Source organism: Lolium rigidum, chromosome 4 (assembly GCF_022539505.1).
Source record: "Lolium rigidum isolate FL_2022 chromosome 4, APGP_CSIRO_Lrig_0.1, whole genome shotgun sequence".
Lineage (NCBI taxonomy): Eukaryota > Viridiplantae > Streptophyta > Magnoliopsida > Poales > Poaceae > Lolium > Lolium rigidum.
In genome coordinates, this window is record NC_061511.1 from 152,141,602 (window position 1) to 152,213,690 (window position 72,089).

At 47.5% G+C, this 72,089-nt stretch overlaps 3 protein-coding genes and 1 long non-coding RNA gene across 4 annotated transcripts; 2 read left to right on the top strand and 2 right to left on the bottom strand.

The window, feature by feature from the left end:
- The first annotated feature begins 18,465 nt into the window (after window positions 1-18,465).
- On the top strand, window positions 18,466-18,822 carry LOC124647647. Its single transcript, XM_047187555.1, has one exon. It carries the CDS (start codon window positions 18,466-18,468, stop codon window positions 18,820-18,822), a length of 357 nt encoding a protein of 118 aa, XP_047043511.1.
- Window positions 18,823-25,233: 6,411 nt separating this feature from the next.
- On the top strand, window positions 25,234-25,739 carry LOC124706483. Its single transcript, XM_047238148.1, has one exon. The coding sequence runs from the start codon at window positions 25,234-25,236 to the stop codon at window positions 25,582-25,584; it is 351 nt and encodes a 116-aa protein (XP_047094104.1). The 3' UTR covers window positions 25,585-25,739.
- Window positions 25,740-42,863: 17,124 nt separating this feature from the next.
- Window positions 42,864-56,570, bottom strand: LOC124647648. The gene is made up of 14 exons (XM_047187556.1): window positions 56,272-56,570; window positions 52,458-52,580; window positions 52,166-52,282; window positions 51,866-51,949; window positions 51,127-51,423; window positions 50,490-50,595; window positions 50,184-50,388; window positions 49,957-50,083; window positions 45,215-45,328; window positions 44,927-45,010; window positions 44,192-44,488; window positions 43,548-43,653; window positions 43,242-43,446; window positions 42,864-43,141 (listed from the first exon to the last, which is right to left on the bottom strand). Exons 1-14 carry the CDS (start codon window positions 56,568-56,570, stop codon window positions 43,014-43,016), a joined length of 2,292 nt encoding a protein of 763 aa, XP_047043512.1. The 3' UTR covers window positions 42,864-43,013.
- On the bottom strand, window positions 44,420-45,312 carry LOC124708625. Its single transcript, XR_007005228.1, has 3 exons — window positions 45,215-45,312; window positions 44,927-45,010; window positions 44,420-44,488 (listed from the first exon to the last, which is right to left on the bottom strand). It is a non-coding gene; the product is annotated as an uncharacterized LOC124708625 (long non-coding RNA).
- Window positions 56,571-72,089: the final 15,519 nt, after the last annotated feature.

Genomic DNA, 72,089 nt, shown 5'->3' on the forward strand with positions numbered 1-72,089 from the left:
ACCAAACCCCTGCAAAAACAAGTTAGACGTCTCTAATTTGGTTTGCATATTTTACGTGGTTTAGGGTTTTCGAGAGAGATCTAATCTACCTACGAACATCAACCACAACGGTGATACTAATGTTGTCAATAGAAGAGTAAATTGAATCTTCACTATAGTAGGAGAGACAGACACCCGCAAAGCCTCTTATGCAATACAAGTTGCATGTCGAACGAGGAACAAGTCTCATGAACGCGGTCATGTAAAGTTAGTCCGAGCCGCTTCATCCCACTATGCCACAAAGATGCAAAGTACTCAAACTAAAGATAACAAGAGCATCAATGCCCACAAAACCATTGTGTTCTACTCGTGCAACCATCTATGCATAGACACGGCTCTGATACCACTGTAGGGATTCGTTGCAGAGAAAACAAAAAATTTCCTACCGCGAACACGCAATCCAAGCCAAGATGCAATCTAGAAGACGGTAGCAACGAGGGGATTATCGAGTCTCACCCTTGAAGAGATTCCAAAGCCTACAAGATGAGGCTCTTGTTGCTGCGGTAGACGTTCACTTGCCGCTTGCAAAAGCGCGTAGAAGATTTTGATCACGGCGCCACGAACGGGCAGCACCTCCGTACTCGGTCACACGTTCGGTTGTTGATGAAGACGACGTCCACCTCCCCATTCCAGCGGGCAGCGGAAGTAGTAGCTCCTCTTGAATCCGACAGCACGACGGCGTGGTGTCGGTGGTGGTGGAGAAACCCGGCGGAGCTTCGCTAAGCGTGCGGGAAGTGGAGGAGCGGGGCGGCTAGGGTTTGGGGAGAGGGGGCGCCGGCCATCTAGGTGGTGCGGCCACCTTGTGGTTGTTGGGGTTGGCCGGCCCCCTCCCCTTGGCCCTCATTATATAGGTGGAAGCCCCAAGTGTTGGACTACAAGTCTCCGAATAAGACCCGAACCCAAAACCTTCCATGTGATAGGGAAACCTACCCAAGGTGGGAATCCCACTTGGGGTGGGATTCCCCCCTTCCATGTGGGGGGTGGCCGGCCCCCTTAGGGGGAGTCCACTTGGGACTCCTCCCCCTCTAGGGTTGGCCGGCCATGGAGGTGGAGTCCCTTTGGGACTCCGCCTTCCTTAGTGGTTTGTAATGTCCCAGGTTTAGAGACGATCGAGGGGTAGATTTTAGAAAGGGATGTGCATTGCATTGCAAATTCTGGGGAAATTTCGCGCTTTTAAACAAAAGCCGCATCGAAGGGGGACAAGTTTCTCTCTCGACACCTTACAGGGTTAGGGTTTCGAGAGTGCGACAAACCTGTTCCTTATTCAACTAAACTAGGGTTTTGAGAAGAGAGGGGAAAGTTTGCATCACAAACTTAAGTTGCATGATTGAATTCCAAATTAAGTTGTATGATTGAATTCAATCCAAGTTTGAATTTGAATTTCAAATTCAAGCATCAAATGAATATCACATTATTCAAACTTAAGATAATTTAATAAACAATTAGCCTTAATCAAGAACTATAAATCACACAACAATAAAGTAAAGCTCATTAAGGAAAACTTGAGCTTTATTAATAATCACACAAGATACATTGTCACTTACAATATTCAAAATTGGAACAAATGAATATTACAACATATTACAAGAATTGGACAAAATGGAAAATGAAAAGAACAGAAAAGTACAAGTTAATGTTCTATCCTAACACTACAATCTAGTCTTCATTTAGCCTTGTACTTGATGATCTCCCTGATTCTTGGAGCATCAGGTTGATCCCTGCAAATAACAAAACATAAAGCATATTATGCCAAGTGGCATTGCCACTTAGCAGGTTAGCAAGGAAATAGTGAACTAGAGAGGATATTATCAAGTTCAGCCGAGCTGATCCACCAAGTGGACCAAGTCCCAACAGGGAACCACACAGGCAGCTCACCAGGCTATGTGCATGCACAACAGCACACACAAGCCAGGGGAGTCACCAAAATGGTGCCAGGCTCAGCTGTCGACCAGGAGAGCAAAGAGAGGATGATATAAAACCTTTTTCCATCCAAACCCTAAACATTCCATCGACACAAGCTCCTGGGTAAGTTCACTAAGAACAGCAAGAACACTTAGAACAGGAAGAACAACAAGCCACCAAAAACCATCCAGGGACAGATTCATCAAGAACTGTCAGCTGTGAGCAAGTACCAGATGGAGTAAAGCACCACAAGCTTGCTAGGAGGAGCAGGGCAAGCAAACCAAGCATCACAGAAGCAATCCTCTACACCAACACCTATTTCTAGGAGCTGGAGTGAGGTATACCACACAAGAGCCTGAGCAAGATCATATCTTGCTCATACTTAAGCATGCTTGCATCACGGAGCACTGTAAGGGTAGGAAAACCCTGGATGTATCATCATTTGGTTACTAAACCAATTGGTGCCAGCAAGTATAAACAAGGCTAGAAGGAAACTAAACCAGGGAACACTGGTTGTGACAACACAGTGTCAAAACCAGAGAAATCCAGCATGGATTTACTCCTTGTAGCCATCCAAATTTACAAAGCACCTATTAGCCTAGCTAAACCATCAGATGGACAGGCAACATGTGCCTATCCTGTTTATCAACATCTAGGCTACCTGGAAATTCACTAAGTGACTAGCCGGTAAGCATCTATCCATCACGTAAAGCCACCAAATAGGGGAGCTACCCTAGGGCAGCATATGAATACCGCCAGGGACACCTCAAACCCTAGATCAGCCAAACCAACAAGCCAAATACAAATATCATCACCCTGATTGGGTTCAAAGAAGGGCTAGGGTTCCCAACCACTGTGGGCATCCATCTAGCCTAATCCAACCAATTGTGATGATCATCACTGTACAGTTCACATCAATTATCCACTCCATCAATTAAAACAACATAGATAATTGATATCAACAAGCAAACCTTGAAATAAACATTTGCTAATGATCCAGAGGATCACTGCAAGTGTCAGCTGATGCTTGAGCAAGCACTAGCACTGATCTGTGCCACACACATACACATAGATAGGTAACAGCAATGCACAGGCACAGGTAAGCAAGCCAATTACCAGCTCCGATGATCACATGATCATCGGAGCTTGCCATAGCATGCTAGGGCATGCTAGAGCATCACTAAGCAACGAACATGGACCAGGTATTTAATTGGCCACAGATAATCCACAAGTGTTTCACAGATAACCAAATGGCTAACCAAATGATTGTATCCAGAAGCACATCCAAGGCTGGATGAACCACTGGATCAAGATAAATAAGTAAAGCAATTGGTGCTCATCACTGAATCATACAGATAAACCAGCAGTAATGCTCAATCAAGCATACACATGAAATTGAGCACAAGAGACAGCATATCATTACCCTGGAACTTGCAAATTGCAAGGAATACACATGGTAATCAAGCCAGGGCAGCCAAATTGAATACACATGAATGTCTAGCAAGAACAGTAACTAGAACAGAGGCACAGGGATGAATTTGAGCCAAAAATGCAAGATTAAACCAAGCATGTGGCTTCCGGAACATGCACGAAATGTGCACAACCAAGATAGCAAGAATTAAGCATATCTAATGGGCAGAATAGAGCAGCACCGTAGCAAGAATTCATGGCAGTAGCACAGCAGCAACACAAATAGCACAGCAACTAGCACGGCCAGAACCTCTACGAGGACAAGCAGGCCATGGTCAAACTAGACGAAGAAGAGGTGAGGAAGAAGAAGAAGAAGAAGAAGAAGAAGAAGGGAAGGAGAAGAACTCACCAGGGAGGAGGTGACCGACGCGGTCATGGCGGCCAAGGCGGCGCGCGCCGGAGCACGGCGGCACCAGGCCTGGCCAAGCCAAGCCTGGCGACCACCACCGCACCTAGCGCAGCACCACGCGCCCAGGGGAGCGCCAGGAGGAAGGGCCACGGCCTCTCCAACGCGCGGCGGCGGCGGACGCCAACGACCTGGCGCACTGGAGCGACGATGGCGAGCGAACGGCGACGCCCGCGACAGATCGGCGCGGACCATCTGGTTCGCCGTCGAACGGCGACCCAGATCCGCAGCACCTCGTCGCCGGCGACGGCCTGGGGCGGCGGGGATAAATCGGCGACGGCGGAGGCGACTCTGGTCGCCGCAGCGAGAGAGAGATTAGGGTTTCGCGTGCGAGGAGAGGGGAGCGCGTTCGAGTCCGACCGAGCCGGTTGGAGCGGCTCGAGTTTGACTCAACCCTTTGGGCCACCCGACAGGTGGGGCCCAACGGTATTTTAGGTATTTCATAATTCATATATATGCTGAAACTTTGAAATTTAATAAGAAATGCTTAGAAGCTCAAAAAAATAAATTAAAAATATGAAAATGGATCAGCATAAAATTCTCTATTTAAATAAAATACCAAACAGAATTTTTGAAGACAATTAAGAATAAATCCTACTTTGAAGATTTAAATAAGAATTTAAATCACACATATTATTTTCTAAAATGAAAATAAGTCCATTAATGCATTTGGGCTTTAAAAACACCTTGACAATATTTCAAGGTTGTATTTACCCTAAATCAAGTATCTCCAAGATGTTCTTAGTATTTAACCTCTCACATGAAATTACAACGACATCGGAAGGGGGGAACAAACCCTAAAACTGGAATCATGCATAATTGCTTCTTTAACCATTGCCCTTATCGGACAATGATGCTATTTTTCAGAGACAGAGGACAAGGGTCAGTCCACACCATCCAACTGCAAAACTTTGCGGTGTTCGAGCAAGTTCATCACTTGCTCATGTCATTTGAGTATTTCTATCAAATTACTTGCAAAGTATTATGGTTATCACTATTGCATAAAAATCAAAACCACTACTTTCATAACTATGAATATGACTATGTGGTGGGCAATGGAACCATGGATTGTGTTGATATGGTGGAGGTTCCATTGCACGGGCTTATATCCATCTAGGATTAAACAACAAATGTCGCCGAGTGATTCTTGTGCCGTAATACCCGTGTTAACCATAAGATCCGGAGTGGGACGGAGTAGTCAAAAGTGTTTCCACCTCTCGTTCATCAACGGATGCGCTTTACCGTAGACACTTGGATCTGTCAGGGCAAGCGGTTGGCTGGGGAAGCCTTAAGTCCCTACGGCATAGTCCGTAGACACTTGTCGCTCGAAGTGCAAGCGGTTGGTCGGGGAAGCCTTAAGTCCCCACGGTATTGCGGTCTATGATGGGTTGCAGCCACCGGCGTAGGAGTGTATGGTAGAGCCCAGCGACTCGTTGTCGTGGTCGGGGTCCACCTTGAAATCTACAGGAATAATGGGACCGACGTGGACCCAGGGTCGGCGCATGCAACAACGGGTGGGTGTTCGAGGTAGCGGAGGAACATGATTGGCTAGACCTTATACCGGGCCTCACACCGAAGGAAGTGTGGACGGGAAAGCTGCCCAGTTGGCACCAAGGTTAAGATCTCTTATGGGTAAAGCAACACACCTCTCGCAGAGTGTAAAGAATCGTGACCTGTCACTCCTCGTTCCGGGATAAGGAAGCTGCGAACGCGGCCGTAAAGGAGCTCCATGAAGTTCTAGTAAACCGGTGAAGGCTGACTGGACATAGCTCTTTGGAATAAAAGCAATCTCTTGAAGAAATGTTTATCAAAACTTGCATTGGTATTAGACTTTCTGGTCTAATATCGTAGCTAGAGCATTAAACACCTCTTATCTATAATGAACTTGTTGAGTACGCTCGTACTCATACCACTCATAAATCCCATGCTTAGATTGTCTGAATCGTCTGGAGGAGGACTACGACAACAATGAAGGAGCCGAGATCATCGGCTATGAAGAACCAGACCTCTCTGGAGGTATCGAGGGCGTAGACTACCTCATCGTCTATGGAACCGGGAGGCTTCCGGAGGAGATCAAGCCTGAACATCTCGAGTAGTAGTAGTAGCCGAGCAGCCCGAACTCTTAGTATTTAGTCTGCTCGAGGAAATAAATGTATAACTTAATGAGACTCTTATATTGTAAGCTAAGTTGGGTTCACCTCGAACCCAGGAGTACTCCTCTTAGGACCCAAGAGGAGCTCCGAGACGACATGTGTATGATATTTGTAATAATAAATGAATGAGTTATGGACCTGCTATGTTCTGTTGTACTACTCTGAGGGATGTAATATTTGCGGAATGGTACTTCGTGAATGTTATATCAACGACTGGCATACTACAACATGCAGTGGTATGCAGGGTCACCACATGGTTTCTTCCGGACTTTTCTAGAACCTTCTAGAACCTTCCATAGAACCTTCCGGATCATTTTAAATCTCATAAAATGACTTCCTATATATGAATCTTATTCTCCGGACCATTCCGGAACTCCTCGTGATGTCCGGGATCTCATCCGGGACTCCGAACAAATATTCGAACTCCATTCCATATTCAAGTTCTACCATTTCAACATCCAACTTTAAGTGTGTCACCCTACGGTTCGCGAACTATGCGGACATGGTTGAGTACTCACTCCGACCAATAACCAATAGCGGGATCTGGAGATCCATAATGGCTCCCACATATTCAAAGATGACTTTAGTGATCGAATGAACCATTCACATACGATACCAATTCCCTTTGTCACGTGATATTTTACTTGTCCGAGGTTTGATCATCGGTATCACTCTATACCTTGTTCAACCTCGTCTCTCGACAAGTACTCTTTACTCGTACCGTGGTATGTGGTCTCTTATGAACTTATTCATATGCTTGCAAGACATTAGACGACATTCCACCGAGAGGGCCCAGAGTATATCTATCCGTCATCGGGATGGACAAATCCCACTCGTTGATCCATATGCCTCAACTCATACTTTCCGGATACTTAATCCCACCTTTACAACCACCCATTTACGCGAGTGGCGTTTGATGTAATCAAAGTACCTTTCCGGTATAAGTGATTTACATGATCTCATGGTCATAAGGACTAGGTAACTATGTATCGAAAGCTTATAGCAAATAACTTAATGACGTGATCTTATGCTACGCTTAATTGGGTGTGTCCATTATATCATTCATACAATGATATAACCTTGTTATTAATAACATCCAATGTTCATGATTATGAAACTAATCATCCATTAATCAACAAGCTAGTTAAGAGGCATACTAGGGACTCTTTGTTGTTTACATATCACACATGTACTAATGTTTCGGTTAATACAATTATAGCATGGTATATAAACATTTATCATAAACATAAAGATATATAATAACCACTTTATTATTGCCTCTAGGGCATATCTCCTTCAATCTATGCCTCCTTCATAGTGTGATGGTGATAGTGTGCATGCTATGTTAGTACTTGGTTTAGTTGTGTTGATCTATCATGCACTCTAAGGTTATTTAAACATGAATATCGAATATTGTGGAGCTTGTTAACTCCGGCATTGAGGGTTCGTGTAATCCTACACAATTAGTGGTGTTCATCATCCAACAAGAGAGTGTAGAGTATAGCATTTATCTATTCTGTTATGTGATCAATGTTGAGAGTGTCCACTAGTGAAAGTATGATCCCTAGGCCTTGTTCCCAAATACTGAAATCGTTGTTTGTTTACTGTTTTACTGCATCTGTACTGCCTGCAATATTTCCACCATCAACCACACGCCAGTTGTAGCATCAAGCTATTTTCTGGTGCCGTTACTACTGCTCATATATATTCATACCACCTGTATTTCACTATCTCTTCGCCGAACTAGTGCACCTATACATCTGACAAGTGTATTAGGTGTGTTGGGGACACAAGAGACTTCTTGCTTTGTGGTTGCGGGGTTGCTTGAGAGGGATATCTTTGACCTCTTCCTCCCTGAGTTCGATAAACCTTGGGTGATCCACTTAAAGGAAACTTGCTGCTGTTCTACAAACCTCTGCTCTTGGAGGCCCAACACTGTCTACAGGAAAAGAAGTGTGAGTAGACCTCACAAGGTTATGGCAACTTCCTCCATCGATGATGACCTTTATCGACTTGCCACCAATACCGGCACGAGTTTGAAAGATGTTGCACCTTTGGTCTTCCATAGCTTGAGGTTGAGTTGTTAGCACCCTTGTGACCACAAGTGAAGGGCTTGGGTCATGCAAACATAAGAGAGGGTCTTCTCCACTTTCTTCATCATAAGCTTCTTCATTGGCGACGGCGGCTTGTACAAGAGCTTCATATTCATCTTCACTTAGCGTCTCTATGTCACCATTCTCCATAGTGATCATGACCTTGGTATTCTTGCACTCAAAGGACTTGTGGCCTTGGGTGCCACACTTGAAACAAGTGACATTATAGGGTCCCGTAGAGGCCTTTGAGGAGGTGGTGGAGGACACCGTTTGCTTCATGCGACTTTGGATAGTCGGTTGCTTGGATGGTGTAGAGGACACGGTGGGCTTGACACTTGTTGTAGGAGTTGTTGTAGCGAGTTTGGAGGCGAAGTATGACTTGGACTTGGAGTACTTGATGTCCTCATTCACTTGGCGCTCGGCCTTGGAAGCTTGGTGAACCAACTCAACCATGTTGGAATATTGTTGGAACTCCACAATTCTCTTGATGGGATAGTTGAGGCCATTGAAGAATCGAGCTATGGTTTGGCTCTCGGATTCTTGGGTGTTGGCTCACATCATAGTTAACTCCATCTCCTTGAAGAACTCCTCAACGGTCTTGGTGCCTTGCTCAATTTTTGTAGCTTGTTGAAGAGGTCGGTCATGTAGTGTGTTGGTACAAAGTGAGCTTGCATCTCTTCCTTCATCTCTTCCCAAGTGTCAATTGGGGGTTCACCCTTTATTCCCTTAGAGTGAGTACTTGCTCCCACAAAATGTTGGCATAATCCTCAAACTCAAGAGACGCCATGGCCACTTTCTTGGCACCAGAGTAGTTGTGGATGCGGAAAATCTTGTCAACCTTGAGTGCCCATGAGAGGTAGGCCTCGGCATCGTCTTCACCTTTGAACTTGGGCATGTTGAACTTGAGCTTTCCAAACATGTTCTCTTCATCTTCCAAATTCCTTCGGCGAGGACGGATGCCTTCATCTCTTGCGGCTTGAGGTGGTAGAGGAGGTCTTCCATAGCCAACCATAGCATTGGGATGGCGTTGAAATTGAACACTAGCTTCACTTGGTTCACGATGATGATGTTGTTGAAGATCTTGACGAGGTTGTTGAGGTTGTTGACGACGTCCATTGAGGGCCAACTCATCTTGAGCATGTTGTGGGTCTCCTCTTCCATGTTGGTTATGGTGAGGATGATTTCGGAAATCACGCCGAGGTTGATCTTGATGACCTTGGTCTTGGGTATCAACATGTGGCTCACGATGAGGTACCGGCTCCATGTTGTGGATGACGTTGTCCTGGGGTTGGTCGTCACGCCCATGGTGGGCATGGCGATCCACTTGATGACGATCTTGGTGTAGGACTTGTTCTTGTGGAGGACGTTCATGGGGGCGAGCATGGCGATGGAATTCTCCTCGCCTAGAGTTGGAGCTAGAGTCTTCATGACAAGCATGCGTGCGACGAGGTCGATGATGGTCTCCATGCCTTAGTTGGAGCTTGAGGACGTATGGCGATCATGGGAATAGTAATCTTGTGACGAGCTTGATGATGATGAAGTAGAGTAGTGCCGGCGATGACGACCCAAGTTGTTGATGGCGCGCTCGAGACTATTCATGCGCCGCTCCATTTTCGCATCATTGGCCGTCACTTGGCCATGCAAGTTGTCCGTAGCTTCGCGAAGTAGGGTCATATCTTGGTTGACTATGTTGAAGTTGTGAGTCACCTCCTCATATTGCTCGTCGATGTGTGTCTCGAATAAGGTGAGTTGCTCCTTGAACTCTTGGCGTTGCGTCCATAGGTTATGTTGGGTAGCCAACCTCTCGGTGTTGCGTAGGACTTCATCCTCCCTTGCTTCGTCTCCATGCCTATCCATGGTAGAAAGACAAGAACTATGTTGTGTATGTTAGTGGAAGAAGACTACCTCGCACTTTTACCTTGGTGAGATAGTATTGAGGCGATCAACCGAACCGAGAGCAAAACCAAATGTATCGGGTACACACGCAAAGCCACACGCAAAGGCTAGCAAATTTAGTGGTAGGTGAAAATGGTGGAAAACCAAAAGATAAAATCCAAAATTGAGTATGTTGTTAAAAGTGGGTAAGGTCCAAAAATCAAGTGTCAAAGTGAAGATCACTATAAACACGGAAAATATGTGGAACTCACACACGAGATAAATGGGGTTAGTGCAACCAAAAAGTGAGCGGAAAAACATAAGAACCCGTAAGTAAGGGTGCTCGGTGTCACACTAACACAAGGAGAGGCAAAGCTTTGGTTGCAAATGGAGAGACAACAAGATTCACACACGGCCTCTCATCTCTTTTCTCTCTTTTGCTTAAAAGCTTTTTCTCTTTTTCTATTTGGTGGCACTTGCACTCTTTTGTATCTATGACGCCACTTGCACTCTTTTTGTTCTTTTTGTTTTCTTTCTTTTTCTTTCACTATGTTAGCATTAGCTTCTCTTTTGCTATTTTCCCACACACGAGTACTTGCTTAGAAGCTTGACTCCACACTACACACACCTCACAATCGGGGTCACGTGCAATGTCTCGCAACACTTGATAAGCAATGCTCGATAGGAGAGGTTGCAAAAGGAAGAGGGGCTACAAGGGTAGTGCAAGTTATACCTGCGATGGTGGTGGTGGTAACCGAAAAGCGAACTCGGGCGGGAACGGATTGGCGCCCGGTCAGGAGGCCGGTCGGACCGGTTGCTGGGCCGGTCGGTCCGGTCTGGGGGCCGGTCAACCGGTTTCTGGGCCGGACAGCCCGGTCAGGGGGCCGGTCAACTGGTTTTCTCAACCGGCTGGTCGAGTTTCTCTCTCCTGTTCTTCCCCAAACCAAAACCAAAAGATCAAATCGAAGGGAAATGAAGGAATTGGAGGCTAAAAGGTGGGGGAAATAGTAGATCAACACTAAAAACACCAAATCCACGGAACAAAACCACTCAAAACACAACCAAATCATAGATCCATCCAAAGGCAATTTAGGGCTATTTTTTGGGGATTTTTTGGAAAAGTTTTTAGAGAAAAAATTGGGTGGGTGGGGGCGTCAAAATCGCGGTAACCAAAAGCTTCTGATACCATATGATGAGGTATAAGACCTGGGTTGTGGCCCGATCTCGTGATTGACCCGAAATCAAGAGGGGAAAAGAGAGAGAAGATGAAGAACGCGAAGAACACGAAGAACAAACACACACACACCAACCCGATACAATCGAATCTTACTCTCGTGGCTCGATGGACCACGCCAATAGAATCACCCGGAAGAGACACGAGGTAGAATTCCGGGTGAGAGATCGGGGTTGGAGACGGAGACCGGTGAGGGAGAGAGAGTGGAGCACACTTGAATCTCACTCACAAATATCCAAATCCTCAACAAGAGTAGCCTTGATACAAAGGGATCTAACCCTAGGGAGACAAAGCTAAAAAGTAGTTTTAAGCTCAAATTATGTCTAAAGAGTAAAAGGGGGCGTCCTGGGGACTTATATAAGTTTACAGGGCGACACGGGTCGAACAGGTACATAAGTGACCGACTTGGGCAGATCTGGTCGAGTCAAACCGTGGAATCCGGTCGGGGATCCGGTCCAACCGGACCTGGGGCCGGCGCGTCCGGTCCAGATCGGGCCAGGGACCGGGCGGCAACCGAGAGTGTCGCAGATGTCCTTCCGGTTGGCCCCGGTACGCCGCCCGGTTGACGCCGAGGTGGATCCGGCGTGCCGCCCGGTTGACCGGGTCGGGGATCGGGTGCGCCGGTCTGGTGGCCGGTCTGACCGAGCACTGGGCCGGCCTGGGCGACTTCTTCTCCTCTCGCGCATGGTGTGCCCTCCTCTCCGTGGCCTTGACGCACCTCGTACCTAATAACACAAAGCATATCGGCATGAGGTAGCATTCCATCCAATGAAGAGTTCAAGGTAAGTGTGGAGAGGAGCGAGTTCACCTCTTGGTGTATGGCTTTGGCCCGAGCTCGTGCCATTGGGCCACGAGGAAGGCTTGACGGTCTTGAGGAGGAGGTGTTCAAAGGCCACCCCGCATCACCAAAACCCCTTACGCTTGGTGCCAGTCCCAACCATCTGCCTCGTCTGTCGTCCGTTATCACGACACCGAACTTATTAAGAGTCACGCTATAGTCTATGTCATTAATTAGAGCACTTAAGGAGACAAAATTAATAGAAAACACGGGGACATGTAAAAGTTGTTATAGGGATATGTTTGTGGTGCACTTTACTGTGCCAATCCCAAGAACAAGTTGTTTTGTACCATCAACAGTTTAAATAGTATCATCTTGAGTAAGAGGATGCTTAATGTAAGATTCAAACACACCAAATTAACCCGCAACATGTTTAGATGCAACGCGTCGTGCCTTTGGAGTACACGGTGAGGCAATGACGGTTGCATTCATTGTAGGTACAACAATATGTGCATTCCGCTTTGTTTACTATAGCCACTTGTCATGTTAATGCTCTATTTTTTCTTTTCTAAACCTTACAAGAAATAATTCTTCAAGGTTGGTTGAAGGAGGTGTGTGTGTGTGGGAGGGGCCTTAGCTTTTCACTTCGCTCCCCTGCCCCACGGAACTAACACATTGTTATAGACTTCTCCGCTTTTGCAGAAAGATCGATTTTGTTTTCTCCAAACTCGACAAGATATTAATTGGATGCCGAAGCACGAGCTCGAAGATCGTGACATAGTACTTTGTTACTGTTGAGCCCACAGACTTCACAAAGACCACCTCAGATAACAAAGTAGTACTATGTAATAATAAAACACTGGACATGATGCACCAATTATTAAAAAAATGTATTTTAAATTTATTTCAAAATGTTTAAAAAATTTGAAATAAAATCCATAGTGCGCATCTTCAAATTCTATGTTAGCTCACAAAAGTTTGGTAGGAATTTTTTTGTGTGCACTATGTAAAAAAGACAAAAAAAAAATGTCTCGTTAAAAGCTTTTTTGGAGCGCTGGAAAATGTTTCTTTACACTTGCCACAAAAAATAATATTTTTCCGTCAAACTTCGTGTGCAAACATAGAATGTTTGGCGTACACCCTGATATTTTTTTTTTCAGAATTTTTAGACATTTTGAAATACGATTTTGAATAATGGGTGCATCTACAAAGTAGATTTCCCCAAAATACTGCCATAAGTGTTCATATGCTTTCGCACGCTTTATGACACTATCTTTAAAAAGTCAGGCATGCGCATCCAAATAAACTCAAGACAATTCTTGCACGGAGATTAAAAGTGGGTTGGAAAGTTAGATGCGCCCAATCGCTGAATCGACGGCATACCTTATGCGCGATTAAAGGCGAGGAAAAGACAAGAGATGTAATCGTAAAATACGCTGCCGTGCCTCTGGCCTAACCCACAGGCAAATTCAGATTACTTTTTTTTCGATAAAAGATGCTTTATTACTTTGTGAAAAACAATTACATCCAGCCTCTGCATAACCAGGATGCACATAGCTGTTCAAGTCTCCAGAACGAACAAAACATAAAAAAGGCGAAATACATCTCGAGACGATGAACTGTAGAGCGCCTAAGGAGAGGGTGGAGCTGCAATCCGTAGACTATGCTGCCACCCATGTAGGGAAAAAGTATCCCTCACCGTAGCCTCCAACCGTGTACAGACCTCCGTAAATAGGTCTCGATTCTCCGCCCGCTGAAGAGGTAACCATGAACGGAGAATACCTGTACATCTGTAGATGACCTGCAACAAAGAACAGTTTTTATCGTTAAAAATCTTGTCATTTCTACTTAGCCATAGCGCCCAGATAACTGCTAGCGCCCCCACCCTAAGAAGCAACTTAAACCTTGAATCAACACCGTGAAGCCAATTGCCAAAGACATTTGCCACACTAGTCGGGGGATACAGGGTAGACGCTACTTGGATGACTGACCATATAGATTTCGCAAAACTGCACTGGAAGAATAGGTGTTTGATGGTTTCATCATGATGACAGAAAACACACCGCGAACTTCCGTGCCAATTCCACTTAACAAGTTTATCTTTAGTGAGAATAACTCCTCGACGAAGGTACCATCCAAAATCTTTATTTTTAATGGTATCTTCATCTTCCAAATTTTCTTATTATTATCAACTGGTAAATCAGAATGAAGGATTGCATTGTATAGATATTTAACTGAGAAAGAGCCATCTACATGAAGATTCCATCTAAATTCATCCGGTTCAGGGGATAATTGAATATCACCCAATCGTTGAACTAGAGTATTCCATGTTGTTAGTCTTTGTCCAAGTAAAACCCGTCTGAACGTCACATTCGGTGGTGAGGTAGCCATAACGGTAGCAATGGTATCACCTTTGCGACGAACAATACTATACAAAGCAGGATATTGTTCACTCAGGGAAGCATTGTCCAGCCAAACATCTTCCCGAAACGTATCTGTGCTCCATTCTTAATAGAAAAAGTACCATGACGAAAGAAAATATTTTTCGTCGCCATGAGACCAGCCCAGAAGTGAGAGTCCCCAGGTTTCCAAACCACTTGGGAGAGCGTCTTCGAGCCAATATACTTTCTCCGAAGAATAGTTTGCCAAGTCCCATTCTCAGTAAGAAGCTTAAAAAGCTATTTACCTAGCAGAGCAGAATTCTTAACCTCCAGGTCATGAATTCCAAGTCCGCCTTGATCTTTGAGACTACACACTATACTCCATTTAACCAATCGATATTTCTTTTTCTCGCTGTCCCCTTGCCAAAAGAATCTGGATCGATAATAATCGAGTTTATGCAGATTCCTGGCATGCCTTGGCATGGAGACGCAGACTGCATCTTCGTTCCTGCACTTAGAGCATCTCCAGCCACGTCCCCCAAAGGGATTTTGGGCGCGGCGGATAAAAAAACCGTTCCAGCCGCGTCCTCCAAAGCCCATTTTTGTCCGGCGCGCCCCGATACAGTGTCCGGCGTCCCGAACCCGTCTCCGTCCCACAGGGGACGCACCGGGCACGCCGGACACAACGAAAAGCGAGGCGAAGCGACGCGGGCCCGACGCGTCAGCGGCTCGGAAGCCTAAAACCCCGTCGCCTAACTTTGGTCAAGCGACGTTAGTGGCGTCCCTGTTTTCCCAGGCGTCGCAGGGACGCGTCTCATCGTGCATGGCCGCGTGGCCGTCCGCGCCGGTGTTATTGCGTGCAACCACCCGCTGCCGCCGCTGTTTAAAGACGCTCTGCAGTTCTCACCGCTCAGAAACCTTCTTGTCGCCGCCGCCTTCCCCCCTCCATGATCTTGTCCGGTCCGCTCCAAAAATGTCGAGCTCATCCTCCCGCAAGATCGCCGCGGCAAACGGCTTCGGCCGCGGCAGCCTCACCTTGCCGGAGGCGTGGGCGCTGTACAACGCCCGGTATCCAGTCCCGCCGGACATGCGGCTGCCAAGCAGCGGCGGCTGGAAGATGGCCATGAACGGCATTGGCGTTCCGCCACCGCCGAAGCCGCGCACGGACCAATGGAGGGACGCCATCAAGGCCCGTCGGGCTCAACTCACCGCCGAGGAGCGGTTGGATCCGACGTGGGCGGCCAACGACAACGACGCCTGGTGGACGACGTACTTCAAGGCGAAGTACGACATCGAGATGCACAGCACCGACGGGCTCGTCGGCGGCCCCAACAGCTAGAACAAGGACGGCCGCGCCCTGTTCTAGGGCGTTCCGGGGCGCACCCTCGAGAACGTCATCCGCGGCATCCGCAACGGCGCTCCAAGGTTGGAGATGCCGTCGTCACCGCCGCCGTCTTCTCAATGGCAGCCGAGGAGGACGACGTACTCGTCCTCCTCGCACTCTTCTTCCTCAGGACCGGCGCGATCGACGCCGTCCTCGTCGTACAGGTCGGCGCCCTACACCATCCCCAAACGGGAGGTGAAGGAGGAGCCGGCGACGCCTGTCAACACGAGGCGTGGCGGCAGCCGGCGGCAGCAAGGGAGGCGCGGCGGCGCCCTTCTCATCCCGAAGCCGGAGGTGAAGGAGGAGCCGGAGGAACCGTTGCAGGCGGCGCTGCTGGCGGAGTACGAGCGGCAGCAGCGGCTCATCGCCAGCAGCGACGACCCCGAGGACTGCCCAGGTCTGCGGGCGGCGTTCTTGGCGTCCATGAACGACAAGGACGCCTGGAGGGGCGACCTCGACGCGGCGATCGCCTTGTCTATCCGTGACTCCGGCAAGCCGCTGGTGGACCTCACCGAGGACGGCGAGGCAGGACCAAGCGGCTTGGTGAAGGACGAGCCCGTCGACAAGCGCGTCAAGCAAGAGGTCGTCACCAACGAGATGTACAACTTTCAGCAGTACTACGACGCCTCCGGCCGCCGCAAGTGGTTCTAGATTAGGTTTAGTTTCAATTTAGTCAAATTTCGTTCGAATCTATGTAAGTTTGGACGAATCTTAATCGAATCTTGTTAAGTTTAAAATTTCCGAAATTTTGTTTGGGGGACGCGACTGGGGAGCGACGTCCCCCAAACGCTCAATCCGACGCGGTTTGGGGGACGCTTTGGGGGACGCGGTACGGAGATGCTCTTATGTCTGATGAATAGAAAGGATTCCCCACCGGCAATCCAGTTTCCCCAAAAGCAAGAGCTCGTGCACGAAAGCTCGAAGATTCGACGAACATTTGTGGCATGGAAGATCCGGCCGGCCCCCGGGTCGTCGAGCCCCTTCCGCCGCCCGTGCGTGCACGGTGAGCAAGTTAGTGCGCGCCGCACCTGGATGGATCGACCCGCCGGTGACCCACCGGAAATAGAGCAAGCCCGGTTAGCGGGCTACGTGTCAGGACTCGGGCGGCGATGGTAACACGGTGCGGCGGTGCGCGACGGCGCAATCATGGACGCAAGGATCGTCAGCATGAGCCGTGGGGCGGTGTGGGTGGGGTGGCGAAGTCGGCGAGGACGACGACCGTGCCACACCAGCATGCGAACAGCCCTATGCTCCATGGCTCTTGAGCTCCGTATAGCAGTGCGCTGAAATCTTGGTGTACCTGGCAAAAGGTCCAGAATCTGACTAGACCCCATTGAGCAAGCGTCGGCTGCAAACTAAACCTTACCTACAAATTAACCATGTTGTGTCGATCGGTAGTGCTCTCGAATAATCTGTCACATGCACACTCAAAACTACCTGTTCATTCTATTACACGGCACACAGGTCACGGACGAATTCACGGATCACAGGCAGTACATCAACGAACGCAAAGATTTTGGCGGCCAGCAACAGTCGGCAACTAGGGACAAAACGCAGCCCCTTCATCCATGGCCACAAAAGACAGCACCGATTCACCAAAGAAGCTGTTCTGCTAGTGCTAGACGTTCTGGAGTTCACACGTCACATTTTTTTTTGAGGGAAAGATCACATGTTACATGATTGGGATTTGAGTGCCCGTGGGCCTCCCGCGCATTGCGACGCACTCGCGACCAATTGAACGTTTCTGCCTTTGTCTTGCTGAATTTTGTCTGTCAAATCTTGTGACTGTCTCTGCCGACCTTCTGAAGTTGCTACTCGCCCAGATAGAATGACCGGTTACTGCATGTTATTGCAATGCAATCAACAAGTGTCCAGCTTGCTGCGTAGTATTATCTACGCGTCATGTTTTCTCTGACCCCGAGTAGCTGACGATGATATACTCGGCGTCTGCAAAGCCATCACATAACAAGATATGCTCGGCCCATATCCTTTCCATAAATTCTCTGTCCAAAATAAATAAACTTATCTTTTCTGTAGCACTGTTTATTTTGTTAGTCACATCACATGACAACACATCACCACGATCAACCCAAACGAGGGAAATAAGGAGTGGTGGAGCAACTTGGTTCAAAACTCAAAAGAGAGGGTAATCAAGAAAAGCCATGGCATTTCTTGCTATGCTTGTTTCTTGAGAGGTTTAGAAGGAAAGAAACGCCGGTGTTTTCCGAAATCACTCCCCAACCATTGCCATGGTGGTAGCAAGAATTAAAGACGAATGTGTGGTCTTTTGGTTTTGCAATGTGATGCCGTGAGAGTAAGCTTATTTTGACCATGGCTAGCTAGGCTATGGCTTGGATTTGTAACACTCTAAAAACACCTCCTTAAACCATAAAAATTGCATTATTGCTTTGTCTAAGAAAAAAAAAGGAAAAAACATCAGCATCCATCTCTGTGATTCAGCATGCTCTCATAGTCTCATGCCAACAAAGCGTCGACTGAAACCACCTCAGTTTCTCTAACCTTCCCCTCTCCCATCCAGCTCCACTTCGATATGGATCCTTCATTATATATATTCCTCTTCCTATATATAAACCCCCTCTACCTCCTAGCAACTAGCATACTCAACACGAGTCAGAGCAAAGCGAAGATCAAACACAAACTACGACTCCTTCTAGTTCCTACTGTTAGTTGATCTGCTCCTGCAGCAACCCGTCACTGTGATCATATCTAGGGAGTGAACCAGTAGCGACATGGCGGGAGAGAGGAGGCGGTCAGGGGTGGCGGCCGCGGCGGACGCGGCGTCGTGGTGCTGCGGGCTGGCACTGGTGGCGCTACTGCTGGTGTCGTCGCTCGGCGCCAGCGAGGTGGAGGAGCAAGGTGGAGTGGTGGTGGCCCGTGGCCCGCGGATGCACGCGGCGTCGCGGAGGCCATGCGAGGAGATATACGTGGTGGTGGAGGGGGAGACGCTGCACAGCATCAGCGACAGATGCGGCGACCCCTACATCCTGGAGCACAACCCGCATGTCCACGACCCCGACGACGTCTTCCCCGGACTCGTCATCAAGATCACACCGCGCGCCGCCGCCGCCGCCGAGAACCGCAACTGAACACTGGCGTGACCTCTTCAGCTAGCGTTATCTGCCTTGATCTTGAGTCCCCGTGGACAGATATAGGTCTCAGAGTAAGCTGTAACTGTTTCGAGCAGTTGCTATGTGAAATGGGTTCTCATGGATTCTGTCCGACTTCCGGTTGTCAGTCCGTGCCGCTCTGGTTCGGTGTCTCTATCTTTTGCCCGGCTATGGGTTGTGATAAAAAAATGCTAGATTTACGGACTGGTTTCTACGGAAATGTAGATAAGCTTGGTCACTTTGCTTTTGACCACTGTAGAAACTGGTACACGCAATGCGTGGGCTCCAAGCCTTTTCTCGAGGAAAAACAGAAACACAATGTTGCTTGACGAATATTTTTTTCGAGAAACAGGGCACCAATGACCAACCCCGGTAAATACAACGTCAGGACCTTATGGCGCCCGCCCCTAATCTAGACCGATTGGTTTGTTGGAGATTCGCGCATGCCCATTTTGCAAAAAGATCCCTGCAGCTTCCTGTAATCCAGATGTAGTCCTGCTCTATATATATAGCCAAAATCGGCCGGAAACCCTAGAACCCGACCCACCCCTCCCTGATCCCGCCTCCACCCGCCGCCGCCCGCCACCCGCCTCCGCTCGCCGCTGCCGCCCGCCACCCGCCTCCGCTCGCCGCTGCCGCCCGCCACCCGCCTCCGCTCGCCGCCGCCGCCCTGCTCCTGAGCGCCAAGACGCCCACAGGCGCGCGAGCTGCTCCTCGTCGCCACTCTCCGCTGCTCGCGCGCGCCGGCCGTCCGCAGCCTCGTCGCCCATGTCCCTCCTCCGGTAAGGGCGTCCTCCACCACGCCCGTCCCCAAGATGGAGATCTCCGCCGCCACCCATCGCACCGCGGATCTCCGGCTTGCGAGACGCCACCTCATCGCCCTCCCCGGGTGTCCCGCGGCGTTGCATCGTCGAAGCCGTCGCTCGCAGACCGACGGCTTTCTCAAGCGTAGGAGACACGGCCGGCGAGATTCAGGCCGCCGCCGGCCAGCACGGCCGAGCCGGCTTGAGATCTATTTTGTTTCTTTTTCTTCCCCTTTTTTCTTTGTTAGGATCTTTTGTTATTTCTTGATTTGGATTTAGTCTGTTATTTGTGGATCCCTTTTTGTACTGTGAATGGATCCCTTTTGTTTCATGTATGAAATCCTGCACGGATTTGCTGGATCTTTACCAGAAAACGTTAAGATATTTGACTACTTGAATGGATCCCTTTTGTTCCATGTATGTATCGTGCACTGATTTCTTGGATATTTACCACGAAACATAAAGATCTTTCTCTACTATGTAGATACTCATCTTCAAATTCTGAAGAACTTTTGAATGACAATAATAGATCCATATTAAAACTTGTGAAGAACTTTTGTAAAAACAACAGCAAATCTGAAGAACTTTAGATGGTTGAAATCAATGTATCTAGTGGTTTCCTATGAATTTCCAAGGATTTTTTCATTTGGATAAATGTTACTTATAACAAAAAGGACTTCCTTATATGAATTTGACAAAGGTTAGGGTTTTTTTCGCAAAAATGAGTCACCAATCTTGATGCACTCTGGTGGAATAAACGGTGCGGAATAAGGGCTGGGCGCCATAAGGTCCTGACGGAATGCGCACCCCACCAACCCCGGCTCCAATTATATTGAAGCCTTCCGACCAAACTATTGCTTGACAAATATCGTCTTTTCGGTCTTCCGTCACTAGCTAGAATCGAGTTGGTGGGGTATTTCAGTGGATTGTAATATATCTATTTTTTGCTTGTTTAAACATTATGTTATTCTAAGCTATATTTGTGTATTCTCACTCAAGTGATGTCATTCCATAATTTTGTAGTGTGTGAACCATTTCGGTTAACTCACTTACGATTCAAAAATCTTAGTTGCAACCGAATTTGTAACTCGACATGCAACTGAAAATCCCTGTTGCAACGCATTTGTACCGTGTAACATGGTTGTATCGAACCTTGTGTTGTATCAAACTTTGTTTGCCGATACTATATATGAAGATTTGATGTTATTCATGTTGATATGTCGATATGCGTGTGGATATCGTCATTGACGTTGCTATTCATGTTCATTTCATTATTATATATATGCATTTGGTGGCCTATGGACATTTTTAAAACTGCAGGGATGGCGGCAAAACGGAGCAAAAAATTGGTGGACAATTGTGCTAGCGGCAATAGTGTCGGCACAACGGCTGGGGAAGTGGTGTCGATGGTAATCTCGTCGGCATAGCTCCTATGGCGAAATGTGGAGGCTACGCCGATGGCATAGCTCCAGCCAGCACCCCTCCAGCAGCAGCCCATAATACACCACGTGGCAAACTCTGAATACGCCACCTCTCATCGGTGTAGCTCCGTGTATCCCCTGAGCAGCAGCCTAGAATCCGCCACTTGCCAACCTATACCGATGGCAATAGCGCCTGTGCCATCAAGTCGTCGTCCATCAACTTCTCGCGCTGACAGCTACAGGATGCCGACGGGCGGAAGAAATCTGTCGGCATGTGCGAGCTATGTCGAAAGCCTTCCAGCTATGCTGATGCCTCTGGCCGAGGTAAATCGCGGCACGCGCGCCACCGGCCCATTCAGATTGGAGATTGGCAGTGCGCCGGCCGCCATTCAGGATCGAGCTACGAGCCTACGACAGACGCCACCATGCATGGGCGGGTTTCGCTGCTTAGCTTAGTGTCGTTGTCTAACCACTGATAATTAAGCCAAGGTTGGAACGAAATGATCGGTACAGCCGATCGACCTGTTTGTTGCTCGGTGAAATCATGGACGCAAGGGTGTTCAACTGTTCAGCAGCACGGGGTTTTTGGAGATTGGTGGCCGTGGGGCGGTGCGAGTGGGGGTGGCGAAGTCGGCGTCGGCCGGGAGGACGACCGAGCAAACAACACCGTTCGCCGAAAGCGGCCTGGATCAGGTGGACCAAGAGGCGCCATCTGGTGTGTCCCTTCCCTTTGCGCGTACTACTCCACTAAAGCTTATCTGAAACATCAGGAAGCATCGACTGTGCACTGTAGCTGTAAGAACGACTAGCATTCTAAGGCATCTCAACGGGGGACGCAAAACGGACGTGTAAATTATTCGTGTGCGTCCGTTTACGTCGGTCGGTCGAAAGAGTCGAAATTGACCGCGTGTCCGTTTGCGCCGGGGCTGCCCCAGCGGCACGGCAAATTTTTTCTTGGTTCGCATTGTTTTAACATTAAACATAATTTACATATAAAAGGAAAATAAAAATATATAAAAACTAAAAGGCACATGTACCGCCTGCTACCCTTCCTACTCCTCGTCGTCGTCGTCGTCGAGCACGACGAAATCCGGTATCTGCCATAACCAGCTGTCACCGGTGGTGGAGAAGGTAGAGGTGGAGTAGGAGCGGCCCACGGGTTGAATGCCGGTGGAGGAGGTGGAGCACCCTAGGGGCTGAACGATGGATGTGGAGGCGGTAGCGGGTGCGGGACCGAGTTCTGCAGCGCCTGTTGTAGGGCCTCTTCCTCCGTGAGGCTAGACGGCATGATGTCGGTGGCGTACAGGGGGAGCGCCGGTTGCACCGGCCGGTCCACCTCCGAGACGAGGACACATGGCCTCTCGGTCTCCTCGTCGGTCATCGTCGGCGGGAAGTTGAACTTCCGGCCCTTCGCCATGGCCGTCTGCCAGTCGTGGAAGACACAGGCGACATAGTCGTCTCAGTCGTCCTTGGCCTCCTTGTTGTGGTAGGTCAGCGCGTCGGGGTCGGCGTCCCGTGGAGGCGCCGGCGGCTACCGTGTTCGACGACGAGGCGGCGGTGACCTCTCAAACGGGAAGTCACGGTCGCCGTGGAAGCCCGCCTTACTTCTCGGATCCTCCTCAATCTTGCGCTAGGTGTGCCATTGATTGGACTCCACGGCGAAGGAGGGATCGTCGCGGATGTCCGGCTGCAGGTACCGTCGCCTGCGCCGGATCTCCGCGCTCCTCTCCAGCTCGCGACGAGGCGTCGGCTGGACAGGCACCCAACAATAGCTAAGCCGGCATCCGCCGCCAGGCAAGTGCACGTCCCTCCAGCATTCACCTGCCACCTAGTTTGCGTGCAGCACCCGCACCATATCGACAGGGAACGGCACCCTATTCGGCCGCAGATTCTTTTTCACGTTGCTGTCGGATGCCTCAGAGTCGTGCTTCTTCTTTCCCATGGTGATGCGGCGGCGCGCGGTGGTGAGGGTGGGAGCGGAGGTGTCGGTGGTGTGGGCAATGGCAGTGACGATGCCCGTCGCTTTTCAAAGGCTGGGCGCGCGTGGGACATGATGTCATTGATGGTGGAGTAGAAGCCCAATCGCCACCCGCCTGGTGCAGAAGAGGAAGCGACGCCATTGATGGTGAAGGTTGCGGCGCAGACGCGGAAGCAAAGACCGCGGAAGCGACGGACACAGAAGCGATGCGCTCCAAACAGGTCGCTGCCAAGCGGGCCCTTGGGAAAAGCGTGTGAACACTCGGCGTGACTACGTAGCGTCCGCCGAGACACATCTAAGGCGTAAATATGCGCCGCGTTTGCGTCTCCGCGGACGGCCAGGTCACTATGCGTCAGGCCGCTGGCCTGGTTCCAGACGCATTTTTCGACTGCGAAGTTGCAAACTGTCCGCATCCGTTTGCGTCGCCACGTTGAAAATGCCCTAATGAGAATATCCATAGGATGGCTACAAGGTTCTTGATCTCCTTTGAAACTAACGAACCTTACCTACAAACCAAAGTTGTGTCTGAAAGTTTGTACTTAGTCAAGTCCTAAACCATTTGATTGCATCGTGATTCGTAATTATGAGTTGTAAGTTGGGTTGTAACTGGTTTTTTTAGTTACAAGTGGTCGCAGTTGTAATTGGAGTTGCATCTGAGAAAAAAATATCCAGACCATTAAATTTTACTTCATGATTTGTGCTGGTCATCAGTGCAACATAACTTGATAACGTCATCTGCCGACTCAGAACGAATAGTTACACCCAATCTGGAAATAGTCTGGTACTCTCTCCGTGCTGAAAAATATGTCTTAAATTTATCTAAATTCAGATTTATCTATCTATATAATATTTAGTGTATGAATACATTCAGACTTGAAACAAATCTAAGATACTTTTTGTTAACGGAGAGAGTACTAACAGTACCTTCGTGCTCAAAACTATCTGTCACCCAGGTCACGGACGAATTCACAGATCACAGGCAGCATATCAGCGAACAAGAAGATTTTGTCGGCTGGCAACAGTCGGCAACTAAGGACAATTTAAAACGCAGCCCTTTCATCCATGGCCACAAAAGACAGCGCCGATTCACCGAGGAAGCTGCTCTGCTCTGCTAGGTTTGAGTGCCCCGTGTGGGCCTCCCGGCGCATTGCGACGCACTCGCGACCAATCCAACGTTTCTGCTTTGTCTTGCTGAATTTTGTTTGTCAAATCTTGTGACTGCCTGTACCCTCCTCTGCCGACCTTGTGAAGTTGCACGTTTCAGAGATTGCCCTCAGCTACTCACACAAATAGAATGGCTGGTTACTGCATGTTATTACTCCGTTTTTGATACCTAACAGCCATCAATACAAGCGTCCAGCTTGCTGCTAGTATTAGCTGCGTGTCATGTTTTCTCTGACGCCGAGCGACTGACGGTCCTATACTGAACACCTGCGAACATCACGATAACAAGATATGCTCGACCCATATCTCTTCCATCAATTCTCTGCGCAAAATAAATTAGCTTATCTTCTATGCAGCGCTGCTTCTTTTGTTAGTCACATCGCATGACAACACATCACTCTCTGGTTCAGCATCTTCCTCTCAATGCCAACAGAGCCTCCACCGAAGGCGCCTCAGTCTCTCTCACATCCAGCTCCACTTCCATGGATCCTTCATTCATCTCCTTCTATATATAAACCCCTCTACCTCCTAGCATATATTTAACACGAGGCAAAGCAGAGCAAAGCCAAGAACAAACACACACCACGAACCCCTTGTCGTTGTTACTGTTAGTTGATCTGCCGCAACCCGCCATTTTGATCATATATAGCTAGGCAGCGAACCGGTAGCGGTATGGCGGGAGAGAGGAGGCGGTCAGGGGTGGCGGCGGCAGCGGACGCGACGTCGTGGTGCTGCGGGCTAGCGCATAGTCTCATGCCAACAAAGCGTCCACTGAAACCACCTCAGTTTCTCTAACCTTCCCCTCTCCCATCCAGTTCCACTTCGATATGGATCCTTCATTATATTCCTCTTCCTATATATAAACCCCCTCTACCTCCTAGCAACTAGCATACTCAACACGAGGCAGAGCAAAGCGTATATCAAACACACGACTCCTTCTAGATTCTAGTTCCTACTGTTAGTTGATCTGCTCCTGCAGCAACCCGTCACTGTGATCATAGCTAGGGAGTGAACCAGTAGCGACATGGCGGGAGAGCGGAGGCGGTCAGGGGTGGCGGCCGTGGCGGACGCGGCGTCGTGGTGCTGCGGGCTGGCGCTGGTGGCGCTGCTGCTGGTGTCGTCGCTCGACGCCGGCGAGGCGGAGGATCAAGGTGGAGTGGTGGTGGCCCGCGGCCCGCGGATGCACGCGGGGTCACGGAGGCCATGCGAGGAGATATACGTGGTGGTGGAGGGGGAGACGCTGCACAGCATCAGCGACAGGTGCGGCGACCCCTACATCCTGGAGCACAACCCGCACGTCCACGACCCCGACGACGTCTTCCCGGGACTCGTCATCAAGATCACGCCGCGCGCCACCGCCGAGAACCGCAACTGAACACAGCCACACACACTGACGCGGGCACTTCAGTACAGCGTTGTCTGCCTTCTTGAGTCGTCCTGGACGGATCTAGGACTCAGAGTAAACTGTAACCAGTTGGAGCAGTTGCTATGTGAAATGGGTTTCTCATAATCTCATGGATCCTCTCTAACTTCCTGTTGTCTGTTCGTCTCATTGTGCCTGAGTGACTTCATTGCATCTCGCCCGATCTATTTCAGAGTTTAGACATCAAATATATCCGTTTTAGTCCATTTGAATCGAGCTTCGCACACGAAATTGGTTGTGAGCACCACTAATCTGTATGGGTCGGTGGCAGCACCAGCAGCATGACGCACTTGGTCTGCAACGACCATGTTGATTTTTACCCTATTTCAAACCTATTGGTCAACAGATGGATGAAAGTGCCAATACAAAACGAAGCTGTTGGAGTCGTGTTGATGTGGCTGAGGGTACAATAGATCCACCAGAAGTGGCCGTGGTTGCAGACGGAGTGAGCGTGGCGGTGGCCGCTCCAGGAGCTGTAAGGCCATCTCCAACGGGGCGCTCCAAACCCCGCCCGCGCTTCCGGATGGATCCAACCGGATAAAAACGCGGCCCAGCGCGCGGATCCATCCCTAAAACGGATGGTCGCGGTCGTCCAGGACCCAAACCCGGCTCAAATCTTGGACGAGTTTGCGTGGCCGCGGACGCCGAAGGCTGGTCGCTCACGTCCTCCCCTTGTCCGCCCCTGGCCCGCCTGTCTGTCTCCTAAAACAGAAACACTCCACTCCACTCCCAAAACCTAGAGATGGCCGACGAAGCGACTGCCGCCGCCACCACCGTCGCCATCACCATCGGAGACGAGGCACAGCTCGCGGCCGTTGCCGCTCCTCCCGTGGCGGCGGCTCCTCAACTAGACGCTCCGGTGGTCGTGGAGCCCGGGCTGGCGCCGAAGAAGGCGAAGCCCGACCTCACCGCGGAGCAGAGGGCGGTGGAGACCAAGAAGCGGGGCGACCGCCGCAGGGCGCTCGAGCAACGGAAGAGGGATGTCGCTGCCGCGGAGGAGCGGCAGCGGGCGGCGGAGCAGCTCCTCCAACTCAAGACGGAGGCGAAGGCGAATGTCATGCAAGAGCATGCCATGCTCTTTTACGGCCACGCAGCGCTCGCTCAGCACTTGATCCTCCCGGGCGCCGGCACGGCTCGGGGGGGGGAGTTCGGCCTCATCCGTGACCCGGTCCTTCCTCCAAGGTCAACATCCTAGCCGACTGCCCCGAATTGGGGGCGCAGTCGGGGCGGTACGCGTACCCGTCACGGGACGGGTCACCGGAGGTGGGCGAGTCCATGACGGGGTCGTCTCCTTCGTCCATTGACCTCAACCGTGCGCCGGCAAACTCTAAAGCCCCCAAGCACATGGGAGCAGCAGCGATTGCCGGTGCACGCAACCTGCTCGACGATTTGTCGGCCGAGCGCGTGCCGCCACCGATGCAGGCACCGTCCACCGTGCAGGCCCCTCCATCCTACACGCAGACAATGCCGACCACCATGCCCTATGCTTCAACCGAGCAGGCTCCCCAGCCACCTCCCATTGACACACAACAGGACACCACTGCCTGTCCCGGCAGCATGAACATCGAGGAGGAGTCGTTGTTCGCTCAGGAGCTCACGCAAGCCGCAGCTGCACAAGCTCGAGGTCGCCGCGTAAGCAAAAGAACCAGCAACTACACTGAGAAGGAGGACAAGGTGCTCGTCGATGGATGGTTGACCATCGGGCAAGATGCATTAACGGGTGCCGAGCAGAAGGGGACCGCATTCTGGCGCCGGATCTATGATTACTTCCATGAGCATCGCAAATACGGACATGAGCCATTTGAGAGCGACCGCAACGACATATCGCTCCAAAAGAGGTGGGGAACGATTCAAATGGAATGCAACAAGTTCCAGGCGTATGATCACGTGAAGCGGCTCCCCGTTAGCGGCTAGGGCATGAAGGACTTGGTATGATTCTTAACCTCAACATATATTCATCCAATGTTTGCACATATGTTTATCGTTCTTGTCTCGCTTTGCTCTAGGTGTGGCAAGCTTTGGAATGGTACAAATCGTCCAATGGAGAAAAGACCTTTGCCTTCCCTCATTGTTGGAAGGAACTCCAAGGCACCCCCATGTTCCAGGAGGGGTACGAGGGGTACATGGCGACCTTGACTGGCAACAAGACCGCCAAAGATCCCACGTTCATTGACCTTGATGGTGGCCAGCCTTGCGGTAGCTCCGCTTCTCGTGCAAGTCGTCCTCGCGGCCACAAGGCAACCAAAGCCGACATGAAGCGTGATGCCTCGTCCATGCTATTGTTTGGCACTTTGAAGGAGATGCATGCCGACAGATAGGTGTCCACGGACAAAAGGGATGAGAGAAGGCGCCAGGAGAAAGATGAGGACATGAAGAACTACTTCGATGTCCAAAAGAAGAAGCTTGAGATTTAAGAGGTCAAGGCCAAGACCAAAGCTAGAGAAATTGAGCTCAAAGAGAGAGAAATTGAGCTCATAGCAATGGCAAGGGCCCAAGAGGTGGAGTTGAAGGCGAAGGAAGTTGAGCTCAAACGGCAAGCCGAGGACAACCTGATCATGACCGCCGACTTGACCAACATGAGCGAGGCGAAGAGAGCTTGGTTCGAGAAGAGGCAGAAGGAGATCCTAGAGCGCCCAAATTAAGTTGACAATCTCAATTTTTAATTTTTATATTTGTTCAAACTATGGCACATTTCATTTCTTTATCATGCAAAATTTTATTTGATATTATTTTATGCTATTTGATATTATTCTATAATTGTTAGATATTATTCTATATTTGTTACATACTATTTATAAGTATGTGTGGCCAGATGGCCTATTTTCCAAATAAATATGTCAAATGGCCAAATGGGTGGCCGCTGCGTTGGGCGCACCGTGCGACCCAAACGGACACGCGGACGTGGGGCGCTGTCCGCGCGTCCGCTCGGCCATCCAAACGGCCCAAAATGGACGGCCCAGCGCGTCCGTTTGGGTCGCCCGGTTGAAGATGCCCTAAATCCGGGCGGCATCGGCATGGCCGTGCTATCTTAGTAGAGCCACCGTAGGTGTGCTGAATCCACATAAACTCGGAGGGTGAGCCCACCGTCCTAACTGCACCAAGGGGTTAGCATGGGGGTGAATCTCGTTGGCATGGAAGAATCCGGCGACAATGGCCATCGATCCATTGCAGAGCGCCCGCCCTCCCCCCGCAGCGATGGATGCTGCCCTCATTGCACCAAGGGTTAGCACGGGGCCGACGAATCCAACGTCGATACCCATCGATTCCATCGCAGGCACCTCTATTGCCCAAGTCGACGTGCACCGATAGTGCAAAATCGACGAGCGTCGCCTCAACGAGGGAACCACGGTCGGGTCAATGACAGCGGTCGCATGACTTACCAGCGCCACCTCTAAATCCGGGACGACACATGCGGTAGATGGGGGATGGGGCACGACGGTGCCAGAGCTTTGGGGTGGATCTGTGGATGGTGGCGGCGGCGGAGGAGGCGAGGAGGCCATCTCACTCTCCGATGGGACATGGGGAGGGAGGGAGAGAGAGAGACGCGGTGATAGTAGAGTAAGAGAGTGGGGAAAGTTATTGACGCGGCTCCCGCGCTTCTACATGTGTGCAACCATTTTATGGTTCAAGGCCATTTTACGCTCACCCGGAACATGCTCCACGAAAACAGCTGATTCAAGCATGTCCATGTGACTGGTTGTGGCTGCTTTATCGATCGGGCTACCACAACGCAGGAATCATGCAGGCACCCAAACTGCTCGTTTTGGTCGCCTACGGCCTTCCCTACCAAACGCGTTATAACTGTTCGAGCAGTGGATATGGAAAATGGGTTCCAATGGATCCTCTCCGACGTCGGGTTGTCAGTGGACGCGGCTATGGTTCAGTGTGTTCATCTTTTACTCGGATATTATGGGTTGTTGTAATAGGTCAGATAAGCTTGATTTGATATGTGTTTTTTATTCCTCCTGAGTGCATGTGTTTTCCTTATTTAAAATGCACTTAAAGCATATTAAAATAGTGTTTGTGAAGTCATTTTAAGAAAAACAAAATAGTATGTGCAAAAAAGATCAAATTCGATGCTAAAATAAGGCTTTTTACAAGGCATTTTTTGTCCTTTTTGCATAGGCCATGAAATATGTCAAATTTATACAAAACTTTAAACTAGGACATAGAATGTGGAGATATGCGGGTCAAAAAGAATTCTGAAATTTTTATCATTTTGAAAATTGTTGTTTAGGTGAAGGGTTCCAATTGCTTTTGAACACTGTTTGCGCTGATTTCAAACGTAAACATGGCTGCAAGCCTTTTCTCAAGAAAATAGAAACAAAATGTTGCTTGCTGAATAACTCCGAAGTTTCTCATTTTCCTGACAAATTTCATTCTTCTCTTCACATGTCTTGACGACTTCATATTATTCTTAGAATTGTTTACTTTGATGATCACGGTTTGATTATCACAATTCTCGCGGTAGCGGGTATTGGTTACTCAACCACAAGTAAGTTCATCTAGGGCTCACGAAGCCACTCTGCTTTAACAGTGATTGTATCTACTGATGTAAGTTCTGCTTCCATTGTTGATCTTCTTAAAATGGTGTGCTTGCAAGACTTTCATGAAACAACGCCACCACCAAACAAATAACCACTTGTGACTTTATTCTCATCTGCATCAGATATCTAGTTTGTGTCACTATAACCCTCAAGTACCCTTGGATACCCAATATAGTGAATATCATAACTCGGAAGTACCTTTATAATAGCGCAATACTCTCTCAAGAGCATGTCAATGAACATCTGCAGGTCTTGATACAAATCGAGCCAAATTGCTTACAACAAAAAGATGTCAGACCTCGTGGCGCTGGCATGGCTAAATACATAAGCGAGCCAATGATTTGAGAGTATCTCAATTAATCTCTACCAGCTCTTTTGTTCTTTCGAACTAGCACACTAGGATCATAAGGCGTTGGAGAAGACTTGCAGTCGCTATACCGGAAGCGACTCAATATCTTTTCCACATAGTGGGATTGAAGCAATGTAATTCCACCATTGTCATCTTTGAGAAGCTTGATGTTTAAGATTACATCAGCTACTCCTAAGTCATTCATCTCAAATCAGCGAGATAGGAACTCTTTGACCTCCTTAATAACAGTAATGTTGGTCCCAAATATCAATATATCATCAATATAGAGACAAAGGATAACTCCCTCATCCCCACCATGGTGATAGTATACACACTTGTCAGTTTCATTTACAACAAAGCCTTTTGCGGTTAAGGTTCTTTCGAACTTCTCATGCCACTTCTTAGGTGTTTGCTTAAGACCATACAAAGACTTCAATAACTTACACAGCTTTCCTTCTTGACCATCTACTACAAATCCATCAGGCTGCTCCATATAAATTTTCTCATCGAGCTCTCCATTTAGGAAAGCTGTCTTAACGCCCATTTGATGAAAAAGAAGATCATGTGAGGCAGCCAAAGAAAGTAGTACTCGAATAGTGGTCACTCGAGCTACAGTGAGTATGTATCAAAGAAGTCTTCGCCTTCTTCCTGAGCATAACCCTTGGCTACAAGTCGTGCCTTGTACTTTTCAATAGTACCATCGAGTCTAAGCTTTTTCTTAAACACCCACTTAATTACATCCTATATTTTTGCACCCATCAGGACGATCAATTACCTCCCAAGTTCCATTAGCTAAGATGGAATCCATCTCGCTACGGAAAACTTCTTTCCAGTAGTCAGCATCTTGAGATGCATAGGCTTCCGAAATAGAAGTGGGAGTATCATCCACGAGGTACACAATAAAATCATGACCAAGGAACTTTGCAGTCATTTATCTCTTAATCCTTTTGGGAGCTTTATTGTCGTCCTCCACGGGATTCTCATAGTGTTCTATCGCAATGGTAGGTTCAGTAATTGTAACTAACTCCTGACTTGATGTAGTAGGCATCTCCTGATTTGATGAGCTAGACGTGTCTTTCATGGGAAAGATGTCCTCAAAGAAAGTCACATCATTCGAATCCATAATTGTACCAACATGCATGTCGGATACCTCAAATTTCACTATCAAAAATCTATAGCCAATGCTATGAAATGCATATCCCGGAAAAACAAAATCCACGGTTTTTGGTCCAAGCTTGCGCTTCTTGGGTATTGGCACATTCACTTTTGCCAAACAACCCCAAGTTCGTAAGTAGGAGAGTTTCAACATTTTCCTTCCCATTCCTCAGATGGAGTAATGGTGTTGTTCTTTTTGGGAACACGGTTTAGGACATGACATGCGGTCATTATCGCATCCCCCACCATATCTTGGATAGAACCAATGTATCTAACATGACGTTAACCAAATTAGTTAGAGTACGGTTCTATCTTTTCTTCCACCCCATTAGACTGAGGTGATTAGGGAGGCATCCTCTCATGGATAATACCATGCTCCACACAAAAAGAATCAAACTCATTAGATAAATTCTCTCTACGATTAGACCTAAGCCGTTTAATCTTTCAATCAAGTTGGTTTTCTGCTTCAGCTTTATAGATTTTGAAGTGATTAAAAGCTTCATCTTTATATTTTAGAAGATACATGCAACAATATAGAGTGGAGTCATCAATTAAATTCATGAAGTATCTTTTTCCACCTTTTGTCAACTCGTCATTCATTTCACCAAGATCTGAATGTATGAGTTCCAGCGGTGAAAATCTCTTACCTCAGCAGTCTTGTGATACTTGCGGGGTTTCTTAGCTTGCACACACACTTGACAATTGGAACTCTCGATAGTAGTAAATTTTGGAATTAAATTCATATTGACACCTAAAATTAATATGACAAAGTGAAGAATCCAAATATTGGACTCACTATCATTGCAAACATGATTAATAATTTGAGTACATAAGTCTAACAAAGATGGAACAAGCCTCCGCACTCATAACCTTTTCCAATAAATTATCCATACTTAGAAATTACTACTTTATTGAACTCAAAAACCAACTTAAAACTATCTCGGCATAAAAGCGATCTGCTGATGAGATTCTTATTGATGGAGGGAACGTTCTGCACATTCTTCAGTTGGATGGTCTTCCCTGAAGTAAACTTTAGATTTACCGTACCAACACCATGAACATAAGCATGTGATCCATTTTCCATCAGCACGGAGCAAATCCTTCGAACCTAATAAGAAAAAAACATGGAAACATCAGAACATACATGTGTATTGGCACTCATATCAATCCACCAATCAGGAGAGTTACATACTGAAAGGGCAGTAGGGAAAATACCGTACCCACCGTCCTTCATCTTAGTATCTTGATACGTCTCCGACGTATCGATAATTTCTTATGTTCTATGCCATATTATTGATGATACCTACATGTTTTATGCACACTTTATGTCATATTCGTGCATTTTCTGGAACTAACCTATTAACAAGATGCCGAAGTGCCGGTTCACGTTTTACTGCTGTTTTTGGTTTCAGAAATCCTAGTAACGAAATATTCTCGGAATTGGACGAAACGAAGACCCGGGTTCCTATTTTCACCGGAAGCATCCAGAACACCGGGAAGGACCGGAGGGGGCATTGGGCGCCCAGACCATAGGCCGGCGCGGCCCAGGCCCTGGCCGCGCCGCCATATGGTGTGGCCACCCCTTCGACCCTCCTGCGCCGCCTCTTCGCCTATATAAAGCCTCCGTCGCGAAACCCCTGAGGCGAAAGAAGAACCACGATACAAAAAACCTTCCAGAGCCGCCGCCATCGCGAAGCCAAGATCTGGGGGACAGGAGTCTCTGTTCCGGCACCCTGCCGGAGCGGGGAAGTGCCCCCGGAAGGCTTCTCCATCGACACCGCTGCCATCTCCACCGCCATCTTCATCACCGCTGCTGCTCCCATGAGGAGGGAGTAGTTCTCCATCGAGGCTCGGGGCTGTACCGGTAGCTATGTGGTTCATCTCTCTCCTATGTGCTTCAATACAATAATCTCATGAGCTGCCTTACATGATTGAGATTCATATGATGATGCTTGTAATCTAGATGTCACTATGCTAGTCAAGTGAGTTTTACCTATGTGATCTCCGGAGACTCCTTGTCCCACGTGTGTAAAGGTGACGAGTGTGTGCACCGTGTGGGTCTCTTAGGCTATATTTCACGGAATACTTATTCACTGTTGAATGGCATAGTGAGGTGCTTATTTATATCTCTTTATGATTGCAATGTGTTTGTATCACAATTTATCTATGTGCTACTCTAGCAATGTTATTAAAGTATTTTTATTCCTCCTGCACGTGTGCAAAGGTGACGAGTGTGTGCACCGTGTTAGTACTTGGTTTATGCTATGATCATGATCTCTTGTAGATTGCGAAGTTAACTATTGCTATGATAATATTGTTGTGATCTATTCCTCCTACATATGCATGAAGGTGACGGTGTGCATGCTATGCTAGTACTTGGTTTAGTCTTTTGATCTATCTTACACTAAAGGTTACTAAAATATGAGCATTATTGTGGAGCTTGTTAACTCCGGCATTGAGGGTTCGTGTAATCCTACGCAATGTGTTCATCATCCAACAAGAGTGTAGAGTATGCATTTATCTATTCTGTTATGTGATCAATGTTGAGAGTGTCCACTAGTGAAAGTCTAATCCCTAGGCCTTGTTCCTAAATATCGCTATCGCTGCTTGTTTCTTGTTTCTACTGCGTTACTACTGCTGCGTTACTACTCGCTGCGTTACTACGCTTGTTTACTATCCTGGGCAAAGCACTTTTCCGGTGCCGTTGCCTTGCTCATACTTATTTATACCACCTGTATTTCACTATCTCTTCGCCGAACTAGTGCACCTATTAGGTGTGTTGGGGACACAAGAGACTTCTTGCTTTGTGGTTGCGGGGTTGCATGAGAGGGATATCTTTGACCTCTTCCTCCCCGAGATCGATAAACCTTGGGTGATCCACTTAAGGAAACTTGCTGCTTGTTCTACAAACCTCTCGCTCTTGGAGGCCCAACACTGTCTACAAGAATAGAAGCTCCCGTAGACATCAAGTACTTTTACGGCGCCGTTGCTCGGGGAGGAAAGGTAAAAAGGCACTCATACTCCGGTTCCGAGTAACGATGCTTTTCAGGCGCCATTGTGTTTGTGCTCGAAGCTATTTCCTTTAGATCCTGCAATTGCATCTTTTTGTTTCTTGTTTACACTAGTTTGGCATAATGGACAACAATGAGCTTCTTATTCTATTTCCTGATTTAAAACATGGATTGTTTGATGCGAAAATTAAAAAACCTATGAAATCTTATTTGCATGCTTGGTAGTAATATTAGTATGAACGCTTTGAACACCATTGTTGCTAATGATATAGAAAGTTCTAAGCTTGGGAAAGCTGGTTTTCATGATCTTTTTAGTCCCCCAAGCATTGAGGAGAAAATTTTCTTTGATAATACTATGCCTCCTATATTTGATGATGAGAATAATAATGATAGCTACTTTGTTGAATTTGCTCCCGCTATTACTAATAAAATTGACTATGCATATGTGGAGAGTAATAATTTTATGCATGAGACTCATGATAAGAATGCTTTATGTGATAGTTATATTGTTGAGTTTGCTCATGTTGCTACTGAAAGTTATTATGAGAGAGGAAAATATGGTTGTAGAAATTTTCATGTTACTAAAATGCCTCTCTATGTGCTGAAATTTTTGAAGCTACACTTGTTTTATCTTCCTATGCTTGTCACTTTGTTCTTCATGAATTCATTTGTGTACAAGATGCCTCTTCATAGGAAGCATGTTAGACTTAAATGTGTTTTGAATTTGCCTCTTGATGCTCTCTTTTGCTTCAAATACTATCTCTTGCGAGTGCATCATTAAAACTGCTGAGCCCATCTTAATGGCTATAAAGAAAAGAACTTCTTGGGAGATAACCCATGTGTTTATTTTGCTACAGTACTTTGTTTTATATTTGTGTCTTGGAAGTTGTTTACTACTGTAGCAACCTCTCCTTATCTTAGTTTTATGTTTTGTTGTGCCAAGTAAAGTCTTTGATAGTAAAGTAAATACTAGATTTGGATTACTGCGCAGTTCCAGATTTCTTTGCTGTCACGAATCTAGGTCTAATTCTCTGTAGGTAGCTCAGAAAATTAAGCCAATTTACGTGAGTGATCCTCAGATATGTACGCAACTTTCATTCAATTTGGGCATTTTCATTTGAGCAAGTCTGGTGCCCTAATAAAATCCATCTTTACGGACTGTTCTGTTTTGACAGATTCTGCCTTTTATTTTGCATTGCCTCTTTTGCTATGTTGGATGAATTTCTTTGATCCATTAATGTCCAGTAGCTTTATGCAATGTCCAGAAGTGTTAAGAATGATTGTGTCACCTCTGAACATGTGAATTTTTATTATGCACTAACCCTCTAATGAGTTGTTTCGAGTTTGGTGTGGAGGAAGTTTTCAAGGATCAAGAGAGGAGTATGATGCAATATGATCAAGGAGAGTGAAAGCTCTAAGCTTGGGGATGCCCCGGTGGTTCACCCCTGCATATTATAATAAGAATCAAGCGTCTAAGCTTGGGGATGCCCAAGGCATCCCCTTCTTCATCGACAACATTATCAGGTTCCTCCCCTGAAACTATATTTTTATTCCGTCACATCTTATGTACTTTGCTTGGAGCGTCGGTTTGTTTTTGTTTTTTGTTTTGTTTGAATAAAATGGATCCTAGCATTCACTTTATGGGAGAGAGACACGCTCCGCTGTAGCATATGGACAAATATGTCCTTAGGCTCTACTCATAGTATTCATGGCGAAGTTTCATCTTCGTTAAATTGTTATATGGTTGGAATTGGAAAATGCTACATGTAGTAACTCTAAAATGTCTTGGATAATTTGATACTTGGCAATTGTTGTGCTCATGTTTAAGCTCTTGCATCATATACTTTGCATCCATTAATGAAGAAACACTTAGAGCTTGCTAATTTGGTTTGCATATTTGGTTTCTCTAGAGTCTAGATAATATCTAGTATTGAGTTTTGAACAACAAGACGGTGTGGAGTCTTATAATGTTTACAATATGTCTTTTATGTGAGTTTTGCTGTACCGTTCATCCTTGTGTTTGTTTCAAATAACCTTGCTAGCCTAAAACTTGTATCGAGAGGGAATACTTCTCATGCATCCAAAATACTTGAGCCAACCACTATGCCATTTGTGTCCACCATACCTACCTACTACATGGTATTTATCCGCCATTCCAAAGTAAATTGCTTGAGTGCTACCTTTAAAATTCCATCATTCACCTTTGCAATATATAGCTCATGGGACAAATAGCTTAAAAACTATTGTGGTATTGAATATGTACTTATGCACTTTATCTCTTATTAAGTTGCTTGTTGTGCGATAACCATGCTTCGGGGACGCCATCAACTATTCTTTGTTGAATATCATGTGAGTTGCTATGCATGTTCGTCTTGTACGAAGTAAGAGAGATCTACCACCTTTATGGTTGGAGCATGCATATTGTTAGAGAAGAACATTGGGCCGCTAACTAAAGCCATGATTCATGGTGGAAGTTTCGGTTTGGACATATATCCTCAATCTCATATGAGAATAATAATTGTTGCCACATGCTTATGCATTAAAGAGGAGTCCATTATCTCGTTGTCCATGTTGTCCCGGTATGGATGTCTAAGTTGAGAATAATCAAAAGCGAGAAATCCAAAATGCGAGCTTTCTCCTTAGACCTTTGTACGAGGCGGCATGGAGGTACCCCATTGTGACACTTGGTCAAAACATGTGCATTGCAAAGATCCGGTAGTCCAAGTTAATTAGGACAAGGTGCGGGCACTATTAGTATACTATGCATGAGGCTTGCAACTTGTAAGATATAATGTACATAACTCATATGCTTTATTACTACCGTTGACAAAATTGTTTCATGTTTTCAAAATAAAAGCTCTAGCACAAATATAGCAATCGATGCTTTCCTCTTTGAAGGACCATTCTCTTTACTTTTATGTTGAGTCAGTTCACCTATTTCTCTCCACCTCAAAAAGCAAACACTTGTGTAAACTGTGCATTGATTCCTACATACTTGCATATTTTACTTGTTATATTACTCTATGTTGACAATTATCCATGAGATATACATGTTACAAGTTGAAAGCAACCGCTGAAACTTAATCTTCCTTTGTGTTGCTTCAATACCTTTACTTTGATTTATTGCTTTATGAGTTAACTCTTATGCAAGACTTATTAATACTTGTCTTGAAGTACTATTCATGAAAAGTCTTTGCTTTATGATTCACTTGTTTACTCATATCATTACCATTGTTTTGATCGCTGCATCCACTACATATGTTTACAAATAGTATGATCAAAGTTATGATGGCATATCACTTCAGAAATTATCTTTGTTATCGTTTTACACTGCTCGGGACGAGCGGAACTAAGCTTGGGGATGCTTGATACGTCTCCGACGTATCGATAATTTCTTATGTTCTATGCCATATTATTGATGATACCTACATGTTTTATGCACACTTTATGTCATATTCGTGCATTTTCCGGAACTAACCTATTAACAAGATGCCGAAGTGCCGGTTCTGTTTTCTGCTGTTTTTGGTTTCAGAAATCCTAGTAACGAAATACTCTCGGAATTGGACGAAACGAAGACCCAGGTTCCTATTTTCACCGGAAGCATCCAGAACACCCGGGAAGGACCAGAGGGGGGGCATTGGTCCCCCAGACCATAGGCCGGCGCGGCCCAGGCCCTGGCCGCGCCGCCATATGGTGTGGCCACCCTTTCGACCCTCCTGCGCCGCCTCTTCGCCTATATAAAGCCTCCGTCGCGAAACCCCTGAGGCGAAAGAAGAACCACGATACAAAAAACCTTCCAGAGCCGCCGCCATCGCGAAGCCAAGATCTGGGGGACAGGAGTCTCTGTTCCGGCACCTGCCGGAGCGGGGAAGTGCCCCCGGAAGGCTTCTCCATCGACACCGCTGCCATCTCCACCGCCATCTTCATCACCGCTGCTGCTCCCATGAGGAGGGAGTAGTTCTCCATCGAGGCTCGGGGCTGTACCGGTAGCTATGTGGTTCATCTCTCTCCTATGTGCTTCAATACAATAATCTCATGAGCTGCCTTACATGATTGAGATTCATATGATGATGCTTGTAATCTAGATGTCACTATGCTAGTCAAGTGAGTTTTACCTATGTGATCTCCGGAGACTCCTTGTCCCACGTGTGTAAAGGTGACAGAGTGTGTGCACCGTGTGGGTCTCTTAGGCTATATTTCACGGAATACTTATTCACCGTTGAATGGCATAGTGAGGTGCTTATTTATATCTCTTTATGATTGCAATGTGTTTGCATCACAATTTATCTATGTGCTACTCTAGCAATGTTATTAAAGTAGTTTTATTCCTCCCGCACGTGTGCAAAGGTGACGATGTGTGCACCGTGTTAGTACTTGGTTTATGCTATGATCATGATCTCTTGTAGATTGCGAAGTTAACTATTGCTATGATAATATTGATGTGATCTATTCCTCCTACATATGCATGAAGGTGACAGTGTGCATGCTATGCTAGTACTTGGTTTAGTCTTTTGATCTATCTTACACTAAAGGTTACTAAAATATGAGCATTATTGTGGATCTTGTTAACTCCGGCATTGAGGGTTCGTGTAATCCTACGCAATGTGTTCATCATCCAACAAGAGTGTAGAGTATGCATTTATCTATTCTGTTATGTGATCAATGTTGAGAGTGTCCACTAGTGAAAGTCTAATCCCTAGGCCTTGTTCCTAAATACTGCTATCGCTGCTTGTTTACTGTTTTACTACGTTACTACTGCTGCGTTACTACTGCTGCGTTACTACTGCTTGTTTACTATCCTGGGCAAAGCACTTTTCTGGTGCCGTTGCCACTGCTCATACTTATTTATACCACCTGTATTTCACTATCTCTTCGCCGAACTAGTGCACCTATTAGGTGTGTTGGGGACACAAGAGACTTCTTACTTTGTGGTTGCGGGGTTGCATGAGAGGGATATCTTTGACCTCTTCCTCCCTGAGATCGATAAACCTTGGGTGATCCACTTAAGGGAAACTTGCTGCTGTTCTACAAACCTCTGCTCTTGGAGGCCCAACACTGTCTACAAGAATAGAAGCTCCCGTAGACATCATATCTCCATCAATAACATCATTAGCGGTCTTGCCGCAGTTCCCACGCTTATCATAGCAATTAGGGTAATTAGGAGCTCAATGATTAGGCTCACCACAGACGTGGCAAGATCTTCCTATCAGTCTTCTTCTTAGTGTGAGGCCTTGTTCTTACCATCAAACTTGCCTTTGTCTTCAGATTTGTTATTGTTCTTGAATTTGTGGGATTGGAAGCTTTTCTTCTGTACGACATTGGCACTAGAATCTCCCTCAAATCCTCAAGCAGGAGTGTCCATTGCTCTCGCCTTTTCTTCGACATGAAGATACCCAATGAGATCCGAATCGAAAAACTCTTGTCTCTTATGTTTCAGAGAAGTAGCAAAGTTCCTCCATGAAGAAGGAAGATTGGCAATAATGCCACCAGCCACAAATTTTTTCGGTAAGGTACACTTAAACTCCTCAAGTTCTTTGGCAAGTGATTGTATCTCATGATCTTGCTCAACAATGGAGCCCTCACTAGTCATCTTGTAGTCATAGTATTGCTCCATGGCATACAACTCAGTGCCAGCATCCGGGACCCCAAATTTGGCCTCGAGTACATCTCATGCATCCTTACCATGATCAAAAGTAATGTATGGGTCAACAATGTTATCCGCAAGAATACTGAAGAGAGCCGTCTTAAACATGGCATGGAATTTCTTGTAAGCTTCCTCCTGAGCAGGAGAAACATCACCCTCAGGTTTGCCAAGAAGGACGCTATAGCAGTTCAGGTTTTGAAAAAAGAGAACTTCTCTCGTGCGTCACCTCTTATAGTGTGAACCATCAAAGAGAGGCGGCCTAGTAGCAGCGGCAACGCCACTTGAATTCATTTGCCTATTATCAGGTTTTTGGATTGTTGAATATATAAGCAAATTACCATATGATTTAATTCGAATAAGCATTGATAAATCATGACTACAGAAATAGCAGATAAACTAAACATCCAGATCAACAAAGTAGCTGAACATATAGTATCTAGACAAGATAATCCTATCGCATCTACTCCAAACAGCAGTACTAGAAACTCTAGCAAGATCTGCAACAAGAAGTACACAAGCACATACGGTTCAGCGTTGGCCGCAGCAGCATCGGTGATGTTGACGGCAGCAGCAATATCATCGTTGTTGTTGCCCATGTTGAGGTTGCCGAAGAGATCGTCGATGTCTAGGAAGAAGTCGTCATTCGGGAACTCGTCATCGGACGATGTCGTGTTGCTAGTAGTCGCGCATAAGCGCTCCCCAAAAACCTGGTTGCCCCTCACCCGTACAGGTCTACGATAGGTAGGGTTCCAGAGGCCTACTATCCCGCCAGTCGGTGCACGCCGAAGGACCGGATGAGGAAGGCGAAGGTGGCGGCGCAATGTACTTCGCATATGGTGTCTCGTATAGGATTGGGTTCGTGTCCGCGCTTATATAGTGTGGTTCGTGAAGGTCGTGGGGCGCAACCGACGTCCGAGTCGGCACAATCATGATCCAAAAACCCAGAATGAAATGGTTGTGTTAACGCGTCCGTTATTGACTCGTAATTAATCACACGATTAATTTCTGGGATAGCAAAAAGATAAGTTCGGCTTGGCCAAGATTCGAGCCAAGCTAGGCGGACGGTGGAGGAGGAGGAGTGCGCGAGGGCTCTCTCTTCTCACTCACTTATAAGGACTAGAACAACCCATCTTATATACTATTTCAACTCTCCCTCAACTAGCAATGCGAGACTAAACTTTAATCTTGCCAGATCCACATGGGCCAAGAGAATTTCAGAATTTGTATTAGGATATGGGCTAAGGCCCAAGGCCAAATTCTAGCACACATAGCTTATAAATTAGTTCACCTGAGGGAAAACTGTTCCTTGCCAATTGCTATGTGTTTTTTTATAATCTGCATGGTTTTGGTGAGTGGAAAGTTATTATCTTGGCAAATTTTATGATGAAGAGATTTAACCGAAAATCTACCCAAAGGTTCAAGAGCCCAAGTAACCCAGTCCAAACCCTCAGCAAACCCCACGGTGTCTGGTCTCTGTCGCCGAAGGTGCGACGGGAACTAACCGCCATCCCTCGTTAGTATAAGCGTTCACCACTAGAATTTACGAATTTGATGAGATTTTGAAGAGGCCAGGGTAGCCATCAAGTTGAAACTGCAGAATTTAGCCTCGTCCGTATAAGCAGATCCTTTCTCCCGAGCCCAACATAAATTTAGGCTCCAAGTTGAAACAGATTTTTGATTTTATGGATGCTGTGTCAGAATTAGGAACCTCCCACGGAAGGAGACTCCTACATATTTAACTCGAATAAGACGCAGTCGCAGAGAGTTACTGTTATCCTCTAAAAATCATTCGCCAAATCCACTTGACATGAAAGCAATGCTGCCATCCGACGTTCGCGGTAAAATCCAAGGATCGCGTTCGCTTCGTAAGACTAAGTTGCTAAACGTCCGCTCAGTATAATTTCACAAAAACTTTGGCTTCCAGAAAACACCAACACGCTCAACCGGTGCTGCCTCCTCGCCCATGTTTTCCAGCCTTACGTCCCGAGCAGTGCGTGAGAATGAGCGGGACGGTACGTGCATGAACATTGGATTATAATCCTCGATCATTCGCAATTCAGTCTCTCCAAAAGCAGGGGCACGCGCGCGAAAAGCTCAGAGATTCAACGAACATCTGTGGCCGTGTGCGTGCGTGCGCCACGCCACGCCAGGATGAATCGACCCACCAGAAGTAGAACAAGTTCGGGTCAGGGGGCGATGTCAGGCCGAGGTAAGTGGCGGCGATGGTAAACAGGGCGACGACGGTGATAAATGTAACATTGAGCTAACAACACAGAATATAAAAACCATTCTTGATAAATGTAACATTGAGCTAACAACACAGAATATAAAAACCGCTCTTGATAAAGTTTAGGCACAGCTCGCCTGATGCCGTTCTTGTCTTCTTGATAACAACTGCTGAAAATAAAACACAACCCTGTTGCTTTTCCTTTTGAAACTACCCCGATGCTGATAAAGGATCTGAACTTGCCGAATCATCGCGGAGCTAGCTGATGTCAGAACCATTTTTCACGCAACTTTTGAAATAAATTAAGTGCTTCAGCGCATAAACAGTAGCATCACATAGAATCTCAGTATCAGGGGCCCATAACAGAATATTTCTGATTCAACAACTGAAACAAATTGTCATCTGGTGTCTAAGACTACTAGGTTCAGAACAATCATGCTAAGTCCGTTCAAGAACTATCACTGTCGTCCTCATACATGAAAGGGAACACAGTATCGGCCAAACCCCGTTCATATCCACCCGTAGCTGGATGCTGCAGATCATCCATTTCCTGGTTATGGCAAGCATTGCACCGACCTGAACGAAACCAACACAACCAAAACTGTTATCAGAAAACAACAACGTTTGCGCAACTCAATTCCCTACTTTGCTCACGAAAGACAAGGATTATTGGTACCATTTTCATTTTGTTCAAGAGGACAGCAAAAGTAGTATGTTCTTCCGAATATCTCTTTCACTTCAGCGAAGAACAGCGCCACTCTCGAATCACTTGAACTAGGGTCTGTAATCTTGACAAAGAAGTTGAAGTGATGGAAGATTTTGCTATAATGTTCCACATGAAAACATTGGTGGCCTAGTTTCTCAAACTGGCAGTCAAGTCCCTAAAACGAGATAAAAACATCCTTGTTAGTACAAAATCTTTGGTCGCTTTCTTGCAGGTTTGTAACAATCAAAATAGTCAGAGCACGCCGTACACACACACCTTGAGATTAGAACTTCTCTCCTTGTATTCATCAAATGCCAGCATCACCTCCTTCTTCATCCAGTTTTTTCCATTTTGAATGATCTCTTCCTTAGAAACTCCACGCCTATATTTTGCATAGCAAATTCAAAATTGCATTTTTTCGATCAACATCTATATGTAGACAAATCGACATGCATGCGTGAATGGAATGTTATCGATAGTTTCTGCTATTTTTCTAAGACATACAGATGATAAAAAAAAAATTCTGAAAACACAAAGGTAAGATACTATAACACAAACGAGGAGGTATTTGCTGGCAGTGGTCAATGGGCAATCTCAGTTGTCAGCCAGTTGGCAATCAGACCAAGCAGCATGTGGTGACCTTCCAGTAACCCACTTATACAACTTTAGTGATATGAATTTGCAGCTCCAGGATTTAGGAACTTTACACTTTCATTCTATGCAAACCCAAACATTAAATTACTGAAAGGAAACCTTCTTGTTCCATCTTGTGTATGACCATACAAGATAAATTTCTCATGATGTACAAAGGAAATATATATACTACAGCCATATTCATAAATTATCAGTGGTCCAAAATGACAGTGCTTAGAGAAAAACTAAACCAATGCCGGATATCAGCAAGAGAAAGGACGTTTTACCTTGGTTGTCGACGTAGTAAATGCTGCGGTGATGGTTCAGCACTTGAAGCCTGTTCTGTTGCCTGAAGTGACTGGGATTCTGAACCAGCTGGTGAAGGTAGACGCCATGTGGGAGGTAACCTATTAGCAAAGTAGGGAGCTCGAGCTTTTATATCGGCACGCTTAGCAGCTGAAAACTTTTCAAATTCAGCAGCTAGAGTGGCCTGCTCAGCAGCAAAAATTTTATCCATCCCTTCGCTTATAGTGTCGCTCGTATGCGCTTCCAAGTACTCCTCTAATTTTTGCAGCTCCTTCTCCCTAAAGAAAAAACATGCCCACATAGATCAAATAAATAAGCAAATAAATCAGAGGTCAACCTGATGCTAAGCTAGTAAATTTACACCTCCAAACCAAAGCAAAATTACTGTAAATGAACAAAAAAAATTGTTTGGCTGCTTGTTTGCTGGTGGTGTTATGATCTAGAACATTACTCCGTGCTTTATGGATCTATACCTAACTAGCTACATAACGATGGCACTTACCCAAAAATGTGAATGGGTAATGGCATGCAGCTTGCATTTTGTGGTGCTGCACCCCAGTAATGACATGCAGCTAGCCTACTTTCTTTTACCATTTGGTTCATGTATAAGCAGATAAAAGTTTTAGTGCTTTGAGACTTATTGCGACACTGATGCAACTAAGACTTAGCAGAGAATAATACAGCTCAATATTAAGCAGAACAAAAATTATACGTACAAATCAAAATCTGACTCTTCATCGGGGTTGTCCTCCACAGTTTCAGACTCGGAGTCACTGCTGTCAGTATAAGGCAAATTGCACCTAGAACAACAAATATTCACACAAACAGTGGTTATTCTAATGCTTAGCTATCTAGCATTCAATTTTACATAAATAATCTTCAACTACTTCTATGAATTTGATGAATTGAACAAATCCAACGATGCGCAAAACATACTCAAAGAGTTATATGGGTTATAATAAGTATCGATTTCAACAAATCATATTCATAACCAGGTTACATACCAATAGGGTGACTGAAGTGGAAGCAGTTCACTCAGTGCTGGCTCCTTGTATTCAGGCAGATCTGTAACTATAGGCCCCTCACTGCTGCTAACCTCCCGAGTACACTCCTCGACCCTGATCGGAACATGTTAGTCACCGCATGTGCAGGTATCAGAAATTTAGGATCTATATATAGCTCATTACCGTTGGTTGTCGGATGCGCCCGAGGGAGATGATCTTTGATCCATAGTATAAGTACTGTCTCTCGCCAGTCAGGAAGCAGGACGGGTGCAATCGTCGGCAGTACAAGACTGACGACGAGACCTATCTCGGCTATTCGATCTTTTTTTTTGCGAGCGAAACCTTGGCTAATATATACTCCTACTAGCTATATGTGCTGTCAAAAAAAAACCCTCCTACTATACGAATCGGCGAGAGACCAGAATCCGATCTGGTGTCCATGGACGGAACACGAACAATATCGTAATGGAAACAGGTCTTCTTTCCGTTGACGAGTACGATCAGATTAGGTAGCTAGCCCATCTGACCCTTGCCGTGATTGCTGTGGCTAGCTATTTGGTTGATAACCTAGCCGGCAGTTAGATACAATCATGACCCACTATCATGTCACGTGCATGTTGTTCGATCAGATTAGGAGGTTTGTTCGTGCTACGAGGTTGACGGTTGACTTTCTTTTGTGCAGCTTTGCTGTCGGAGGCGACTCGGTTCCAACGGCGGATGAGAATAGCTTATTATTAATTGCGGACTTTTCGGTGGAGGAGGAGATCGACGCCGATGTACCTACATAGCTAGGGTTCAGAATGGAGCGAATGGCGGGGAACGGTGATTAGGGTTACAGAAGCCGGGGGACGGATGTTCCATGAGAGGAGCACGAACCTCTACTATGAAGCTTGGCGCCGCCGTTCTCCGGTGGGCGAAGGGAAATCGTCGGCGGCGGCGGTTGAATCCCCCAGCGCCGCTCGCTTCCTCCACCACCTCGCGCGAGAGCGTGATTAAGGCGTCGCGGCGCGGCGCAGTAATGAGGTCGGGTGCGCTGCGGTCCGGAGCGACGCGGTCGGATAAGACGCCGACGTGGCGGGCCGTGAACGGTTCGATCAAAACGATCCAACAAGCGTCGAGTGGGAGGATCGGAGCGCCGTTCTCCCGGGGGAACACCAGCGTTTTCCTTAGTATAAGCGTTCACCACTAGAATTTACGAATTTGATGAGATTTTGAAGAGGCCAGGGTAGCCATCAAGTTGAAACAGAATTTAGCCTCGTCCGTGTAAGCAGATCCTTTCTCCCGAGCCCAACATAAATTTAGCCTCCAAGTTGAAACAGATTTTTGATTTTCTGGATGCTGTGTCAGAATTAGGAACCTCCCACGGAAGGAGACTCCTACATATTTAGCTCGAATAAGACGCAGTCGCTGAGAGTTACTGTTATCCTCTAAAATCATTCGCCAAATCCACTTGACATGAAAGCAATGCTGCCATCCGCCGTTCTCGGTAAAATCCAAGGATCGCGTTCGCTTCGTAAGACTAAGTTGCTAAACGTCCGCTTATTATAATTTCACAAAAACTTTGGCTTCCAGAAAACACCAACACGCTCAACCGGTGCTGCTTCCTCGCCCATGTTTTCCAGCCTTACGTCCCGAGCAGTGCGTGAGAATGAGCGGGACGGAACGTGCATGAACATTGGACTATTCCCCATTAGCAATTCAGTCTCTCCAAAAGCAGGGGCACGCGCGCGAAAAGCTCAGAGATTCAACGAACATCTGTGGCCGTGTGTGCGTGCGTGCGCCACGCCAGGATGAATCGACCCACCTGAAGTAGAACAAGTTTGGGTCAGGGGGCGATGTCAGGCCGAGGTAAGTGGCGGCGATGGTAACAGGGTGACGACTGTAGTAAATGTAAGAGCATCTCCACTCGTCCCCCCGACGAGGCACCCGAGCGACGTTTTTTCCATCCGGACGGCGAAATTCGGCCCAGTCGCGCCCCCGGTTCCTCGTTTTCGTCCGGATTTGGCCCTTAATCCATCCGGCGAGCCCACGCCACCCCCGGCCCCCCGGCGCGCTCGGGGACTCCGGACGAAAGATTTTGGCGCGAAACGGCGTGTGGACCCGCGTAGTCGGCGACCGGAAAACCAAATCCTGTCGATTTTCCCTCCAATTTGCTTGCATATCCCCATTCCCTCCAATTTGCTTGCATATCCCCATTCTCTCCCGCCGAAATCCCCCAATCTCCTCGTCTTCCGGCTCCGAGTTCCTGGCGGCGTCTTCTCGTCCACCACCACTCTCCTCCTCGTCTTCTCGTCCACCACAATGCCGCCGAAGGCGCCGGCGAGGAAGATGCGGGCGAAGAAGACGAAGCCGCCGGGCATGTCGAACGCCGCGTGGGCGGCGGACGAGAAACGGCGCGAGGTGGAAACAAGCGCCAGGGCGGAGAGGGTGAAAAGAGCCGCCGCCAAGAGGTCGGCGGAGGCGGCCCAGGACGAACAAGCGAGGCTGATCAGCATGGCCTATAGCGGCGGCATGTTCCCCGGCCAATGGCCGACGCAAGGTACAACAAGTTCCCCGTCTTCCTTCTCGCCTTCGCCGTACTCGCCGTCGCCGACCGCCGTGTTCCAAGAGGGCGCCTACGTCCAACCGTCCAAGCCCACACCGTCGCCGCCCGAGCTTGACGTCGGCGGCGGCGGCCTGTTCGAGGGCACCTCGCCGGCCCTGCGACGAGGGCCGCTCCCGTTCGGTGCGATGGCGGCGCCGAACGAAGAGGAGATCCACGAGATGATCACCTCCGGCTCCGCCGCCGCCGCTGCGAGCCCGGGGTTCTTCATGACCGCCGCCGCTGTGTGCCCGGGGTTCTTCACGCAAGAGGAGACGAGGGCGACGGCAGCTGTGGCGGCGCGCAACGAGCATCGGGAGGATGTTGCCGACGGAAGCCAAGCCGTCGAAGAAGAAGGCGAGGAAGAAGAAGAGCCAACCGAAGCCGCCGCCAACCTCGTCGAAGGGGAAGAAGAAGAGGAAGAAGGACTCGCCGCCTGCCGAACCGCGTATCAAATGGACGCCGAAGGAAGAGGAGTGCCTCGCCGAAGCTTGGATGACCGTGTCCACGAACGGCATAATCGGGGCCAATCGGTCGTTCGACACATACCGGTTTCGAGTGAGGCAGGCGTACGAGGAACGCAAGCTCGTCGATCCCTACTTCAACAAGACGAACATGAACGTGTACCGGGGAGACAAGGCAATGGCCACCCATTGGGGGATCATGCGGACGGCGTGCAGCAAATGGCACGGCGTACAGGAGGAGATCGACAAACGGCCGATCAGCGGCCACGACTTGGAGCAAAGGGTATGCTCCGCCGGCCCTACACCACCGAGGTACATCGTCGTTAGCTGACCCGTATCGCCGTGCTCTTTTTTCCCCAGCTGCGCCGAGCTTTGGACATGTACACGGACGACACCGGCCTGCAGTTCAAGTTCCTCAACGTCTACGCCCGCCTCGAGAAGTGCGAGAAGTGGAAGGAAGTTCGCACGTCCCTCTCGAAAAGCAAGACCGAGCAGTACAACCCCGACGCTCCGGCGTCTTGCGCGGCGGAAGGGCGCCCTGAGCTCGGCCAGAAGAAGCAGAAAGAGCTCAAACGGACGGACAATCCCGCCGACAGGATGCAGGCGTCGATCGACAAGTGCTGGGCCGACTTGAGATCACACGCCGACGGGAGGAACGACAAGTTCGACGGCAGGTGGCGGGAGATGCTCGCCAACCAAGGCGCCCGGATCGCCCTGCTGAAGACGACGGTGGCGGCGAAGAAGAGGAACACCGACTTGGCGTTCCTCATGGGCGGCGGCGACATGGAACTGATGGACGAGGAGACGAGGAATTGGTACCAGGGCCACTGCAACGACATCCTCCGAGCCACTACGTCGTCTCCGCCGGCTCCTACCTCGTCTACCTCACCATCTACCTCATCGACTGCGGCTGCTTCGACGTCCACTGCCGCTGCTTCATCGTCGCCCGCCGCAGCCGCTTCGGCCACGGCGTGTGAGGAAACTGGTCCGTCGGACACCGCCGTGCCGGCCGGGACTGCCGACGAGCCTCGTCTCCGTGTAATTTCCCTCCGATCGCCGATCTGTGGCTGATCCTTTTGCTCCTTTTGTCGATCAACTGGCCCTACTTGTAGCGCGGGACGGCGATTTGTTTGAATTTAAACTCTATCCGCCGAACTCCGGGTGGACGACTGGAAATATGGTACTCCCCACGCCTTAATTTCGTCCAATCCGGCGGTAGTTTCGTCCGGATTTGGGCGTGGGGAGCGCCAACGAGTGGGGATGCTCTAACATTGAGCTAGCAACACAGAATATAAAAACCATTCTTGATAAATGTAACATTGAGCTAACAACACAGAATATAAAAACCGTTCTTGATAAAGTTTAGGCACAGCTCGCCTGATACCGTTCTTGTCTTGATAACAAGACAATTTTGCTTGCTGAAAATAAAAGACAGCCCTGTTGCTTTTCTTTTTGAAACTACCTCGATGCTGATAAAGGATCTGAACTTGGCGAATCATCGCGGAGCTAGCTGATGTCAGAACCATTTTTCACGCAACTTTTGAAATAAATGAAGTGCTTCAGCGCATAAACAGTAGCATCACATAGAATCTCAGTATCAGGGGCCCATAACAGAATATTTCTGATTCAACAACTGAAACAAATTGTCATCTGGTGTCTAAGATTACTAGGTTCAGAACAATCATGCTAAGTCCGTTCAAGAACTATCACTGTCGTCCTCATACATGAAAGGGAACACAGTATCGGTCAAACCCCGTTCATATCCACCCGTAGCTGGATGCTGCAGATCATCCATTTCCTGGTTATGGCAAGCATTGCACCGACCTGAACGAAACCAACACAACCAAAACTGTTATCAGAAAACAACAACGTTTGCGCAACTGAATTCCCTACTTTGATCGCGAAAGACAAGGATTATTGGTACCATTTTCATTTTGTTCAAGAGGACAGCAAAAGTAGTATGTTCTTCCAAATATCTCTTTCACTTCAGCGAAGAACAGCGCCACTCTCGAATCACTTGAACTAGGGTCTGTAATCTTGACAAAGAAGTTGAAGTGGTGGAAGATTTTGCTATAATGTTCCACATGAAAACATTGGTGGCCTAGTTTCTCAAACTGGCAGTCAAGTCCCTAAAATGAGATAAAAACATCCTTGTTAGTACAAAATCTTTGGTCGCTTTCTTGCAGGTTTGTAACAATCAAAATATTCAGAGCACGCCGTACGCACACACCTTGAGATTAGAACTTCTCTCCTTGTATTCATCAAATGCCAGCATCACCTCCTTCTTCATCCAGTTTTTCCCATTTTGAATGATCTCTTCCTTAGAAACTCCACGCCTATATTTTGCACAGCAAATTCAAAATTGCATTTTTTCGATCAACATCAATATATAGACAAATCGACATGCATGCGTGAATGTTATCGACAGTTTCTGCTATTTTTCTAAGAAATACAGATGATTTTTTTTTTCTGAAAACACAAAGGTAAGATACTATAACACAAAGGAGGAGGTAATTGCTGGCAGTAAGTCAACGGGCAATCTCAGCAATCAGCCAGTTGGCAATCAGACCAAGCAGCATGTGGTGAGCTTCCAGTAACCCACTTATACAACTTTAGTGATATGAACCTGCAGCTCCAGGATTTATGAACTTTACACTTTCATTCTATGCAAACCCAAACATTAAATTACTGAAAGGAAACCTTGTTATTCCATCTTGTGTATGACCATACAAGATAAATTTCTCATGATGTACAAAGGAAATATATATACTACAGCCATATTCATAAATTTTCAGTGGTACAAAATGACAGTGCATAGAGAAAAACTAAACCAATGCCGGATATCAGCAAGAGAAAGGACGTTTTACCTTGGTTGTCGACGTAGTAAATGCTGCGGTGATGGTTCAGCACTTGAAGCCTGTTCTGTTGCCTGAAGTGACTGGGCTTCTGAACCAGCTGGTGAAGGTAGACGCCATGTGGGAGGTAACCTATTAGCAAAGTAGGGAGCTCGAGCAGTTATATCGGCACGCTTAGCAGCTGAAAACTTTTCAAATTCGGCAGCTAGAGTGGCCCGCTCAGCAGCTAAAATCTTATCCATCCCTTCGCTTATAGTGTCGCTCGTATGCGCTTCCAAGTACTCCTCTAATTTTTGCAGCTCCTTCTCCCTAAAGAAAAAACATGCCAACATAGATCAAATAAATAAGCAAATAAATCAGAGGTCAACCTGATACTAAGCTAGTGAATTTACACCTCCAAACCAAAGCAAAATTACTATAAATGAACAAAAAAAAAATTGTTTGGCTGCTTGTTTGCTGGCGGTGTTATGATCTAGAACATTACTCTGTGCTTTATGGGTCTATACCTAACTAGCTACATAATGATGACACTTACCAAAAATGTGAATGGGTAATGGCATGCAACTTGCATTTTGTGGTGCTGCACCCCAGTAATGACATGCAGCTAGCCTACTTCCTTTTACCATTTGGTTCATGTATAAACAGAAAGTTTTAGTGCTTTGGGACTTCTTGCAACACTAATGCAAGTAAGACTTAACAGAGAATAATACAGCTCAATATTAAGAAGAAGAAGAAGAAAAAGCATACGTACAAATCGAAATCTGACTCTTCATCGGGGTTGCCCTCCACAGTTTCAGACTCGGAGTCACTGCTGTCAGTATAAGGCAAATTGCACCTAGAACAACAAATATCCACACAACCAGTGGTTATTCTAATGCTTAGCTATCTAGCATTCAATTTTACATAAATAATCTTCAACTACTTCTATGAAGTTGATGAATTGAACAAATCCAACGATGTGCAAAACATACCAAAGAGTGCTATGGGTAAGTATCGATTTCAACAAATCAAAATCATAACGAGGTTAATATAGAAGTAGTTATGATCATACCAATAGGGTGACTGAAGTTTAGGAGACAGTTCATTCAATGCTGCCTCCTTGAATTCAGGCAGATCTGTAATTATAGGCCCCTCACTGCTGCTAACCTCTCGAGCACACTCCTCAGCCCTGATCAGAACATGTTAGTCACTGCATATACAGTTATCAGAAATTTAGGACATAATGTTTTTTTTGCAAGTATCAGAAATTTAGGACAGTGTAAATAAAAGCCAAAACACATCTAATTTGAACTTCTGAAGGAATAGGGAGACAGACAACACCTGAAATAGCTAAGAACACTTACGGTATCTTGTTTGGTGATAGTTCTCGTCCGCGTCTGCTTCTAGATACCCTTGGCCGATTTGAATATAGAACACTTTGTCGAACATGAATTGTGGTTCCACCTCCTGGATTTGTAGCTGACCTCCTGAGGTTGGAAGATTTGAAGTTACATCTTACTAACAGAAACTAGAAAGAGACTTTCCTCCCGCTCAAGGCATAAAGTGGATTTCAAAATAAACTATTTTTCAGTTGAAAAGGTAACTATACACCCAAGGTTATGCTATGCATGATGAATCTGCGTTACGTAGTATTGAAGAAGTGAAGATACCTCTGTATCGCAAAATAAACCGTGATTACTGGAAATGAAAGGCCAGCTCATGTCACCGCTTATGTGTTGGCGGTGTCACAAATTATACCCTAGACCACTATTTTGTGCTTTCATGGGTTTATATTTAAATAAATACATTGTAATATCAGTTGATCAAATCGCAACAGTTTACTCCAGAATGTTTTGCCATTTGTGGTGCGTTGACATGCTTGTTGTTTCCATTTCTGGTTATTCAATCCATACATATAGTTAATTACATGTAAATTTCAGTGCCTGAGGCTTCTTCCTATATTGATGCACTAAAGACTTGCAATTAGAAACGACATACAATACAATTGGGAGTTAACAGGCAGCAAAATCATGCTAGCACGGCGTTCAGGCTGTCCTAATGTTTCTATGAACATGCCACAGATTAGCTCAAGCAATTAGTGAGAGATGGTAGACCCACTCCACAAAGAAGAATTGGACTCTCATAGGTGGAACTATGGTGTGGTCGCGGTAATTCCAACAACCAATGATACTAAAGGGGAATATAGAGCTTCTGAATTATACACAAGTAGAGGCATCCTGAGTAAATGATTGTCCCTTGATGTTGTGGCGTAAGTATTAGAAGCCAATACTAGAATCCAGGAAGATAACTACTCAAGTAATTCCATGTTTTACTCAGGATGCCTTAGTGCAGCATGTTGGAACGAGGATTAGCTTTTCTGACATTTAGAGGAAGCTTCTGAATTATACACAAGTAGAGCTGAACGACAGTGGTGATAAGGTGAAGTAGCAATTGCAGAGCAACAAAGTTTTTTTCACAAGAATCTTTGTCGGATGTTAATTTCTGGTGCGGTGATCGATGCAGGAATGCAGGATGATTGGAATTTGGAAGTTCAGAATTTCTTTGAAAATTAAGCACTTCATCTGGTTGCTAAGATCAAACTCACTTGGCAGAGCATCTATCTATTAGAAGCTGGTAAGGCGGTATTCATTGCATATTATCTGGAGTGGAAGAAAGATGATGTAGCTACTGCAGACCAGCTTGAACTGAATTAAGAACAATCCACCATATGGTTCTCATTCTCGAACATGATTTCATACTCCACGAGACAAATCTATTACTCAAAATCATTATAAAAGGGTGTATAAATCATCAAATATGTACACAGTCTAAGAACAAAGCCTTTTGGCCATAGCAAGTTGAAATCTCATTATTTTTCCTAGTATTTTTCCTACCCATTAGAATCCTACTATTGACTGGTGCTTATGCAGGTCCCTGTTAGGTATGCCCAAACCACCTTAGTCGGTGTTGGACAAGATTCTCTTCAGTCGGTGCCACCCCTACCCTAACACGTTTACCTCGTTCCTAATTCGGTCCTTTCTTGTATGGCCACACATCCACCACAGCATGCACATCTCTGTGACACCCATTTGTTGGATGTGTTATCGTTTAGTGGGCCAACATTTTGCTCCAGCATTGCGGTTCTCAGAGACACATCTAAAAAACATTTCCCTGTTCAAGAAACAAAGAATTTCTAGGTACACCTATCATATAAAACTGGGCTACGTATATCATAGATCCAAGATCTCCCTTTATCACCGGACTACTTGTATGGTATTCATTAGGAGATCAATACAGTAATCAAATGCAAGTCAATTGACCTTAATCATAGCTAATCTCATGGAAATTAAGAAAGGATGCAGCAAGAGAGCCCACTGGTGCTCTTTAAGAGGTAGAGTTCAGGGTTTTGGTCTCTAATCCAATGCTCTGAAGCTTTTGTTTTCTAATGTATTTTATGCATACTTGCTGTCTTCCAGTAGCTCTATTGGCATGCGAAGTAATGGCTGATCCCCTCCTAAAATTGAACTATTTATACTGAAATATTTGCTCCACTTTTTACTTTCCCAAAAAGAACAACTACAATCCCTTTGAGCTGCACCGAGTTTTTACCAGCGAAAAATGACCCTATTATTTATATTCGTTTTGCCATGGAGGAACAACAGAGCTAGCATATATAGTTGATAGAAGTGAAAATATTCCCCACAATGGCTGCAATTTGCAACTTGTACTCATCAGAATGCAGTTAACACAATTAGAATTAGGTGCATGCAATGCTCTTTTAGCTTTATGCTTGAATTGGTGAACATACTAATATCAGATGACGCAGTGCTGGTTTAACTCAGAGGTTGTAATTTGCAGCATTTCAAGTAGGTATAAAGAACCATGACTTTAAAAGACAGTCAGGTTTCCACTGAACAAGCATTTTCTAACTAACAAGCGCATTCATTAATTCAATTTAAACATTAGTTGGATCGTTTTGTTTATGACTAGTATCATTTCAGTTGATGTCTCTCATTTCCATGACAATGCTGATTGTTATTATGTATGATTGAGTATAACAGCTCTTCATCCTTTGAGTTGATTGTACTCCCTCCAGCCACAAATACTTGTCGCTGATTCGTATGTATCTAGAGTGTCTATTCACTCGTATCAGCGACAAGTAATATGGATCAGAGGGAGTAGCTTTTTTATGTATGTATTCGTTGACACCACTGAGTATTTACTATATTCTTACACGAGGCCATCTGGTTATATGTTTTTACTAATTACAGGAAGAGCCTAGCAATGCCGTATGGACATTAAACAATGTTACATAAAAATTGCTTCTGTAATTCTCAGTACAGATGTATTTAAAGGAGAAGTTTAATATATAACTGAAGAACTTGTGATTACGAGACTAATGCATGTAGAGAAAGAGTAAGAAATTAAGAATATGATACCCTTAACAAAATGTACACACAGAGTTACGGAATTAAGATGATTATTAGTAGCTTGTTCGGATACATAAATTGCAATTTTGCAAGGTGCCTCCTTTTCTTGGAAATTGGGATGCACATGGTCTCAAATGGAAGCTGTAGCTTTTTATACGATACAGAAATTGGTGTCAGATAAAGAAATTGGAAATTTGCAAGCTCCCTCTTTTTCTTGGAATGCACACGGTCCCAAATGGAATCGATAACATTTTACACGGTACTGTCAAATGGTTATGGTACTATCCCTAATACAAAAGAGTTGGTTCCTCTGCTCACGACATGAGTGGCCATTATATCAGAAAGTACACATGACAATTTTGAAGTAGCTAACCTAGTTTGTGTGGTCCTCAGACAAAATTTGGTTTGTCACAAAGAGATTTGACAAGTAGAGTGACATACGATAACAGGATCCGTAATATGGCAGATTGGTCACTAATTAATTCATAGTGCTACAATTATCAGAAGGAAGTTTGAACAACATCCAAACTAGTTCCGTCAGTACAAGAACACTTGGAATCTGTGGTTCTAATCGCAATTTCCATCAAATTTTCAATTTTTAGGGAAGAAATGTTAAATCTGTGGTTCTACTCGCAGTTCCCATCAAAGTTTCACTTTTTAGGGGTCGGAGTATTTTTTTATTGGCAATAAGCGCTGCGCACATGGGAAGAGATTGCCAGATTGGCATAGAGACGTGGCGAAAGCTTACTCAGTTGGACGGGAAGAGGACGGCTCGGGATGAGAACTGCGCCCGCGGACTAGCTCGCCATGCCCTTCCCCCTCGTCGACGGGATCATAGCCTAGCTCACGGCTACGGGCGACACCCATGACGCGTGGACGATCTTGGGCGGCGGCTCTCTGGCGACGGCGCTGGGGAGCGCTCTGCGCAGCGGCACGGCGCTCTTCCTCGGCTCTCTGGCGACGGAGCTCGTCGGTCGATCCCGGGGACCGCCGTATTTCGAATTCCCCAGTCACTGGATTACGGAACACATACTCATCGTCGTCCATGGCGACTGCACCCGGTGGCGGAGAGGAACCAGAGACCGGTTGTACTGTACTAGATTTTTCTTAGTTTGGGGAATCTTGGTTCGGGTGTCTCCCAGAGACCAGGTTTAGAACTGGATGGAAACGGTTCCACCAACATTTCAGCTCGATGGGAAGACCTGGACTGTTAATGTGTGTGATCGCACGGTCTAGGACGACAAAGTGCTGTTAAAGGCTGGTGGTTGAGTTATACTGTTTTTTTTTAGTAACATCGGGGCTCCCCTTTGTCTAACAAATGATATATATACAACCTCTTTTTTCGGAAATTCAATTCGGCTCCCGGGTGCGTATGCTCCCTCTACTAAAAAATTATATTTTGAAATGTCGAAAAATTTGGACAGAAAATTCTACATGTACATCTTCATAATATACGTGCGTTCGTCAAGTTTCACGAAAAACCAATATTTTGTGTGGTCTATATAAAAAAGAGAAAGTTTATCTTGTGAAAAGCATTATTTTCAGCACTGAATTTTGTCTTTTTTACACACGTCACATGATAAGTCAATTTTTTATGAAACGACTTTGTGAGCACGTAGCACGTGAAGATGTACGTGTGAACTTTTAGTTTCAATTTTTTTAAATTTAAAATGTATGTAAGATGCATTTCGAAATATAGAGAGCATATGGACCCATGTTCCAAAACACCGCTCCCTCCTCTTTTTTTAGAAAAAAACTTACCTAGTAATAATCATTAACAATATAGTATATAGTCCTAAAATAAGACGGAGTAGTAGTAATAAAATATAAATGTGTTATTGAACCACCTAGTGATACTATAAACGCTAGAACGAGCCGTTGTTCTCATTCAGTGGAGACGAGCAAAATTTGTTCTACTACCTCTATTCGTAAAAGGACGGTAGAATTTTGTATAAATTTGTATGTACGTCTGAATTTGGATAAATCTCTAACATCTTTTTATGAAAGGAGGAAGTAATAAAGTTTGTTGTAGGTTGATAGACAAGAAATCATCGTGGTAAAACCTCAACAGACTAGTGCATCAAACCAACACTTATTGCTAATGATGAAAATTGTGAACCAAAAGAACCAAGCCTGCAATGATAGCAACGAACAGGAACACTGGCTAAATCCCCCGGAGATCAGTTTGAAAGATAACTCCACACGCTCTCTGATAATGCTAGCCTCACGATTTATGATATGAATATCCTTATTGGTCACCATCCTAATAAAACACTAGACTTATCTAAAGAAAAGGAAGCGCTCGAAGGCCACCGAAAACGAAAAGACCGCGTCGCTGGCGAGGCGCCTGTGGATAGCGAGGTGCCTATGGTGACTTCATCAATCTCAAGACCCGTCGGATGAAGTTTCTTGGACGCAGTCTTTTGGATGTGCTCATAGGGGTAGAATGTGCGTACATGCGTTCATATGGGTAAGTGTATGTGTGCATATGTGAGCGTCTACATCTGTACTGTGTTTCGCGAAAAAAAAAAACACGTTACTGGCAAGTGGGTTGATTTAGATCACCTCCTTTCTCTTTTTATTGGGCTGTACGTACTAGTTCGGTCTCTCCTCGGACAGATAGGTCTTTTACGGTTTGACGATATAAATCTAGAAGCTACGAAAATAAATTACCGGCATCGGGAGAGATAGATAGCTCCATACCGTTGGTTGTCGGATGCGGCCGAGGGAGCTGATCTTTGATCCATAGTATGTACTATCTCTCGCCGGTCAGGAAGCAGACGGGTGCAATCGTCGGGAGTACAAGACTGACAACGATGAGACCAATCTTAGCTATTCTATCTTTTTTTCCTTTTTTCCGAGTAAAATCTTGGCTAACATATAATCCTACTATATTTACCTGGATTTATTCCAGGATTTAGCCGGCGCTATGCTTTCAGTGGTAGGTGATGCTGCTGTCAACAATGGTAGCGCCAGATGGTGACTTCGTCAATCTCAAGATTTGTCGGCTCAGTCCCTCGAAGGTGCTCATAGGGGTAGGGTGTGCGTGCGTGCGTTCATAGGGGTGTGTTTGTACGTGCGTGTTTGTGAGCGTCTGCGTTGTACTGTGTTCTCAAAAAAAAAAAAAAAGCTCCTGCTATACGAATCGGCGAGAGATCAGTATCCGAGCCGGTGTCCTTGGACGGAACACGAACAATAATAGTAATATTGTAAGGCCAAACAGGTCTTCTTTCCGTTGACGAGTACGATCAGGTTAGGTAGCTAGCCCATCTGGCCCTTGCCGTGGTTAGTTAGAATGTTAGTACTAGTAATAATGTACGTGCAATGTACATTCTGGACTTTCCATCCTGATCAATTAGCAACTGAGACGTTAGGCCAATGTCCAACCACCATCTATGTGTGTCGCGTCTAGGACTGCCCCGTGGGTCGGGAACACCGGACACAAAATTGGACCACGTCGATGGGCTCCGTTTTTTGCCCCCCCCCCCCCCCCACCTTCATTTGGAAAACCCTGCTGGAATGCTCTTAGGCTTTCCTTGAGGTGGGTGTTAGATTATGCGAAAGCATTACATGGCTCCCCTATACCGACAACAGCTATGCTCACAAGCGTCGTTTTCCTTCCTGAAGCCGTTGTCGTGAAGCTTCCCCTTTGAACTCCGGAGGCTCGTCTACTCACTAGCGCAGTTAGCTAGTTCACTGGGTACCGATGGTCCTCTGCCAGGCGGCTTAGTGTGATGGTTCAGTTTGGTGCAGCTCCACGGAGTGGCGTCTCGTTCCTTAGATTCATGCTGACCTGGCGGTGTTTAGCTAAAGTCTCAGCGCCCTTATAGATCTTGTAGTTTGGAGCCTTGCACTGCTCTCCTGGGTCTTTTTTTAGTTTAGCCTTTAGCTTTGCACCACCTATATTTGTATCTCTAGCTGGTACCTCGATTTTTTCTTCTTTTATGTTATTGTTTTCATTGTACTTCCAACCGGTTGATAGCTTTGTTAATTCAAAATCGCGCTCGTCAAGCCCTATTTGGAAAAGCAACTTAGCTCGTAAAACCCGAGCGAGGCATTGCCAAGGATCCAAAGGCTCCTCTACTTACATAAAACGGGCAAGGGCTAGTACTTTTTGGTCCATATACATATAAAAGCACTCTTTTTTGAAAGTCAAACATGTGGATATAACTAGTTAATGGTAAAGCTTCTTCAGCGGGCCTACCTAAACAGCCCATCTGGTTTTGTTTTGGTCCGCGCGGATAGGCAGGCATAAAAAATTTGGTTCCAGCAGGATGACCCATCAGGATCGATCTAGGATGGATGATCCATCCTTAAATTTGGATCATAGATGGGTCAGTCTTGACAACTCGTGGACAGTCGATCGACTTGATCCACGAGTCAGTGAGACGTTTTTCTTTTTGCTTTATTTTCTTTCTTTCTTCCTAGAAGATGTGGCGCACGCGCTCCATGGCCGCACTCTGCTTTTCCTAGATGCATACAGATCCACCGTCGACCACGTTGTACTTGAGAGCGCCGCCGCAGTTCACCGTCATCCGCCGTTGACTCCATCCCCTCTCGTCCAAGCCAAGGTCGTCGGCAGCCTCAGGGTGAGCACCGCTTCAATCACTGCCCTTTTCCCGTCCTATTTCCGTCACGTTGCCGACCACGTCCCGCAAGCACACGCCATGGGCGGGCACGTCCTCGAGTTTCAGCCACTTGCTGCATCCACCCTTAGAGCATCTCCAACCGCGCGACCCATCCCGCGCCCGCGCATCCGGATGGGTCCAGCCGGACAAAAACCCGGCCCAGCGCGCGGACCCATCCCTAAAACGGATGCCCGCGGTGTCCGGATCGACGCAAACCCGGCCCAAATCTTGGCCGGGTTTGCGTGGCCGCGGACGCGAAAGGCTGGTCGCTCGCGTCCGCCCCTTGTCCGCCCCTTGTCCGCCCCTTGTCCGCCCCTGGCCCGCATGCCCCTGGTCCGCATAAACAATATTTTTCATTAAAAAGAACTCATTACATTTTTTTAGCTACTACTTCTATCCTAAATACGTACGGGGCCGGCGGCCTCGCCGGCGACTCCTCGCCGGCTCGCCGTCGGGGCCGTGGATTTCACTCGACGCGGGCGGCCTGTACGCGTGAGGATTCCACTCCAGCTTACGGGCTGGGTGGCGCGTCGGCGGCGGCGCGGGCAGCGGCAGCGGCGGCGCGGGCAGCGGCGGCGCGGGCAGCGGCGGCTTGGGCGGAGGCCATCATCCTCCTCCTTTCCGTCTGCGCACCTCGGGCGCGCTCGCGCTCCGCCTCTCCGCGGCGGAATCATCCGCTTCCCGCATATCTCCACCTCCTCGCGGGCGGCGCGTTCCACGGCCGGTGCGCGCCTCCGGGCGGACGCGGCCGGCGGCCCGGGCCTCGTGGTTCTCCTCGGCCGCGGGCGCATGCGCTCTTGCCGGCCGCGCTGCGCCGACTCAGCATCCTCCCGGGCGCGCCGCTCGGGCGACGGCATCTGGATGAGGTGACGGGCTGCTCGCATAGCGAGCAGCTCGTTCTTCTGGCCGAGGAGGTCGCCTAAGCGGCGGCGGCGGGCCCGCCAGGTGGCCTCGTGCTCCTTCATCACGCGCGTGAGGTCGGCGAGACGCTCCTCGATGGCGGCGTTGATGTTCGCCAGCGCGAGGTCCTCCTCGTCGACGGGCTCCTCCGCGGCGGCCGCCCCTCCTCCGCGGCCTCGTACCAGCCCGTCCGCGGTCTCGTGCCGGCCCTCCGCGGCCGCCTGCTCCGCGTCACCGGCCTTCTTTGCCGCCGCCTCGGCAGCGACGCGGGAGCGCCTCGTCGTCGGCGACCCACCGCGAGTCCGCGCGCTCCTCCTCCTCCGTCCGCGGGAACCTGGCCCGGGCGGCGAGGGAGAGCTTGGCCCATGTGGCCTGCAGGGTGCGCGGCATGGCGCCGGAGAAGGTGGAGGGGAGAGGATGGTGTTGCGGTCTGTGTGAAACTTGGGCGCTCGCGCGCTCCAATGGCGTTTTCGCGCGCGGGAGAACCTTGGTGCGCGCGGGAAATTTCCCGCGCATTCCACCGCCCACCATGGCTGTCCCGTCGAGGCCTGCCATGGCGCAGCGCCGCGCAAGGAAGACGAACCACGTGGTGTCTCTTTGGGTCGCCGCGTTGGGCGGCGCGTGCGACCCAAACGGACACGCGAACGCGGGGCGCTGTCCATGTGTCCGCGCGGCCACCCAAACGGCCCAAAACGGACGGCCCAGCGCGTCCGTTTGGGTCGCACGGTTGGAGATGCCCTTATTGCTGCTGCTGTTCAGATGTCAGACACGCGCAACTCTCTGCACCTGCACAAACGCTTCGTTGCACGTCACTGGAGCAACTCACGAATGCGTTTGCGCCGCCTGCGCGTGGTCGGTCGCACACACAACACAAGCATGTCGATTTGATGTTCGCTAACTTGCACGTACGCCGTGATGCCGCCCCTCACTGTTCACCGTCGCCGAGGCCCTCGCCAAACTTCAGCCATGCGCGTATCCGATTCAGGCCAGCAAGTTCAGCTAGCTAGTTTTGCTTAGCCTCTTTTCATTCAGCTGCTTATATGCGTGTATCCGTTCAGAATAGCTAGCTGTTTTTGTTTTGATTCAGCTACAGTACCTGCGTAATGTGAAATATTTCAACGGTGGCAAAGCAGGAAACCACATGTGGGCTAGCTCGTGGATGCGGCGCCGTACGTGTTCTGCTCTTCCGTGGCCAGCCCCGCTCGCCCCGCCGCGCCGGTTTTTCCCCCCGCTTACAAACTGAGAAAAAGAAGAAGAAAACCCGAAAAAATTAGGTCATATCGCTGTGATGTTTGTTCGAGCAGACCGAAGAAGCCAACCCATTTTATCCGTGGATCGATCCAAACAATAAAAACGAACCGTTAAAATCGTCAAGATAAGTTAGCCCGGTACAAATGCATTAAGAGCATCTCCAGTCGCGTCCCCCAAACCATCCCCAAAGGGATTTGGGGCGCGCCGGACAAAAAAAGCGTTCCAGCCGCGTCCCCCAAAGCCTTTTTTTGTCCGGCGCGCCCCTATACGGTGTCCGGCGCCCCGAGCCCGTCCCCGTCCCACAGGGGACGCACCGGGCACGCCGGACACAACGAAAGCGAGGCGAGGAGGCGCGGGGCCGACCCGTCGCGCGGCACTGATTAATTTTAACCTAACCGTCGCCTACCTCGCGACGCGAAGTTATTCGCGCGCGGCGGCATCTTTGCCTTAATGGCGACGGAGGGGCAGGCGAGACGTCTCGTCGGTGCCGCGCGGTCTCCACGCGTCGCCGGCGTTCGCACGCCACCGCCCGTTCCCGCGCGATCTTCCCGCCTCTTCTCGTCCGTTCCCGCGCTTTCTTCCCGACGCCGGCGTCTATAAAGGTCTCCCGGCTCATCAATGGTAGCCACCACACCCCGCCGGCAACAAACACAGCCCTCGTCGCTCCACGGCCCGTCTCCTCCATCACCGGTGGGCAATGGCGAACCGCCCCGGCGATGGCCACTTCCTCCACCGCCGTCTCCTCCATTGACGAGCCGGCGGCGGCGTGCGGCACTCGAGGAGGCACTCGAGGAGGAGGCCCGCCGGCGGCGTGAGGCGCAGCGGCGGCGGATCTAGCGGCGTTCTCCGCCCTCGCCTCCGCGAGCGAGGAGGCCGCGGCGGCAGCAGCGTGGCGGAGAGCAGCAGTGGCGACACCGTTGCGGCGTTCGACGCCTCGACGGGACAAGAGGCGCGACGGCGCCGGTACCGGGAGGACATGGAGCAGACGATGGGCTGACGAGCGCCGCGCGCCGGCGCGATGAGCGGCGGCGCCGTTCCGTGAACGGCGTGACTCGATCGAGCGCCGGCGGCGTGAGTCGATCGAGCTCCAGCAGCGAGCGACGGCGGAGGAGCGTCGACAGCCGGGAGTCGGCGCTTACGGCGCTATGGGGGAGGCGGGCGGAGCAGTTGGCGGCGGCCGACGAGTTTGCGGCGGCGATGATGGAGGCGCCAACAGATGTGGAGGAGGAGGCGCCAATGGAGGAGGAGGCCGAGGCGGAGGAGACCGAGGTGGAGGACGACGACGACGACGACGACGACGAGTTCGACTGGTCCGACGACGACGCCCCGCACCCGGACGAGACGGCCGATCGAGCAACGCGCCCTCGTCGAGTCCTTCGAGTCGGAGAAGAAGCTCCGGGACGACGCCCGTGCCCGCGAAGAGGCGCGGATTCGTCGCGCCGTCGAGCTCTCCCTCCGTGCGGCCCAGCAGGGGAGGGCGGAGGAGGACTATCGGCGGGAGCGGCACCGTCTGGCCACCGCCGAACGCAAGGAGAGGAGGCGCGCGCAGGAGGAGCTGCGGCGTATGGGAGGCGACGACGGGGCGAGGCCGTCGAACGCGCCGCCGGGCGGTCAGTAGCCTAGGTTTAGATGAAATCTAGCCGTTTTCATTCAAACTTTGTAATATATAATCAAAATTAAATGAAAACCTTTATTTTCCTGCACAAATATTCATTTGGGGGCGGCGTTTGGGGGACGCGGCTGGGGAGCGACGTCCCCCAAACGCTTAATCCGGCGCGGTTTGGGGGACGCTTTGGAGGACGCGACTGGAGATGCTCTAAGTATTGTGCCGCACATTATACAGCGGAGCGACCCTTCTCAGCCCGCGAATCACCCCGTGCGACGAGTACGCACGCGCATGCATTCTGCGCTAGCTAGCTCCATCGATCAGAGTGTGTAGTAGCTTAGTTAGTACACGCCCGCATGACTTACGTACGAATGCATCCGCGGCTACCTTAGTTGAAAAAAGTGTACTCCTTTTATTTATAAAAGGTTATTGTAGATTTTATCTAAATTCGAATGTATATATATACACAATAAAGAATATCTAGATACATCTAAATTTAGGCAAACTTGTGACATCTATTTATGAATGGAGGTAATACAAAAGTATAATTGTACTATGAAGTACTCCCTCCGTCCCTATCAATAGATTCACCCTACAGTATATTTTCTTAATATGTCAATTTGATATTGTAGATGTAAATATTTTTTTCTAAATATTTGGTCAAAGTTTGTAAGGTTTGACTTTTGACCAATCCTTAGACGCCTTATATTTTGGGACGGAGGGAGTACAAGTGTCTTAAGCTGAAATACGGAAGTACAACCACAATGTAGCTAGAAACCCAGTACACCCAAATTACAGCTGATGCGATAGTTTTGGAGGTACAGTTCAGAATCCTGCCAACATAGGTCCAGTCTTGAATATCTCGATGCAGGTATATCTGAGAAGTGAAAACGATTCGTCTCAAGATATTTTGGTAAAAAAATCTAAAAATACCGAGGCAGCCCACCCCTATCTTAACCTTCTCTCTTATCCCCCGATTCACTCTGCAGAGAGGTCACACCTTTGCGAAGATCGGCCCATTTTTTGACAATCTGACAAATATGTTTAAGTTTGATTAAGTTTATACAGAAGAATGTCAACATCCACAGTATCCTATTGTCATGAAAGTTTTAAACTATATATTAATGATAGATTTTTAGTTTGCTATTTAATTTAATATATGTAGTCGTGTATACTACTCCCGTAGATATGTTACTTGTTGAAATATTTGCCTTCGAGTACATCCATATAAACGAGAGTAGTGGAGCAAAAGTATCGAGTGCTTCGCCGTGACGCAGGACAGGGTCCACGGCATGCAGGCATACCCATGCAAATAGTTTTCGAGGAATGCGTGTCTGTGCAATGGCAAGTGCCGCGTGTGCAGACGTGTAGTTCGTCGTGATCTCCGTGTCCCGGTTATGTGCGTCAATGCGCACGCAAGTCGGGATTGACAAATGACCAGACAGTGCAACCGGAGGGCTCCCGCTTCCGTCCGATATGGACATGTGACCCTCGATCTCCTCGAAGTCACCTGCTGCTACTACTACTAGTAGCTGGCTAGTGGTATGCCTACTTCTCGCTTGCCGCCGATCCCGTACGTACTTCACCCTCTCGCTTTGACACCGAGCATGATTTTGAGTTGGACCATCGCTCCCGTAGATATGTTACTCGTTGGGGGTTGACTACCCTTCCCTCGGATAGAGCTCGGGCGATCGAGGCTGTTCGTCGTGTTCTATCTTCTTTCGATGCATGTATTCATGCAAGTTTTTTTTTTCGTACTCATGTATTCACGCAAGTTAGTCATGCAAGTTAGTTTTGTGTCTTTGGGATATATAAGGTTATCTCCAACCGCGACGACCCATTTTATTCGCATGTGTTCGAATTGGCGGTTGTGGGCAAAAGTCGAGACTCAACACTCGCATCCAAATTCTAGGCTGTTTGATTCTGTCTTCGGTTGGGCCGGCTTTGCATGGACACAGACATGGACACGGCACGGACGTCGTTCTTGTTCTCCCTCTGGCATGTGAGTCGGTGCCCCAAAAGCCAGTCCACCCAGCCTACTCCTACACAGATCTAGGGCAATATGGCCTACACACCTCTCGCCACCTCCATCGTCACAATGACTGCAGCAGCTGAAGCACCTCACGCTGATGCCGCCACACACTCACCGCCGCCACGGCATTGAAGAAGCCGAAGGTAAAGGAGTGCTGACGCCCCACACACACCCCAACTTGGCCCTTGCACATAGAGGCCGATATGGGGTTACCAACGAATTTATTTGGCTTCAAATTGTGCCAGCACTTCATTGAACGCGTTGGTGTGGGCCTAAAACACTGCCGGCGCCTAAAATGTTATGGGGTGCACTATGAGGCGTGCCGGTGGAAATGCTCTAAAGCCTCACTTCTGGTTCATTTTGTTCCTTTTTAAATTCTTATCTTAAAGTCTGGACTAAAAATAACATATGAACTATTAGTGGAGTTTAGGCGAGACCCTGATAACACACCATGTGTCTACATTTTGGGAGAAGTAGTAGCATAGCAGAAGCGTCAGAATAAATTTAAAAGAGCACGAGAGTAACTGGTGTGTAGGTGTAGATGTGTATCCATATACCCATGTATGTAAGTACATTTGATATGCAGGCTTGCCTTGATAATTTCTAATCTTAATCTGCTTGGTCCTCACGTGTGTTAAATTCTTGGTTTTTTTTTATATAATTTGTTGTATAACAGTAGCTACCTTTGCATATAATTGTTGACGTTGCAGAAAGTTTTTTTTTTTTTTAGAGAACGTTGCAGAAAGTTGGTTGCATGCCCCGACTTGCTGCCTTCTCACTGCAGGCAGCTAGCAGCTATCCCTAGCTCTGTTCTGAGCTAGCTACTCACGGTAGTGGTCTGACCCAACCTTTGACCACACGCCTCCTAGCTCCTACTCAGCTGAACCAGAGTGTGCGTCGATGTACGTACGCACCTGTGTCCTTCCTACTGTCCTCACAGCGTCGACCCCGAAACAAAGATGGCTGCCCACACCCGAATTAGCCCCTGGATTCCACTCTTTCATTCTGGCTACACAAAAGAGAGAGGAAATAGCAGATCACACCACTTGTTGGTGCTTCTTTTGCAAAGAACCACAACAGTGGTTTGGTGTTGCAAGGAACACCACATTTTGCTTTAATTCTTTGCACAGAACACATAAAAGTAATTAAGCAGCTTGATGTTCAATCTATTAGTCGGCTTACTGTTACGCGTGCAATTCCTCTCGGTCTACCACATCGTTTGGATCGGCGCAACTGCCATTTTTTTTGTTTCGTTTTAAATTTTCCTTTTTATGTTTATTTTTTTCTAATTTTCAAAATCAGAATATTTTTAAAAATTACATATTTTTGAAATCCAACCATTTTTTAAACACAAATTTTGTAATAGTCAATTATTTTATAAAACTACCTCCATCCCAAGGTTTATGCCACCCTTTCTCATTAGATGCATAGTGATAAAGTACCTTGGGCAGTCTTCGGGGTCGTCGCTACCGACGATGAGGCACTGCCATCCAAGGTACTCCAATACCTTCGCGGCCTCCTCATCGTCCTCCTCCTCCTTCACCTCCGGCTTCGGGACCATGAGGGTCATGTCGCCGGAACCCGCGCGTCTCTGCTGCTGCTGTGCCGGTTCGCGGATTGTGATTCCGTTGTCGCTGCCGCGTCTCCGATTTGGGGGCGGTGTCGTGTACTCCTTCACCTCGCGCTTCGGCACGGTTTAAACTTCCGTGTCAATGCAAGTTTCCGCACCAAAAATAGCCATTGTTCGAGTGTCAAGGGTGCGGGAGGTACCACGACGACGACGCTCGTGGAGGGCGAGCTCCCAGTCGCCTCCCGACTCGCCAAAACACGCGTACCTCTTCGCCATGCTTTTTACCTCATGATTTTACCAATGTCACAAGGGCTGGCTAGTGCTGCACGGCTCGTCGTTCAGACTTCGGAGTCCTGGGTGGCATAAGCCTTGGGATGGAGGTAGTATGTGTTGATAATGTGCATGGGTAGTTCATAGCGTTTTATAAAATAGTTGACTATTACAAAAAAAATTGTTTAAAAATTGGCTAGCTTTTAAAAATATGCAATTTTTAAAAAAATTCTAATTTTGAAAATCAGAATAAATAAACAAAAAAAAGGTAAAATGGAAACGAAACAAAAAAAAAGGCAGTTGGGCCGATCCAAACTGATGATGCGGCAGACCGAGACGAATTACCGGCGTAACAGTAAGCCTGACTAATGGATTTGGATTGGCCATCAAGTTGTTTAATTACTTTTATGTGTTCTTTGCAAACAATTAAGGCAAAATGTGGTGTTCCTTGCAACAACAAACCATTGTTGTGGTTCTTTGCAAAAAACTCACCAACAATTGGTGTGATATGCTATTTTCTCCAAAAGAGAGCAACCCAGTCACAAGGAAACAGAAAGGAATCTCGTCTGCACAACAAGGAGGAAAAGAAAACTGGCCGAGTGGTGCGGTCGACTGGCTTGAACCCGATGCGACCGTCCGTAACTTGTGCATGTCCGTGGGAGAATGGCATGGTCTAGCGCACGCTGAGGTGGCAATTGATGTGGTTCTGCAAACACATCCGGGCACTGAGATAGCAAAGTTGCAAATCAGGGGAAAGGGTTTCATTAGGCTGTACCAGAACTTTTGATATTAATATATATTCTTTATCCGGTAGGAGGAGACGCCTCTTCTGGTTACTGTTCGTGGCCTTAACCTGGACCCTGTGGACTGTGCGTAATAAGTTGGTCATTGAGCGTATCCTACCTCGACGCGCTTCTGACTCCTTATACTCTTTCTTGGCTTTGTTGCAGCAGTGGTACCCGTTGTGTAGGCAGCGGGACAGGGAGCGCCTGGACGGCATGTTGGAGGATCTTCTTGCGGCGGCCCGTCGCATTTCTACGTCGTCCAGCCTCTGAGTGGCCCCTTGCTATGGGGTTGTATCGCTTTGCTAGTTTTTCTGGGCATGTTGTGTTGTTGCCCTAACAGACTGTTGTTGTTGTGTGTGTTGCGCTTGTCGTGTTGTATCTGAACCTTGTATGCTTGTGGCTTTATCTATAAAGCGGGGCAAAAGCCTATTTCGAGGATATATATTCTTTATCGGAAAAAAGGGGACATAGAGTTCATTGCCCAAAACCCTCTCTATATGAGAGTGATACCTATTTGCTACGTAAGGTCAAGAGTTAACCTAATAAGGAATTCTGAACCATAGGATCAATAAAGTATGGTCAGCTTGGAGCTTAAGCAAATATCGTGAGAAAAAAGGAATCATATACTCAACGTTGTGATGGTTCGTCTGAATGATCTTTATACATGTTTGGTAGTTGGCACATCTTGATAGAGGCTGCTACCAACTGTTAACAAGTAGGTGTACTCACGTCATGTATAAACCTTGGTGAACCTGTAGGGTCATACGCTTAAGGGGATGAATGCCTAATTCGGATTAGATATGAAATAGACCAGGCTTAGGGCACTAATGTGCCTCTAGTGTAGAAGCCCATTAGGGATGCAAGAGAGGGTGGGGCGGGTTGATTAGGGCTGATCAGTCCACCCAGCCACCACGCCTGCCATGCCTCAGTTACACGTGTGGACCTAGCAGTCCGGCGTGTGACGCTTTCACTCCGCACATGTGGATACCTTGGAGGTGTTGTATCTGTAGCACTCGGATGAGCCACACAAGAGGGAGCTTCTCGTGGGACGGGGATGAGGGCATAGTACGACTATGATAACGCGTGAAGCACACGTCCGCTGGGAACCCCAAGAGGAAGGTGTGATGCGTACAGCAGCAAGTTTTCCCTCAGTAAGAAACCAAGGTTATCAAACCAGTAGGAGATGAAGGACACGTGAAGGTTGTTGGTGAAGGAGTGTAGTGACAAGGGATTAACTTGTCAATGCCTACGGGTTGTAGACTAGGGTTTAGTTGGAAGTAGAGGGCAAGTAGATCTCGAAGGTTTCAGCCGAAAAGTACTCGACGATTATGAAAACTAGGGTTTGAGAGACAATGATTCGATGCTTTCTTTGTCCCTCGACTCCCCCTTATATAGGAGGTGGAGCCGAGGATTCGAATTGTACAAGTTACAGAGTCCGGGAGGGTTTCCAACTCATCCCGCAAGATTACAAACATCATCTCCTAATACAACTCTAACTTTCCTTAATATCAACTTGGGCTTCCGATTCTTCTTATTCTTCGAGTCGTGGGTCTTCAGTAAACCCCGGGTACTATCTTCGGCAGGCCTATTGGGGAAGCTTATGTCATGTAGTGCGGCGCAACACCAGGGATTCCGGCGCCAACGTGGAACCTGCACAACACAACCAAAATACTTTGCCCCAACTTAACAGTGAGGTTGTCAATCTCACCGTCTTGCTGTAAACAAAGGATTAAACGTATGGTGTGGAGAATGATGTTTGATGCAAAGAACAACAGAGAACAGTGATTGCAGTAGATTGTTTTTCAGATGTAAAAGAATGGACCGGGGTCCACAGTTCACTAGTGGTGTCTCTCCAATAAGATAAATAACATGTTGGGTGAACAAATTACAGTTGGGCAATTGACAAATAGAGAGGGCATAACAATGCACATACATATCATGATGACTACTATGAGATTTACTTAGGGCATTACGACAAAGAACATAGAACGCTATCCAGCATGCATCTATGCCTAAAAAGTCCACCTTTGGGTTAGCATCCGCACCCCTTCCAGTATTAAGTTACAAACAACAGACAATTGCATTAAGTACTGTGCGTAATGTAAATAATACACATATCCTTAGATAAAGCATTGATGTTTTATCCCTAGTGGCAACAGCACATCCACAACCTTAGGGGTTGCTGTCACTCCCCCATATTCAATGGAGACATGAACCCACTATCGAGCATAAATACTCCCTCTTGGAGTCACAAGTATCAACTTGGCCAGAGCCTCTTGAAAGTATAGAGATGGTAAATGATACGTCTCCGACGTATCGATAATTTCTTATGTTCTATGCCATATTATTGATGATACCTACATGTTTTATGCACACTTTATGTCATATTTGTGCATTTTCTGGAACTAACCTATTAACAAGATGCCGAAGTGCCGATTCTTGTTTTCTGCTGTTTTTGGTTTCGGAAATCCTAGTAACGAAATATTCTCGGAATTGGACGAAACGAAGACCCAGGGGCCTATTTCGCCACGAACCTTCCAGAAGACCGAAGAGCATACGAAGTGGGGCCACGAGGTGGTCAAACCACATGGCGGCGCGACCAAGGGGGGGCCCGCGCCACTCTGTGGTGTGGGCCCCTCGTCAGCCCCCCGACTCTGCCCTTCCGCCTACTTAAAGCCTCCGTCGTGAAACCCCTGATGCGAAAAACCACGATACGGAAAACCTTCGAGAGACGCCGCCGCCGCCGATCCCATCTCGGGGGATTCTGGAGATCTCCTCCGGCACCCTGCCGGAGAGGGGATTCATCTCCCGGAGGACTCTACACCGCCATGGTCGCCTCCGGAGTGATGAGTGAGTAGTTCACCCCTGGACCATGGGTCCATAGCACTAGCTAGATGGTTGTCTTCTCCTCATTGTGCTTCATTGTTGGATCTTGTGAGCTGCCTAACATGATCAAGATCATCTATCTGTAATACTCTATGTTGTGTTTGTCGGGATCCGATGGATAGAGAATACCATGTTATGTTAATTATCAAGTTATTACATATGTGTTGTTTATGATCTTGCATGCTCTCCGTTACTAGTAGAGGCTCTGGCCAAGTTTTTGCTCTTAACTCCAAGAGGGAGTATTTATGCTCGACAGTGGGTTCATGCCTGCATTGACACACGGGACGATGGACGTAAAGTTCTAAGGTTGTGCTTGTGTCTGTTGCCACTAGGGATAAAACATTAGCGCTATGTCCGAGGATGTAGTTGTTGATTACATTACGCACCATACTTAATGCAATTGTCTCGTTGCTTTGCAACTTAATACCGGAAGGGGTTCGGATGATAACCTCGAAGGTGGACTTTTTAGGCATAGATGCAGCTTGGATGGCGGTCTATGTACTTTGTCGTAATGCCCAATTAAATCTCACTATACTTATCATGACATGTATGTGCATTGTTATGCTCTCTCTATTTGTCAATTGCCCGACTGTAATTTGTTCACCCAACATGCTTTTATCTTATGGGAGAGACACCTC

Coding starts and splice junctions, on each gene's coding strand:
- LOC124647648 (XM_047187556.1), bottom strand. CDS start 56,570: ATGGACGACGATGAGTATGTGTTCCGTAATCCAGTGACTGGGGAATTC. Junction 50,389..50,489: donor AGAGAAGTTCTAATCTCAAG/GTGTGTGCGTAC, acceptor ATCTCATTTTAG/GGACTTGACTGCCAGTTTGA. Junction 50,084..50,183: donor TCTTGAACAAAATGAAAATG/GTACCAATAATC, acceptor GGTTTCGTTCAG/GTCGGTGCAATGCTTGCCAT.
- LOC124706483 (XM_047238148.1), top strand. CDS start 25,234: ATGGCGGGAGAGCGGAGGCGGTCAGGGGTGGCGGCCGTGGCGGACGCG.
- LOC124647647 (XM_047187555.1), top strand. CDS start 18,466: ATGGCGGGAGAGAGGAGGCGGTCAGGGGTGGCGGCCGCGGCGGACGCG.